Source organism: Anas acuta, chromosome 1, assembly GCF_963932015.1.
Source record: "Anas acuta chromosome 1, bAnaAcu1.1, whole genome shotgun sequence".
Taxonomy (NCBI): Eukaryota; Metazoa; Chordata; class Aves; order Anseriformes; family Anatidae; genus Anas; species Anas acuta.
In genome coordinates this window covers 82054834-82126922 of record NC_088979.1, presented here as the reverse complement: position 1 = coordinate 82126922, position 72089 = coordinate 82054834, and the positions used below count along the sequence as shown (strand labels likewise).

Sequence of the window (72089 nt, the reverse complement as noted above, 5' to 3'; positions counted from 1 at the left end):
ATATAAACAAAAAAAAAAACTAAGATCATTAATCTATGCTTAAATTCCTTCTTTCCTGAATTCCTTAAATTAAATAAATTCTGACATTGTTTCTTAAATTTGAATGAGCTAAAAATCACCTTGCAATTGCTCTGAACTCACAAGGATCATGAAAAGCCAATAGCTATGACGTAGGAAATCTTTATGGATGCTGTAGATAGTTTGGAGCTTCACATCTACTTTTGCTTGGTTTGACACACTACTACTCCTGAAGCACTCCCCTGGTTTCTGAATTGATTAAATCTTTGTGACTGATGGCAAAGGGGTTAGGAAGGCAACACAGACATTAGTTAGACAGTAAAATTCACCAAAGGAAGATTTTGTGACACATCAAATACTGCCAACACTGAATGTGCACTAAATTGTGGTGTCAGGTGAAATTTTTTAAGTGGTATCTCTCAAAATTATACCTAGAATAGCCCAATTTCCAGCTGAACAAAGAAGCTGGGTGTCATAAAAAGCCATTATAGTTACGGTAAGAAATACAAGAAAAATGTATTACTTAGAAGAGCAAACGCCTCTGCCTACATTACCTCTTCAAACCTGCATAAATTACTGTGTAAGAGCATATGAAGGGCAGGTTCTGAGGAAGGACAGCACGGTGGAGTGCTGTAGAGACTTTGCATGGTAGAGACTTTGTAGTATTTGTTTGCAGCATTATTCACTAACAGCTCAGCTGCAAATGCCAGGGCACAGCCAGACTCTCTGTCATGACACTGCTACAGAGGTTTTAAAAGTCACTCTTCCTCAGCCTGAATTTGCCATGCCTCCGGTAAAAGGCAGCAGTTGATTGTGTGACAGTTCCTACTTCACTACGATTGCTAAAATTGGTTCTCTTAATCCAGTGAAAATCGAGATGCTATCCACACTGCAGCTAGCACATCTTGGTGGAGGGAGATGGCCACCAGCAGCTTCAGGGTGGCTGCTTCTCAGTTTCATCAGTCAGATGAACAAATGTTCTTCCGATCATAAAGTAGTTTTGATTCACATTTAGCTGAGTTGCATGAGATACAACGAAAACCCTAGGAGCTTCTGTGTCTCTCCACTCTTCTCAGAGGAGCTTGCAAGTATTGACCTACCACCTTCCACTGGATCAGGAGGATGTATGCTGTTTCAAATGGCATTGCTTTCACTCCTGCTTTAAGCCGCCCTCTGGATTTAACAGCACATACAGCTAGCACTACTTTAGCTTTGTGTTTAACTTAACCCACAGGTTATTTGTTTTGTGGTTGGTCTCACATCCCTCTCCAGGAGGCAGTTTGTTGAAAGAACAGAAACCACCAACTGTGTACTCTGCCCAAGAGCAGGTATAACACGAGAAACCTTTGCATTCGGGGAGGGAGTGCCTGTGGTGAAACTCCTAGGGGAGAAGAAATGAGCAGAGCTGGACACAACGTCCCAGCATGCTCATGAAGAGACAGTCTGAAGGAACAAGTTTCCAAGAAAACCACAGAAATACAGGACTGGCAGGGTCCCCAGGGTCATGCAGTCAAGCTCAGCTGTGGTAACAGGCACCATAGGAAAATATTCTTTTGAGAGGCCACAGATCTTCTTCTCCCTGTGCCACAACATATGTGAAACAAAGTCACAGAAAGGCAGGGCTAGGGGGGACATCCACAGATCATCTAGCATGCCCTGCCACCAAGGAGGGATCCCACGTGCTCAGACAGCATATGGCAGAAGTTTGCCAAGCCCTCGTTCAGGATTCCAGTGAAGGAGATGCCACAGTAGGAGAAGATGAGAGGGATGTAAATCATGTGGGATAGTGGTCTTCCTAGGACAACACCCTCTTTTTGGCTGATAGGACTTTGACATGGGTGTCGTAGCCTCAATCTGCCACAAACACCCAACCAAAAAATCCGGGCTCCAGACAAGAACAATGGGATGAGCTCAGTTTTCAGAAGGCACAATGAGATTATACCTTCAGGGATGTTCCAGTTCTGAACTATGGCATTTTTCTAAATGCAGCAGAATGAGAATTCTCTTATTAGTGCCCAGTGGTTCCAGAACCCAACTCCTGTTTTCCAGCAGGAAACAAAGGTCTTCAGTGACTTGTATTCCACTGTCTCTCCTTCAGATTTTGAGTTGAAATTTCTCAAAATTTAGCATTTATATCATGGGAAATTCTATCATTTTCAATGGAGTTTGATTCTAACAGGGAGAGAAAAAGATAATTTCCAAAATTTACTGTGGAATACACACTTTGACACTTTTTTCTTTAAAAGAAATCTAGGAAGTTTCAAGTGTCATTTAGAAATACTGCATCTCTTAATTCATATGTAATATTCTTATGTTATTTGGTGATATGCCAGGAACGGAATATAACTCACATTAATTCATAAAACATTTCATTTCACATCCAGTTTCAAAAATCATTAATGACAGCAGTAATTCAATACAGACTGAAGATTTTACCCTCCTTTCTACTTAAAATTTCTTTCTTTGTGCTTCATCACACTTTTACTAACAGAATACACATAAGAGATAAAATCAGATTTCAAGCAAAGCATGCAATTTCTTTTTGCACCTTTTTTAACACTTTCCAAAGTGGAAAAATATTTTTAAAATTCTTTGTGAAATTTCTTGCAAAAGATATTACATTGGCAAATTTCCACATTGAAAACTCGTCACACTTTTCTGACAAGTTCTTTTTTGGCTAATTTCATTGGGATTTTCATGAGCAGGGCTCCTGAAAGCCTCAATGACTTGGATATGTAATTTGGTAACCTTTGTATACTTTGTTGTGGGATCTCCTGTGTATGTTTTTCTTCAGTATGGACTCTTCTTTTTTAAATTAATCTGTTTGCCATTTCCCAAATAAATAAACTGTAAGAGACATATTAGGTTTTAGGAAGTGGTTGGTTTAATTGAAAATACACATGCAGAAAAGCAGGTGCTCCAGTAAAGCATTTTTAAGACAGATTAATTTTTTTTTGTCTCTCCTTGACCTGGCATTCTTTATTTATGGGCACTTGTTTCTGATTCTGATCAGTAAGAGTTATTCGTGTTACTTTTTCCTTAATTTTAGCAGGGTCAGCCCTGAGGAACTGTTGCCCATGGGTGACCCATACTGGGAAGGGACACTACAAAGCAGAGCAGGAGGAAAACCTGAAGAAGCAAAGAGTGACAAAAAGAAACCTCTATGCACACATCACAACCTCTCCATCACTGCCCAGCACCCCACTGCAGGGACTGGAGTGTGCTGAGCATAAACCATGGTCAAAATACAGGGAGCTGAGTCTGAAAAGAACAGACAATAGGAGCTTGGCTTCAGCTGAACCTGGGGAAAGGGGAGGAAAGGCGTTTGTTGAAGTGTTTTTTTGATTGTTTAGGTCCCTCTCCTTCTCAGCACCAGAATCCAGGTGATCAGAAGTTTGTGTTAACTGGCAATAAATTAGAGTTAGTAGAAATTCCCCAAGTAAGGACTGTTTTGCCTGCAACAGCTGCCTCAGTCATTTATGCTTCTCTGCCTGCATTTGAATTTCTAACAAAATAAAACCACCCTTGCAAGCACAATCACAAAATAAGTCATGATTTCACCAGGTAAACACCCACCACTCTGCTAACAGCACTAATGTGCATGTGTTAAAATGAAGATCCTAGAGCTTTTTACAGAAATATATTTCACATCTACCTCCTGAAAACACCAGCAGACATTTTATACAATGACAAGTCAAAATTCACAGGATTCTCATTCTTAGAACAAAAAGGTACTGAACATTTCTATCACAGATGATTAAACAAAATAACGGATCTAAGCTTGCTATATATCCCCTCTTTTTTCTATGAATAGATAGAGTTCATTTTCCTATATCACCTCGTCCTGATCTGGCATTAACTCATGATCAAAATACAATAACCAGCACCAGGAGCTCGGCATGTATCTAGTCTCACCGAAGGCACCTGCACCACTCACGTCAGACCTTCCCAAATGCCATCATCTGCCTAAGGGGTCCTGATCCTCTAAAGTGCCTATTTGCCATGTCAGAAAATCAGGCAGCCACAAGCTGTCAGATTGAAGACTTTACAGGTTTTGCACCTCAAATCCTTTCTTACAGAGGTCTGTCATGGGCAGCTATGCACAAACCCGACCAAACCTGCAAGTCTCTAAGGCTGACCACCTACAACACATTTCACGAGGGTCACCCTTACAGCAGCGAGGCAGGCATAAGGGAGAGAAGGGCATCAAGAAGGGCATCAATCCATAGTGCAGCAAGAACTACATATTTTACAACAGCTACAAAGATCAAGGCAGTGTCCAAAGCATGAAATAAGCCTCATCCCCACCTCCCTCCCAGATATTTTCCAAAGGAAGAGCCTGTGCACAGAAATGCTCTAGCTCACATGTAAACACTGCAACTTTGCCAGTCTGCCTCTTGAACGATGTAAGAATTAGGTATTATTTTGATTCTTTGAAGCACTATGACAATAACACATTTCATCTACTTTGTTTCTTGGGTCTAGCTTTAACAGTTATGTTTTTACTTTTTCATCATCTTTACAATAAGAAAGCCAGGGGATGTGCAGAAAAGGCTGCAGATCACCTCTGGGTTGAATGAGTCCCTGGGCCTCCTGCTCCTTCCAAAAAACTGGGCAGTAATGCTCCTGTAAGGTCATAGAGAGGAAAGGGGGGGATAGATGGGAGGAAGAACACCCAAACTCACAAGCAAGAACATGTGCCTTTTTACACAATGTAATTTGTTAAGTCGCACGATTTCTGTGTCTGGATGAAAACAGGATTTCTCCATTGCCTCACATCTTAAAAAGGTTAAAAATAGTTCTGTACAGGAGGCTCCTCAAGCTGGAAAATCAGAGATTTCCTTTCACTACAGGAACATGACTATGAAGGAAAAAGCTCGTCTTCCTTGGCAGATCCAGACAGGAGGAAAAGCCAGCCCAATCAGGAATGTCACCTCCATGCACCGGGCTATAGAGAGCAAGGGGCAGCCGGGCAAGGAGCAGATATGTGCCCAGGTAGATTGGGAAAGGCCTCAGCAGCCATCCTGATGTGGGCCAGAAGCAATCCCATGCACTGTGTTTTGGGTATGTTTCTGAGCCAGGAGTCAGAACAACACGGGGACTGCACTGCCACTAGCATTGGTACAAAAACACACAGCTACCCTGAGCATCAAACTTAAGCTTGAGGTAAAGAAATATTCACTTCCATCATGTATGCCAGTTTGGGACTTTTCCTCTTAACCTGAGATCATCTAAAAGTAAGGATCTTCAAATCTTAGTTGTCTGTATCTAGAGAGAAAAAAGGAGGTATCAAGAAAAAGAAAGTACGTAGTAGTATGTCAAAGAGAAAACTCTTCTACCTTCATACAAACTGCTTTATGCATCTCTCAGAATAACCTTTAGTTAATTAACTGATGGGATTCCTACTTTTTTTTTCTTTTTTTTTTTTTTGACTGTTACTTTATTTCTACAGACCCCTGAGCAATGCCACAATGAAGTAGGGAATGCAGGAGAACAAATAAAATACTTGATAAAAGCTGTGTGCTGCGTTCTCCTGTTTCTTGTGTTTTGGATTGTACAGAATTCAATTCTGCTTCCTCAGCCAATAAGGAATTAACAGACATTGTAAACTGAGCCATGAGATTTGTACTTGCTCATTCTTGATATCAAGTTAATATTCTTCCTTCCTACCCCATTCTCCAGATTTGTGAAGGAGGCCACTATGTGGCAGTCCAGTACCAAAAACAGATGGATAACAGGGTCAGCAGTGTCCCTTCAGAAATATATCATGGCATTAAATATATAAAGTGTCAATATTCAACTCTCTCTTTGCTGTGACCACAGATGCTGGCAGTGACAGAGACACGATTACTCGCACTGCTGCTGAGGGATCATTCTTCATGCAGGTGCACGCAAATGCAATGTTCTGAATCTTCTCACAGTCACCTTTCCAGGGGGAGTACTTTGCAGAACAATAGATGTGACAAAATTGCTTTGTGAAATTCAACTTCAAATTACCTTTCTCAGTATCATTCCTTTGTTCTCATGTGATATATCTATCTTGTGCATTACCCATAACTCAATAAATGATTTTTACACTAGAAAGGTGAATAATATACCATCCCTTACACAGTCATGAAGTAACTTTTAGTACTTTTCACTACTGCCTACAACAAATACTGCAGCCAATATGACGGTAACTTAAAAAATAAACAGGGTCCACAAAAAACAACCAACCAAACAAACAAAAAACTAAGTGTGAAGGAAACTCATGCAGGGAAAACATCAGAATCAGTCAGACAGAATATTAGCATAATAGTTCAAATAAGGGACCCAAAAGTGTACCTGTGTATTCTCATTTCTGAAGTGTGAATTATGATTTCCCTTTGAAAAAATCTAAAAGAAATGTCCAGTGATCTCTGAATCTAAGTGCATCATACCTCCCTTTACATTCTCTGCAAACAAGTGTTATGAACAGAGGGCTTTATTATTATTATTTTACTAATGTGCCCTGGTGTGACTTTAGCCTCTTTAGCTGTGATCTCATCTTACCTAGCAAGCTGAGAAGACCTACATGTCTGGTCACTGTTTTGACAGAGCCAGCCAAGGAAAACACCCGCTCATACCACAGCTGTGTGGCTGATTCAGTAAATGTCACTCTTTCTTCTGAGTCAGCACCGAGTCACTGGTGGAGCTAGGCACTATGGAGCACAGTATTTCTGAAGGAGCCGTCTTTCTCTTAAAATACAGACTAAGATCCAGTTGAGGGCTAAACATGTTTCTTGCCAGCCAGGAGAATGAACACAACAGCTTACAATGTGTAAAAATTCAGAAAGCCAAACAGTCTTTTATTTCCTGCCTAACATAAAAACTAGATGATTTCAATTTCATCCAATTACAAAAAATAAAACTTACACATCAAGCAGTGGTACTGTTTTGTCTTTCCAGGGCATCAGTCTCTTCTGCCTTGGAAAAAGTTGCATATGTCAACTTTTTCTCTCCCTCCCAAAGCCCCACCACATCTGCACACTGAGAATTAGGCCTCTTACTCTTCTCACTCACGTTTGCCCTACCAGGTAGACCCATATGTAGGCTTTATGCTCTACCAATGCTCCCCTTCCCTCCCTGCAACACAGAGCCAGAAGCACTGGATGCATGGCCCTGAGAGATGGCATTCGGTTGTGGAGGAAGGCACCACCACCACGTAAGCCCAGTTTTCCTCTAGAAGAGCCCACAGCCACATTAGTGGGGCAGGATCTGTTGTGAGGGTAGCAGCAGGAAATACTTGTACTGCAGAGTCTCCACAGTACACTCAACAGTTCAATACTTCCCTGTGTTACTGTATATTTTTGTTCACACAGTTTACTGATGAAGTACAGGGTAGAACAGTCTCTACCTACAAACTCCTGCAAGGGTGCAACCCTGATTATCAGAATGTGTGAAAAATGCATTTTTTGTTGGAGTCTGGATTCCCAGCCACCGAAGAGCACACCAGACCTGCAGGCCTCTGTCTGTCACACATCCCAGGATACCACAGGTGAAATGGCTTCAGCTGTTTGCCAGTGCCTGGGACAGACACTGCTTTTCTGCCCTGATTTCACCTAACTTTCCCATATGCTCTCCTCTGGAACATCACGTGGAAGATGTGGTGGGGCTGGGTTGTCCCACTCAGCCCCAGACCCTCCTCTGCTTTCACCTGTCCCTCCTGTGGTGGCCACCAGTCCATCACCAACCTGGGCTGCCCATGCTGGCACCACAGCAGCTTGTCCACTGGCCTGTGAAATATTGCCAGGTCTCTGAGTGGCCCCCAAAAAAGCATAGCCTGCAGGCTACAGAAAGTACAGTCAGTGCTCAGGACTCGGTGACCTGATACCAATAACAGTCTATTAAGACCAGAGCAGATACCTAGTTCCCAATTTCCTTAGGTTTCTCAGCTATATACTATGGAATCAAGTATACAATCAGAAGATGGTTTTTAAAGAACAAGTTTCACATGGAAATGGTGCGGGATTCACATCTATCACAGTGATTTTTTGAAATTCTGAAAAGATGAAGATGGTACAGATGTTCTCACCATAGTTGGCCTCTGCTTTTCTCTGTCTGATGGCCCTTTTCCACAAAGCCTTCCCCAGCAAGGTAAGTAAGGATCCTGATGGTCTGCTCACCCCAATGCTAGCTTTAGGTGGCAAATAACCTTGCAAAAATCTCCAGGAGGACTTCTAGGTCATCCATAGGCCTCATTTTAAAGTTCTGTTGTGGCTGCATAAGTGTATATTAGATCACTGAATATTTACAAAGTATATGTTACATTTTCACCAATGCAGCTAGGAGTGACTAGAAAGCACACTCATTAAGCTCCAATTTTAACTCCAGAGTCAGTAAGAAACCTTTCACTAAAAGATTTTTCCATAGGAAAATGCCAGTTCCTGGAAAATATGCATATATACTCAGCAGGAACAGATTGATTGAATCAAATCTTCTAACAGCGACCAGACACACTTCCTAGGGAAACCTGCCTGGTTTCCTGCTAGCTTGCTGGCCTCCCTGGAAGCCTCCCTGGTGAGCAGCATGTCTGGGCTCAGAGATCCCTGCTGTGATCATCATGGGGAGACCTGTCCTCTCCTATTTAAAATTTTGAAATAAAATGTTTCTTCCGTTAATTAAATGAAATTTCATATTCCTGCTCTGTGGGAAGTGAAAATATATATAGATAGATATTTAAATTCAATGCAGAAAGAACATGAGAGCGCCATAATTTTTAGCCTTTTCTCCCACTACAGGAATTTGAGGTTCTGATGAGGCCTTCTTACAAATCGGTGCTCACTGCATTGCCCTCTTCTGGCCCGGTGAAAAGAACTGGTGGAAATTCAAACATTATAAATTAACATTTGCAAAAAATTAAAATAAAATAACCAACTGTTATGAGTTTAACAACAAACAGGAGCCTAGGTCCCCAGGAGACCAACCATGGAGTACAGCTGGCAATAAAAGTTGATTGCATGTGGAAGTGGTTAGGAAAACAAAACAAAAATACAACTTCTGCATGCAAACTCAAACTTAATTCTCACCCAGACCTTGGGGGAAAAAAAAATTGTAATAATGAAAATGGCAACTTAGTTTTTACATAGCATTTCCCATCTGTGAATCTGAGCATAACCATGCAAATAAAGAAGTTTTAAAAAACAATAATGAAGACTATCAAGACAGGGCAGCGAGAGGTATATAATCCAGGTTTCCTGAGCCACAGCCCAACACCCAACTTTCAAGAGTTTATCAAAGTGAGTTTTAGATTCAGATTCTCAGGGCATACAGTTTTTGCTCTTCTTCACAGTCAGTCTCTGCCTGTACCCCCTGGATTGTCCTACTCATACTGCCAGCAGACAGAACACCCACTGAAGCTAGCTGGATTTTCAAATACAGTGAAGTTGTTTATTCAGACTGATACTAACATGAGCACCTTTTCCCTCCTAGAAGCTGTTTATAGGAAGTTTGCCTCCTTAGGAACATCTTGTATGGCTGATATCTTCATCCCTGTGGGTAAGGATGCAATCAAGATCTGTACTTTTGTTCTCCTATTAGACTGTGCTCCAACCATAGTTTTCCTACATGGAGAAATGGCAGTGGTTTGAACCACTAGAAGCTCAGCAGATTCACTTGATTTCCTGCCTTTTCCATTAAAAGAATGAGTTTTCATGGGTCTTCAGTAAATGGTTCAGAATATGCCATCTGTCTAGACAGCATACACAGGCACACTCTTACACAGAGACATTTGTCCATCTCAAAGCACAGTCAGAAAGCCCAGAGACCTCTGCCCAGCATCCTAAGGGAGCATTTTAGTTTCAAGCATTAAAATGTCTAGGCCAGCATGAGATAATGTTTTGGCTATCTGGTTGTAGTAATTTACACAACAAGCGTATGATTCTTTTGTGGCTGGTGTTAACATTTCAGATTAGGGCTGTAAAGTGTGTCAAGAGAAGTGAACTAGACATCTGGTCATACTGTTGGAATTTATGTGGGAAGTAAGAGAAGCATCTGTGAACCACTGAAAAACAAGATTTAAAAATGGAGAAAGGGAAAGCTATGTAGTTTAGCAAGCATGGACAGCAGGTAAGAGGAGGCTGCTCCTCCTGATTCAATTTCCACTATGGCACCTACACCTCTCGTATGCAATGTAAATGTAAGGAGCATTCCCATGAGAAAAGAATTAGACAAACTGCTTGTGCAGAGAACAGCTTAATCAGAGTTTCTGTGGCAAGAAACAGACCTTCAAAGGAGATTTAAACTGCCCTTAAAGACAAAAGCTCTGTGTTACTGTAGAGCCTTTCTACAAACCTGATGTATACAACCACCTCATGACGATGGCGTTGTCATGAGGGTGGGTATTGAAGGAGAGCTTGGTATCAAAGCTGAGAAAATTATTTTCTATCCAGATTTATTCTTCATTGTGCCGTCACTTTTTTTTTTCCCCCGATGTCATTTTGCTGATACAATTAACTGAGAAAACTGCAGGAAAAGAATCCAAGTTTTATTGGTTCTAAGCCAACACCTGAGCCAGCAGACCATAGTGTTTTTCTGCACAAAGGCTTCAGTTAAAGACACAAGAGAAATATCTTACATAAAAATAAAAAGAAATCTGAAAAGAAACTCAATGTTTATGATTGATTTAACTTTTTTTTTTTCTTTTTGCCAGAATGTTATTTTTCATTCACTGGTAATAGGAAAATTTTTGAAGGGAAGATGATGAGGAGATTACAGAGAGTGCACAGCATTTTTACATTATTATTATTTTTTAATTCTAAGCATATTTGAAAACTAACAGTTCCCACTACTCACAAAAGTAGTAATTCCAGCAGCAGAGACATCTTCCAACTATACACATTTATTATAGACATTATTTATTGTTTCAAAAGAAAAATGTCTTCCTCTAGAGGACACACTGCCAATTCTGTATTTGTAGGTCCCTCGTAAGGGAAAGGAAGTGTCCCCCTGCAGTCCTAACAGGATCTTACTTTTCAAATAAGTTCTACACATACCCAAGGCAGAGCAAATCAACAAACTCACTAAGACCTGTGCCTTATTTTCAACTGCCAGTATTAATTTTCCACCTTCAGGAAACTCAGCGTGGACACCTTTCTTACGAAGTGGACCTGCACATTAAATAGGTAATGCTAATCCTCAGACCAAGAAAGGAACTGAACCTACATTTCCTAACATCTACAGCAGTGATTCCAGTACTGAGAAATCAATTCAAACAAAAGGAGACATTAGCCATGAATTCATAATACCTACTCAAACTCGTAACCAAAATCAATATGGTATATCTTGTTTTTCATTTCCAGTGAAATTGCAATTTCCTCAATGCAAAAGGTGAGGGCTTGCAAAATTTAATGAAGAAAAGAATCTTTTGAACCTTCAAATTTTATTTCCTTATTTCCTTAGTTAGGAGCAGCTGAGTAGGAGATTTGCAGATTTATAACTTTGACTGCTTAAGGTGTAGTTAAATGCTTCTTATTGCTATTATAGCGAACATACTACACCGGTTAATAAGTTAATAAACTCTGAAATTTAGGCATATGGGCAGCGTGGGAATTCAAGTGAACTCATGTGTTTCTGTGGGATGGAACAACTTCAGGTCATCAGAGTTGAAAACCATTAATGACTAGAAATCCAACATCTGTTATACCACCTTTATGCACTTTCATGTGAAAAAGTACTCCATATGAAACCCCAGTAGGAAGCACAGCCTTGTGAGCTTGGCTCACACTGATGGGACGCCCTGGCCCTCTCTGCCTGGCACTATGCCTAGCTTATGGTATCTTCTGTCAAATCAAGTACAGATGCATGGTACCTCTTAAAAGCACCATCCTGACACCATTACAGAGTCTTGTGCTTTTCCTGATTTTAGACTACATCATTTTTTAATATTTTAGGGAGATGATTAAAAATATATATTTTATATATTTTAATTATATAATATATAATACAATGTATATATTAAATATTAAAAATATATATTTCTATTTTACACTTTTTCCTTTATCAGTAGAAAGCTTAGGTAATAAGACTGTTGCTGATACTCATTTTGCTTTACCACCACTTGGGAACTTCTGATTCATAAAAACAGACATTTGTTAAGAAAGAAGTGAGCTGTTTTGCACTTCGTCAGTGTTCACTGTAATAGCAATGGTCAGAAACTCCAACAAGAAGCAGAAACAGAAAACCCACACCATCCTGAAAAGTTTCTATCAGATCTCATAACATGTATGCCCCAGTTTTTCTTCCAAGATTTTTACATAACTTCAACAAACTAAATCATAGTAAAAGGTGACAGGAACTACAACATACCTCTGAAGTTTCAGGCATAAGCATTACAGCTACAAGATGCAAATGATTCAACTTTGAGTTTTTCCTGATACAGATATTAATCCTCAACATATAGGATGATGCCTTACATCCCTTTGATTTTAGGAACAGAAATTGTTGAAACTTGAACACTGATCCACAAAGGAGAGGTAAGACAGGTCTTTCCTTCAGCTCAGAGGGCTGTATTGGTTAGCGTGTGTTGATATCTACGGTAAAAAGGTGTGAAATGCAGAGCCATGCTTCCAGTGGCAGAAATGAAAGGATGCAGCATTAAAAGTGGAAGAGAAAGGCATGGAAAGGAAGGCAAGGGGGGAATTGTACAGGACAGTGGAAGCACTGGGTAAAAGGAATTCGGAGGAATAAAGGAAACACGATACTGCCTACAGAGAGTCAAGGAGAAGGGCTCCTTTTTCTGAATATGTGCAAATGAACGTCCCTTCACAACTGCCATGTAGCTGAAGGTTTCCACCTACTGTTATAAGTATGGAGAGATAAACAAAAAGCTTCACAGATTTTTTGCCTGAAAATCTTTCATGACTTTTTAATGGTTAGAGTTAGAAACACTGGCACATTCCAGGTGAAACAGAGCAGCCGTGCCAGTGCCAGGTAGATGTACAAATGTGCCTACCTCCCTCAAGAAAGAAGAAACAACACATATATAATTCCGCTGTTTAAAAGTGAAAATACACTTAATTAGTTCAAAAAGTGAAAATACATGTACACTTAATTAGTTCAAAAAACATGCAAAGGCCAAGCCTTGGGTGAGAGTTGCAGAAATTGAGTTAAAACTAGAATTTGCATGGATACATTTTACCTTGAGTTAACACTCATCAAATAAATGCTACAGATACTGTTCTCCTGCTTCAGTATAGACCTTTTCATTTATGCTATTTCATTTATGAGCTACTTTCTGATCTACTGAAACAGACACCTCTAGGGTACAACTTCCCTGCTCCTAAGGCAGAGCGCTAAAGCATGTCTGATAAATCATACCCTGCAACTCTTGTTTCTCTCCACTGACTGTAGCTGGAGCCCAGGGAGATTAGCTGAGATAAAGATATCCTTTGCAAATGTCTGAAGACGTGCAAGATGATTCCCCTCACTAGCTAAAGGCTCCAAGAGGCTGCAACAAACTAACTGTTGGCTTAAAACAGAGATGTCAAGCATTATGGCAGGCACTACACCAATAATCAGCTGAGGTGGAGTTACCAGACTATTTAGTATATTCAGAGGACACAGCTCTGCTTGCTTCACCAGAAATCCCAAAGGCTTTTGACCAGACTCCGTGTGTGGCAATAGGTTGGACGGCTCCTGGTGGATATACCACATCCTGTCACTGGTAAGAAAGAAGCCTGAGGACTTCCAAGTCCCTTGAGTACAAATTAGTCAGAGAAAAATCCTGAAGGATTTTGTTATTACTATTATTTAAGGTATAAGTGCCTTAAAACAGCATGACCAGGAAGGGTGGAGTAGGGGAGTTGCCATCTGACAGATGTTGGTTGTTAAGAAAAACTCTTGAATTCAGCCCAAAGACCCACTAACAGAAATAAGTTTGACACCCAGATCTAACCAGAGAAACAAATGCCCAAATCTCTCCATCCTCTGGTGCCTGGGTGCCAGATGTGTCAGCGTCTAGTCAACAGCAAAGAGGCCACAAAGTACTTCTTCCTTGCTGTTACAAACAAAACCCAGTCCTGGCATGTGTCACTTAATAAATGTGCCTTTCAGTGTTTAGCATTGTGGTTCCCAAAACAGCCCAAGCAGCAGGAAAGGAGGATTAGTGTCTTTCCAGAAAGGACACAGCAGTGAGTCACAATCTCAGCACTGCTGTGAGTCACTTTGACATTGCTGCTGACTGGCTCGGCTATGAATATAAATGACAAAACATTCCCTTTGCATTAGAGATCATGGGCAAACCCCCAGATCCAGATTAGAAGATGTCTGCGGTCCAACTCTGTATCCAGATACGAACCTCCCCTCTGCTTCTGCTCATTTTCATGGCAATAGGAAATAGAGAGGAGCTGGCAGCTGAGACAACTGGACCACAACTGTCACTGCAGCTCTTCCCCATTACCCACTGAAGCAATGAGCTACACCAAACTCCTGACATCCCACTTACTGTGGTACATGCTGCTTCCCAAGACACAGCCTGTGGTTAACAGAGTGTGCTTGAGTGAGTATCCTGCTGTGAAATCTGTTGTCCGCATTTTCAACAAACGGAAGTTGTCCCCCTACAAGGCACATGCCCTACGTGCAATTTAGCATGGAAAGGAAGAGATGAAGTTTCCACCACCAGCACATGATGAGGCAGCCAGGGCACTGAAGAGCGCCGTGGTCACCCGTCCATATTTCACAGGTATAATCAATCCCACCAGGCCTGCTGCCTATGCCCTCCACAGCCACTGTCCCTGGCACCAGAACCTCTCCTGTGCACTTGTATGAAGAGTATGTTTATCTGAAGGAGGCTTTCTTTCTCTCACTTGCTCTGTCCTCCTAACACAAGCTTCTGCAAAATCTTCTGCACTTCACAGGGAGGAACACCAGTCTCTGTGCTCTGGGGCAGGACAATCAACCCCAGGCAAAGGGACACAGGGAACAGGCAGGGGATTTTCTTTTCCTTCCATCATGCAGCAAAAGTCATCCTCATTGTGACAAATCTCTAATAAATATCTCTTTACCTAATCTAAATAGAAACATAATATTGTGCCTTGGGTTGTAGTTGCTGTCTTCCAGATCTACAGGTCACCTTTAAACAGATGACTTCCCTGATCAGAGGTTACACCTTCACAGGAAAGCCTTCAGGTAGCAGTATCATATAAATTAATCCTTAGGTTTACCTTGTAAAATAATCCCATCAGTAACTGATCCTAAAGACATCACCTGTTGAGCCCACTGATGCATTCATCTTGACCTTCCTCTCACTTGTATCAAGTAAGGCAGACAAACTCAGAGGCTTCCCAAACCTGCTGCAATGGTAAAATGAATCCTGTAGGCAAACACGAATCCCTATGTAAAAGCACCTCAGGTATTTCTGAGAGGCTTTTGTGTATAGATAAAATAGCAGCTCATAGCTTAGAGAAATCACAGCAATTTATGGCATGATCTAACTCAACAGAATACCTACCATTTACACGGAGACCAAAAAGCCTTTCATTATAAAATATTCTCAAATCACAAACACTACCACATGCTTTCAGATTACATATTTTAGAGAGTGAAACTGAGCAGGGAACAAACTATTATCACTACAAAGAGTAAGACTTACCTGGGTGAGTTATCCAGTTACTTCAGGATGTCTACAATTTGAGAACATATTCATTGTATCTCAAAGTCAAATTCCCTTGGAAGAGGAAGGAAAAGCTTGCATGAAAGAAAAAAAATAATATATATATATATATATATATAAATGTTATATCTAGAAAACAAAGGTTTGAATTCAGACTGTGCACAAGTTGGATTTTCCAGCTGTTCCTTTCAGTATTTTGCCGCCAGACATCCCTAATCCTTTGACTCCACTTCCAAAATTATTTTTAAATATAAAGTTTATGGAAAAGACAAAGGAAAAAGCTGCTAAAACCTTTTCTTTATTGTTTAATTTCCAGCAAGGTACATAATAGTTCAGAGAAAGTGGTATCCAAGCAACAGGTCTGAAAGGGGCAAGGTATTAAAAGATTGTTCAGTCAATTATCTTAGCCTGAACATGCTGCTAACTGGCGTAATTGCCTTTGATGCAAAACATACTTTCCTTCTCATAGTTATAAATAATTACAGTATATCCAAAAGCCATATTAATAATGAAGAATAACATCTCTTGGAGTATTATTTTCACATCCAACACACTCACATACATTTTCTCCCCTAGCCAGAACACCATATCTCAGAGTAACTAAAAGCTGCCACCTTGAAGCAATATATTATTTAATTTTCAGTTAACTATAGCCAGCAAAGTGATATCTTTTCTGCATTCATAACTTACTTCATGTCATATCTATCTGTCTCAAAGGACTAAAAATAATTTTCCACTGTTTTATTCCTTTAGCTCCATAGAGTTAACATAGCTGAAAGGAAATGAATAGATTTTATATAGTCATTATTAAAGAAATAATGAGTAATGTAACACCATACTACAGAATCTTCTTGATCAGAAGGATATATGCTAACCATGGCCTAAGTGTTCCCCTGTGATCGCTGAGTCAAGGTTAGGGATGATGATTCATAAGCAGAAAGAGCACAGTTTGACTTTCACAGTTTCCATGGTTGGCAGATAGGAAAATGAAACCTTTCTATTCCTGCAGTGAATGTATATGATGGAAAGACAGCAAATGGATAATCTTAGAATACTGTATCTGCAGAATTGGGCAACAGTCCTGGAAATATTCATATTTAACAAGCACAGTGCTGTTCACACATGTAAAATGGTGTGTGTGTGCATATATATTTGGAGCATTAGGCTTTGGTTCAAAAACCAGAACTGCACCTTCTGACATGACAACGCTCCTTCAAAACTATGACAGAAGAGGCTGTTCTCCATACAGAATTAAAAATGAAAAGACTTCTGCTAGAGGAAGATATCTGGCAGCATAGAAGAGAGCTGTTAGAAGATGGGTTACCAGGCAGCAAGAAAAAGTATCAGCAAGGAGATCGAGCTACCAGCCTTCTCTCCCTAACCCACAGTTACGCTGGCAGAACCCAAGACTTCACTTTGATAAACCAACTGTTTGGGCACTGTGTATGAAAGCACTGGAATGAAGAAGGACATATGGCATCTGACTGATTCCTAGGAGAACTTCTAGTCTCAAACCTCTTCCCTTCTGCACTGCCCTGTGCCAGAGATTCTGGCTGAAACGTGCCTATAGGGAGACTCTTCCCCTCCATTGCTTCCAGCTTGCAGACAAGCCAGTGCAGCTCAGGGCAGGAGCACAGAGCAGGCTCTTGGCAACCCCCTTCCATCTCAAGTTGGCCACTTGGCACTGAGTGAACCCATACACCGCCCGGGAGATTTCACCAATGCTTTGTGAAGGGGACAGCTAAAAAAGTCATCTTTAGTCTTAAATAGGAGACAACATTTCACAGCTGCCTTACACCAAAAGACAAAGTATGAGGAATGAATTACACCTGGAGATGACTACAGAGAATTGAAATGATAATGGTCAGCCTCATGGCTACCTTTCATCCTGGTTTGGCTCCAAAGTGATTTTTATATTCCATTCAGCTTGCTCACGTCCTAAGCATCTGGACCAATCACACAGCTCCCAGAACTGTGAACCAGTTTGTCGGGCAGATCTTTTCATTTTGTCTTTCCAGAAAAGGTTATTTAATTGGCATAAACAATTTCCTTCAATCCTCCATTCTTCCTTTAAATGCATCTTTTCATTAACTTTCAACTCTGATACTTGATTAAACAGGAAAACACCTTAAAATGTTTCCTAGCATAAAAACTCTCTTTCTCGTGGTTTTAATCATTATTGCATGAAGATGTTTTCAAAACGCTGTTTCACACATGCAAGATTCAGCAAAGCTTGCCACCACCTTAGCTATAAACAAACCCATTCACACAAGGCAAACATCTTTTCTGGCAGGAAAGGTAGGTAAGGAAGAGTTGAATTACCTGTTGTCTTATCCAAGCATATTGAAGTTAACCTCCCAAGACACACTGCTGCTCAAATACCCCTTCTACAACTACATCAATAAAAAGAAAGAAGAGATGTCAGTGTCAGCCCTTACTAGAGATGAGACACAAAGTTCAAAGAAAACTAAAAGGGACTGAGAGCAACCCATGAGTAACCCTACGTTGGTTCTGACTCATTTATCGAGCGTGTACATGTAATATAAAAAGTTGCAGGAACAAGGACAGTGTATTCATTAGATAATGAAGTTTTTTGTTTTTGTTTGTTTTGTTTGTTTTTGTAGTTATCAGCCAAGACACAATCTCACACAAGAGTATGTCAGAGATGTTATCATAACACATTTGTGTGTCCATCCTGCTTGAAGAATATGGGCTTGTATGCTCTGATGAGAACTCAGGAAACAAACAACAGCTCTGAATGAATATCTTGTGGGTACAATCCAGACACTCTTGTTTTAAAAATCAGTCTAAAAATATTAACACGATTCTTTAGATTGCAGTTTTCTTATCCTGTACATTCAACAGCTAGCACATTGTATCTTTTGAATATAGTTTTGCCTTTGAGCTGTGCATTAGTAACTGATTTAAGAAGCAGTTTTGTTCTGTTGATTAAAAAGTCATTTTAAATTAGACCTCATGCTTTGAGACTGTGTACTTTGTTGAACTTTAAATTTCATAATTTTTCATACAATTCTGAAAGTGGATGCAAAATAATACACAAATTGGATGCCTCAGAGCTAAACATGAATGAAGTAAAAGACTAACAGCTCTACCCTAAGCCAATAACCAATAAGTAGTTGGCAGGTGCTGTTGGAGCTTACCACCTACGCACACAAAATTTGACAGCAAATGAAAGCCAAGCTATATACTTGTGTATAACCTCAAACCCTTCAAATTCACTGTTGGGACTGACATTTGGGAACAGATTTTTAAAAAGTCTCTTATTCTGTTGCCTAAATTGGAGCTAAGTTCTTTTGCAAAATGCAGTACCTTGAAGTATCCAAGAAGTTTGGCAAACACTTGCTGTATTTCACTCAGCTCAAGTGGCACACCAAGCTTTCCATACTAAGGAAAGGAGGTTACAGCAAAGGATTTAGTGTACAGCTGGGATGTAGATGATGCCAGTTCAATTCTCTTGTGCATCTTATATGCCTTATATGATTGTGAACAAGCACTTCTGTCCTTGAAATATGGGGATCCCATCATTAAAATAATACCACCACTTCACAGTGGTGGGTAAATAGTTGTAAGGGTAAATATACACAGCTGTAAGGGTAAATATACACAACCTAACATGCAGCTGTCAAAACTATGGCAAAGCAATCAAAAATGTTTTCTGATTTGCTTGTTTGTTTGTTTTATATGGATTCATAAGCTGACCTTCCAAAACCATCCTCCTAAAAGATTCTCCATTTCGATCTATAAATGGATTGCTCTTCTTTCTTGATTTAGATGCCTGCAGTTGATAAAGCTTTGCTGAGATGCAAGATCTTGCATCTTGCTATGGAGTCTTAGTGCAGACTCTGGGGAAAAGGATGCCTGGGCTGTGAGAATGGGCCATCCCATAGGGTTTTCCTGGAAAACCAGCCCAACTTAGTTCAAACCTCTGTCTGAACATGCTAAGTCCATTCTTATGACCCTGTGCAATACCATGCAGTCATATAACTGCAAGGCTGAGTTAGTGAAGCAGCACCATAGGAAATGGGATCCCCCAAGGCTTACCAGCCCCACATAGGGCTGTTTGTGTTTGGTGGTTTCACACTGATGGGCAGCTAATCTCCACCACACTGTTCTCTTACTCTACCTCCTCAAAAGAACAGGACAACATACGATGAAAAAAGGCTCATGGCTTGAGATAATGACAGGGAAATCACTCAACAATTACTGTCATGGGAAAAAAAGACTCAGTATTAGGGGATTCATGTATTTTATTGCCTGTTGCTAGCAACAGACCAGAGCCGGAAGAAACTAAGAGCAAACAAAAAATGCCCTCCCTCCATCCACCCTCATCCACCTCCTCCCCCCAGGTGGTGCAGGTGAACAGGGAATGGGGGCTGCAGTCAGGGGCCCTCTCTGCCCCCGTGGGGTCCCTCCCACGGGATGCTGTCCTTCCCCTGCGGGGGCTGCCCACAGGCAGCAGCTCTTCAAGCACTGCTCCCACACGGCTCCGTCCCACGGGGTCCATCCATCCATCCCCCAGGAGCAAACTGCTCCAGCACGGGTCCCCCACGGGTGGGCGGCAGCTCCCCCCAGACCCCCTGCTCCTGCGGGGGCTCTCCATGGGCCGCAGCCTCCTCCAGGCCACATCCACCTGCTCCAAAGAAGCTCCTCTACCCATGGGGGGCTGCAGCGTGGAGATCTGCTCCATGGGGGACCCATGGGCTGCAGGGGGACAGCCTGCTCCACCAGAGGCCTCTCCACAGGCTGCAGGGGAACTGCTGCTGCCCTCCTGGACTGCCTGGAGCACCTCCTGCCCTCCTGCTGCACTCACCTGGGGGCTGCAGGGCTGGGTCTGTCAACATGTTATCACTCCTCTCTCCTAGCTGCTACTGCATGACATTTTTTCCCCATTCTTAAATCTGCTCTCCCAGAGGCCCAACCAGCGTCACTTCCTGGATCAGCTCTGGCCAGTGGCAGATCCCTTTTGGAGCTGCTCTGGTCTGACATGGGGTAACTCCTGGGCTGTGCTCACAGAGGCCACCCCTGCAGCCTCCCTGCAACCAAAACTTTGCCATGTAAACCCAATACATTGGGCATAGAGTCAGAGCAGCAGGAGTACTGGGACATGGGGCTCCAATGTACTGACAGCTAGGAGACCCTGCTGGTTTAGACACCGGTAACCATCCTTTTCTCCATCACTTTCTTTGGCAGAGAATTAACAATTTGCATACAGTATTGGTTATTTCAGAAATCTCTTTATTTCCTAGCTTCCCATAAGCCTACACTCTAATTGTGCATCATTTCCTTAATGCAGTGTTAAGACTTCAGGCACATTTAAAGGCTGGAAAGAACATTAACTACTTTGTATATATTTTTAGGAGACACTTTGATGCCTTTGTATTTCAGAGTTCAGTTAGACTTTTTATTTTTTCTTTTCTAGGAACAGCTTAGTTGTCAACAAGACTCAAATATGAGTATTAAATCATTTAAAGCATTTAGAGAAGTTTGTGGATGGGAATTAGAGAACTGTTGGTTGTTTTTTTTTTTGTTGTTGTTTTTTGTGTTGGTTTTTTTTTTTTTTTTTTTTTTTGGGGGGGGGGGGGAAGGGTGGAGAAGGGGGGATACACAAGATATTCAAAAAAAGAAAGTTTGAAAACCAGAGATAATCTTTACTGAGAAAAGGCCACTAGACCATCACAACTCATGCACAGGCTCAAAGTTAGAACATACTAATAAAATTGTAACATCCTATTTGACATACTCAACACAGTTCATATCTAAAAATATCTCCTATATATAGATTTAACATTAATTATCACTGGTTTCCCTCTAATGTAGCTATCCATTCATTTGTTAAAGAGAATGAAATCATCATTGAGCAAGGAGAAGACTAATAAAATATTACACACAAGCTGTCACAGCAAATCTGGCAAATTCAACACAAAATCTACTTGACAGATTTTGTTCAGACTTGGTAGAGAACAGCCTTTTCCACTGTAGAGCACAAAAACAATCCCAGCCCCAGAGGCATGGGTGAACTTTCAAAGAAATAAAGGGGCCAAAACTGTAAATAATTACTCGAGCATCACCACCCATAATGCAAATATTCCTATTTCTTGTAATTGCTTTCACAGTGTGAATAAGGATTACTTTCAGAAAATAAACTCTGTCAGGATGAATGGATGCGAAATGGAAGTTTAGCTAACGAGATGCTATTACAGCTCCATAATACAGCCAAGGTGCAATGAATACCAACAAATCTCTACACTTCTGCAGACTATACAGGTTTTGCATGATTAACACAAATGGAGAGTAGCAGGCTGTAGGACTCATGAAGTACCAGCAGATGGTGCTATGAAGACAGGCAGGTTTAAAAGTACAAATGAACTTTCATGAAACTAAATTTGACAAGCAGCAACTGGAAAATATCTTCAGTAAAGATATCACAATGCTATAGTAATATATTCTTTTCTTCAGAGGAGAATGCAGCACAACAAAGGGGCAATTTCTTCCCTAACTAATCTGTTTTCAGGTGATGCTGCTTTCGTTATAACTGTATTGCTTTATTCCAAGAGCAGAAGTGCCAGTAATCATACACTGATTTTCTCGTTAACCATCAATATGTCTTTTAAGTGTCATTTCTTCTTGATATTTCACAGATTTGCCTTGAAGGAAAGAACAGTTCAAGGTATTCATCTATTAAAACAATGATAATCTCACTATGGTCAAAATTTGTGAAAAGTTTGGAAATAGTTCTAGTGGCACCTCTCTCCCTTTTGCCTGTTGACATAGAACAGTACTAATGTTTTTTCTCATTAAAAAAAAATATATTGTATGCCTTTTTTTCCTTTTATTTTATGTATTCTCTGTTTCTTTCTGAAGCAAGGTGATTCCTCACAGAAGGGTTTCAGTATGTACAGTTGTGGTCACAGCTGCAAAAGGACAGAGCACAAGGATATTGCAATGCTGAAAGCAGGAGCAGGATCGGTAGCAGAAGAACTTGTTTATAAAACAAATCATGCTATTTAATTTCATGTATACCAAGTAAGAGAACTAAAGGTATGTCAGTCTAATAGGTATGGCATAAGTTTTACATGATTAGCAGTGCTATGAAAAACAACTCTGAATTAAAATGTGAGCCACATTATACTCTGCTTTCACAGCACGAAAGCACTTTTACCTGATGATAATAACCAAAGAAGCATTTCTTCTAAATTCTGTCTTCACCGACTTCTTCTTACAAAGCCTCATAAGCTTCCACATGAGCTTCTACTTTCTACTCTTATCTTGCACGGCAGGAATAACTAAGTTTTAGCTGCTGGAACACAAGGACCCTTTCAGTACTCTGAAAATCTCTGGATTCTTATTTTTTTTAATCTCAATTAAAGTTTTTTTTCTGGTTTTCTGGCTACCGGGTAGGAAGCAAACAGGATCTAGTTAATTAGTACCCTGAATCTGACCTACATGCTCCAGCTCCTGAGACCCAAAGTAGGCAGCACGGTCCATCTCCCTGCTCAGAGTCGGGGGGCGATCAGCCTTGTTGTGTGAGATGCACTAGGCTGCACAACAGGGATGTGCCAGGGCCAGCTGACACACTTTGGTCAGCCTGGGTGAAACCTCTGCAGAAAATGCAGATCCAGTGCAGAAAAAAATAACCCCATAGTTAAATTGTAGCTAAAATATTTGATACACACTTCTACATTTATTTATTTCCAGAAAGTTATTTCGTAGCAGATTTGCTATACCAGGAGCCAAATCTCCCTACAACATAATATACAGTATGGCAATATGTGCTTCTCAGATTGGCTTAGGAACCACGCCAGCCTTAGTATTTAATCATAGGTGTCTCTCTGGGGACTTGAGTTTCCTGAGACAGCTCAAGTTTTTGGTCCATGATGACAGATCCCAGCTGGCAAGGAAGGGCAGCAGAGCCCCTCTGACCAGTGCCAGCACTGCCAAGCCACAGTCACAGGGATGGGGCTGTGGATCCCCATCAGCCCACCACACCAGGTCATGGAGCAGGCAAGACACACGGGTAGGACACGTGCAGGAGAGGACGGGGTGTAAATTTGTGGCTGGGTGGGTGAGACAGCTGTGCAAATGAAAGACCTGCTCAATGAGAATTAGAAAGCAAGCTCATTCAAGTTAGCCTGCAAATGAATTCTCCTCTTGCCATTTTTTTGGACCTCGCTACTGCAGCGCAAATATGCTCTGTTCATCATTCATACCGTGGTGAGCCACATGCTGCCTGGACAATGCTTCTAGCTGTAGAAGGGATCTCCACTTTAGCTTCCAAATTTTGGGGGAAGTTCAAACATGGGCCTGAATTTTGTTGCTTATCCTTTACTCCATACTAGATCAAATCAGAGCACAAGCCCCTGACGCTAGATGTATTTCAATTCAGAATTAAGTTCTTTCTTTTTCTTATTCTATTTTATTTTTAATATAGGAACATGGTTTTGACAGAAGAATTTACTAGCACTGTTTCAGATTCCTCTTACAATTCAGTTTCTGCTCACATTAAATACTTGTAACTTTTCTCTTTACTGATTTATGGTTAATACTAGAGAAGCCTAAAACACACACTGCTCACTCATTCCAGCAGAACATAAATTTACTTACTATACCAATAAAGCAATTAATTTGTTGTTTTAGCACTCATTAGCTCCTACAAGCTCTCCCTCATCATTAAACTTTTCCGTGATCCCCTGCTTGATTTCAGTGGGAACTTAAATCAATAAAGAACTGTGAGTTTTAAGCCAGGTCTGTTTACATTACATTTTTTTTGACCCTTGTCCATACAATGGGCTTTAAAAGTGAAAGGTCCAAAATGATAATGATGTTGCTTCCTCTTACTGAAGTACTATTTTTTCACTGATTTCAATAAGATTTGCATGAGATATAGAACTTTGAACATGAGATATATGAACTTTGCAAGTTCAGCTTGCTATATATCTTTGTCATTCCTGAACATTGTACTTCCTTACCTTGATAAAGAAAACAGATGGTATATCATTTGACTCTTTTAATTATCTCCAATACAGTTAACTGTCTTTTTTTTTTTTTTTTCCCTGTTACTATGTAGTATCTACAGATAATAGATCATCTGGTGGTATATGTTAGACATTATATTAACTGGAACAGGTGCAATAATTTGACATTTACTTTCTGCCTCAGCTTTTTGGCTGTGGGCATTTGTTTGGATTGTAGATCAGCTTTAGTGTCCCAATTTGCACATTTTCCCTTCTTCTAATTTTCAGTGCCTTCATCTATAGCATAAAAGTACTTTCTCATTTCATTAGAATATTCTATCTTTAGTCTTATTTTATTTTAGTCCTCTGTGGTATCATTGTTAATTGCTTCTACTAGTATGATAGAATTCCTCAGGGAAAAAAAAAAAAAAAAAAAAAACATGTTTCCTAGGTCATTATACAGAATATGATGGGTTTCATTCCTCATTTTACCACACCAAAAAGAATAACCCTGACAGGGGAGCAGCAGGCAGCAGATTTAGAAAGTTTACTCAATAAACAAGAGTAGCATTTTGCAGCTGCAGAGCACATTTCAGCTAAGGGTCTCAAAATATAAAAGAAGCTTCACGAGAGCCTTGCTGAGGTAGGGTTATGTGAAGTTTATTCAATTAAGTTTTAGTTCATATATGAGAATAACACTTAGTGTTTGATGAGGAGATCATGGCAGTGATAAATAACTAAATTTCGCATTCATTATATGAATTTTATGATGTTTCTGAAACAGAATTTTATAATAAGCTGTGAAGACAACCATGGATAAGCTTATTGAAACCAAACAATGTAAAAAAAAAAAAAAAAAAACATCAAATTATATCCGATTTCACACCAACAAGCAGCAGCACAAACTCATACCAAGGGATCATGGAGTAAGATACACTCCAAAGGCAAAAGAACAATTGTGTGGAAAATAAGTGACAGGATTGTTGACATTCAGACAGAAAATATATGACCAAAAAAAAAAAAAAAAAATTAAACAAGGAAAACAGTTAATTAATACACTTACATTCATAGATGTTCTATTCAAGTGCATCCTAGATGATCAAAACCATAACTGTTTGCTAAACTGTAGTAAAAGACATGAAAATAAATCTTCACTAAATCCTGATGTAAATATGAAGCTTCTACTAATGCAAAACATAAAATAATGTAAAATAAAATCTGTAAGCATTTCTCAATATTAGCTTAAAGAAATATATAGATTTCCACAGATCACCAACTATCTAGCTCTTTTAGGAGATAAAAAACACTTTATATGTGCCACTAGGAACTTATATAGTGTATGCACCAGGTGATAAACAAACTCCAGTAGCTCTATTGCTAAAGAATATTGGGAGATGATTAATAAAATGTATGTTGCTCTTAGTGTTTATAAATGTACAAATAGATAAACTGACGTCAGATTTTTTTTAAAATGTTTAGTGACATTGGAAAATGTTTTTGACCATTTTCTCTGATGATAAGGTGTGTAATCTTCATATATCATGGTACACCTGTCTGTATACCCCCAGTGTAAACTGGGAACACCTCCAAGAGGGAAAACTTTCCTTAATTAGGTAAATATTACCTTATTAAATAATAAATGATAAACATCTCTCCACTCTCTCTTCAACATCTCTGCTGGAACTAGCTGGTGAAATTCTGTACCCACTAAGAACAGGTGTATAAAACCTCTTGGGAGCTCCCCTTTTCCTTCAAGCACAGTTTGCCATGGGGAGTCCACACCTTTGCAAGGAGGAGCTGGAGGAGAGGGAGTATCTCATCTCCTCTCCAACTTAAGGTGGCAAAAGAAACAAGGGCTGAGGCTCTCCAGAAGAGGCATAAGGAAACAGCCACAGCTGCAATGGCTGCTGAGGGAGAAACCCTGCTCCAGTCCTGAGAAAGCCACATTAGGAGATTGGACAAGAGACAGCGGGCACAAACTGGAACACAGGAGGCTCCCTCTGAACACCAGGCAGCACTTCTGTACTGTGTGGGTGAAGAGAATAGGTTGCCCCAAGAGGTTGTGGAGTCTCCTACTTAGAGATCTTCAAAAGCTGCCTGAGCATGGCCCTGGGCAGCCTGCTCTGGGTGGCCCCGGTTGAGCCAGGGTTTAGACCAGGTGACCTCCAGAGCTTCCTTCCAACTTCAACCCTTCTGTGATTCTGTGAAAATGGATGGAAAACCAGGTCCTAATGTGTGGTGCAGGAAGGGCAGACGGCGGATCCTGCTACTGTTGTTCTATATTCCAGTTCTATCACTTGAAAAAGGAACTAAAAAAAAATAATTGGGGATTATTAAAGAGAAGAGAAAGTGTGATGAGAAAAAGCAGCTGTCAAAGCAGTTATGTTCACCGATACTTTCACACTTAATTCATCAGTTTTAAACATGATCTATGTTGCCAGTTCCTCGAAGCAGATACAAGATGGAATTTTCTTCTTGGCCTGATGAAAATAATTGCATGCTGTTGTCATCACTTAATGAAGAAATGTAGAACTTTTTTCAGCAATGTAGGTTTTAGTTGGCATCTTCAGAACAGACATTCTGGTGGATGGAGATGGAAGCGATCTGTCACTGCCGCCTGTAGCTCCTTCTAGGAGCACTCACATGCATTTTATGGCCAGCCCTCAAAATGTGCATTGCTGTGATACAGAAAGGATCTAAAGCCAAGGGGAAATTAGTCTGGCTAAAAACATTTAATGTGTAGTGTGTTGTTTTTGTTTTCAAATAAAACCTGCATGTTGAAGATCCTGCTCTTAAAAAAAAAAAATAAAAATAAAAAAAAAATGTAGATTTGAATGTCAGATAGGGTGCTAGGTGACATTTGAAAATTTGGGAACAGTTCTAAAGCTGACTTTTCTTAACCCACCATTTACAATGGTTTGTATTAGACAGTCATCGATCTGCGCTGCTTGTTATTACAAGCACTCTTCTCCAGATATCTCTGTCTAACACAGAGTATTTCTTACATTAGAGCCTGTTGGAGAACAGTCATACTCATTAGTGTCACTGATAGGCACCAGCCTGGGGCACAGAGGAGCTGCGTATCTTGTTCTTGCTTATCTCTTATACAAACTTTATGAGTAAAGGCCCTGAAGCTTGATATGAGAGGCTGCCAAAGGAGGAAGTCTTGTGTTGGTGGGACAGCCCTGTTTTGCCATCAGAACAAAGTCTTGAGGGCCACAGTGCCCAAGTGAAAACTCAACTCATGCCAAATGTCACTTCAGGAAGGTAACCAATAAAGTTAAGATATAAAAGAGTGTTAGGAGATAGGGAGATAATAGGAAAACAAAATGTGAGTAAGGGAAAAATAAGAGCTGGGAGTAGAGGGGAAGAAGAATCTGGAAACCTCAAAGAGGCGGTAGATGGGCTGTGTTCCTTCTCCACCAAGACAAGGACACCTTCCTGGTAAGCTCTGCACATTCACCCTTTGGTGAGGAATATCCAGGATAGCATTTTGCTAGCACTGTTATCGTATATTAGTGCTACTGCAGTAAGCGTATCTATCAACAGCAATTCCAAATCTGTTATGTCTGTCGCCTTATTAAATACATTCACCTTTGTGAAACTGTCTCAGTGAAAGTCCTTGGCAAGACTCTGAAACAGCTAAATGTTGGACTGCACATATGTTCACCTTTGTGAAACTGCCTTGGTGAAAGCCCTTAGCAGGGCTCTGAAACAGGCAAGTGTTTGATTCTGATCAGTCCCCCTTTAATGCAACAAGCCTTTCCAGTGTCCCAGCAAAGAAATATATCTATGTCCCAGTTTTAGAAATATATCTTCTAACACATATCTTCTATCACACTGAAGTACATCCCTACCTGGGACTGTTTCTAGCAAACATGATGAGCATGCATGAATAAGAGCTACTAATTGGGGTACTATGAGGTTCTCAGGTTTTTGGTCTACATCTACAAATCTTGAGTACCTAACTCAAAACTTGAGTTCCTAACTCAATAGGAAGGAACCACATCAAGAAATGTGTGAGGTAGAAATAAATTTTTAAATTTGGACTAGATACAGAGGTAAGGAACAATCTTTTTACATTTTCATTTAAATTTGCATCTGGCTTGGCAATTTCCCTGTTCACGTACACGTCTTATTTAATAGAGACTTCGTTTTCTTTTGCCGAGTGTTATGAGTGGTTGACATGGCTTGGGAAAGCAGCCAAACTACTTTGTTCTTGCACTCAGTAGACCACTGGGGAAACTAAAAAGTACAAGCTATTTAAAAAAAATTATATATATATATATATATACACACATAAAATGCCTTCGGAAAAAAAGCCACAAGGGAACTTAAACAGTACATAGAAGAGAGAAATTTCTGACCCTTCATGTCTCTTATCTGTTCTAAGAAAACCACAATCAAATGAAAAGCTCAGAAGAGAAAGTTGCGCAAATCCAGAGGAGATACAAATATTTTGTGTCCAAGCATGCTGAAATGACCTAACAACTACATGTCCAATTTTCTGCTTTCTGTTTTATTAAACTTCTAGTTCAGGCTTGTGCACCTACACACACACATTGTTAAGTGGCCAGAATTCACTGAACTTATCACCATAAATTATCTGTGGGATAGCAGTTGGGGAAGAACTAGGGAAAAAGACATGAATTTAAAACCCCAATTCTGATTCTCAATGAAAAACAGAATTCCACAAGAACAATCCAGGTGACAATTTACATCACTGATGCTGTAAACACTGTCTCATTCAGTCTTCTATCAGGGACACTGATTTCCAGTTAGGTATTAAAATAATGAAAATTTTTCAAAGATGGTTAGAAGACGAGAAGAAAGAAGACTTCTGGGCCCCAGCAAATCCACCAGTTGAGTGGATTTGAGGGGATCTGGAGCAACACTTGAATATGCTGAAATCAGTGGCAAAACTTTGATTCCCTACTACTTTTGGGGCTGGCACCTGCATACCACTCTGCCTTTTGCCAAGTACAGCAACACCCTGTGTTGGGTCTGTCTGAGCTGGAGTCACCTTTTCCCTGCAGCAGCCTGCACAGTGCTGTGCTCTGCACTCGTAGCTGGAACAGCACTGATATCACTCCAGTGTTGTGTCTATTGCTGCGTAGTGCTGGCACAGCATCAGGACTCCTAAGCCCCCAAGAGCCAGCAGGCTGGGGGTGGGCAAGTGATGGGGAGGGGATATTGCCGGGGCAGCTGACCTAAACCAACCAAAGGGATATTCCATAACACCTGATGTCACACTCAGCAATAAAAGGGGGGGCTCTCGTGGGGGAGGGGGCTGTTCCTCCTGAACAACCACTACGCGTTTGAGGCCCTGCTTCCCAGGACGTGGCCGAACACCGCTCGCTGATGGGAAGTAGAGAATAATTTTTCTCTCTCTCTGTGCTTCCGCGCGGACTGATTGTTTCTTTTGCATCTGTTTCTCCTGCCCATTCCCTTTCCCTTTAATTAAACCTTTCTCATCTCAAACCTCGAGTTCTCTGTGTTGTATTTTCTCCCCCTCCTTCTGAGGAGAGGGGGAGTGAGAGAGCGGTTGTGGTGGAGCTTGGCTGCCCACCTGAGTAAAACCACCACACACCCCAAGTTAAAAGCCTTTTTTTAGCACAGGATGTCTTACCGCAAGAGGGATGATCCAACCCAGGAATGGTCATGAGGATGAACATGAAGAACAACCCAATGTCACATGCTCTGGTGAATGTATTTCCTTCTCCCCAGCAGCAAAACCGCCCAATTTTGAGTGTCTTTAATTTTCCCAGGTGCCTTATCTGGGTTGCAAGCTTTACTGCCTCAATGAAATGACTGGACTTAAAAAAATAAATAAATAAATAAATAAATAAATAATTTCTGCTTCCTAAACCCCAGAGAAATGGTGTTTTTTCTAAATACACTGGGCCCTAGTCCAATGCTGATTTGAGTCAGTGAGAGCTCTATCTTTTCCTAGAATCTGTTCAGCTGCCTTTGGAAATAAAATGGAATGTCTGAGTAGATTTATGGATGTATGGAGCATTGCTGCCATTAGTGAAAGTGCAAACTTTAAACTTCTCTGTGCCTCCAGACGTACATCCACCAAGTTTTGCATAAACAAATAGTAGTTTCTTTCTGAATCTTCCTCAGCTTGCATTCATTTAAGGTTATACACTTTAACAAATATACCAGCAATTCCAGTTTAAAAAAAAAAAAAGTAAAAAAAAAAAAAAAAAGTGAGGGAAAATGATAGTTCTACTGGGTTTGATTCTAATAAGAAAAAATTAAGTTGAACCACTCATAGAAATGGAACTGTACAACACTAAAGCTCAGAAAATCAGAAAGAAAGCTGGGATGTCTTTTGATAGCTTAGCTGAAAGGGACTATGCTAATACTGAACCAGATCTATGCCCACACTGTCTTTGTCCTTATATAATAATATCATGCTTTTGTTTACAAAATCAATCTTGCATTTTTTCTTCTAAGAAGAGATCAAGATCGATTAGTGTTGATCTTTCAATCAACTCTTTTGCAATCCTTCTTAAGAGATTTTCCTGGGGCCCCCAACACAAGAAAGACATGGATCTGTTAGAGCAGGTCCAGACGAGGGCTATGAGGATGCTCAGAGGGTTGGAGCACCTCTCCTATGAAGACAGGCTAGGAGAGTTGGGGATGTTCAGCCTGAAGAAAAAAGATGGAGAGCAACTTTTTGCTTGGGTAGATGATGATGGGACAAGGGGGAATGGTTTTAAACTAAAAGAAGGGAGATTTAGATTCAAGGTTAGGAGGAAATTCTTTTCTCAAAGGGAGGTGAGGCTGTGGGACAGTCTGCCCAGAGAAGCTGTAGATGCCCCATCCCTGGAGATGTTCAAGGCCAGGCTGGATGGGGCTTTGGGCAACCTGGTCTGGTGGGAGGTGTCCCTGCCCATGGCAGGGGTTGGAACCAGATGGTCCTTAAGGTCCCTTCCAGCTGAATCCATTGTATGATTCTATGAAACAATAACAAAATACTTCCTTGTGACCCAGAGTGTAATTTTTTTTTTGAAGCGTACACGGTGCTCCTATTCACAGTGTCCCCAATGATCAATTCAAAACGTGAACTATGACTTTCACCTGTTTTGTTTTTCTTCTTCTGTTAAACATATATATGACACACACACAGACGTAAAGATGTTAGCATAGAAGATTCCATCGTACTAGAGAACAGCTTTTCCAAATCTTCAAAGAACAGTTTCAAAGTGCTGGAGAGCACGTGGAGGTGGCAAAGCCTCTGCCTGCTCCTGCCCATTCTCTCCGTCCCCAGCAGGGGGAAGCCGAGCTCCGCCACTTGTAGGAAGCAGTTGCAATGAATTGAACTGTGGGTGACATAGGATTTTTTTTCCTTATCATCCATTACTCTGGTGCTGTCTCCCACACACAAATTTAAAATGCTCTTCATGACTCCCCCCAGGGACCTCTCAGTGGTCAAGCATCCTTCCAAACTCATTGATAATGCTCTAAGATAAGGATCAGAGGGATTTATTTCCGCAGCGGTCTTACTCTTGAGCAACAGGAGGATCAAGCTGACATAAACCATGCTGTCTTGCTGGCTCTCTTCACACCCATACAGACGTGTTTGCTCTAGGCTTTCATGAGGAGGCCCTGCTGTGAAGACCGAGTGTCAGTTCAAATTAACATAACGTGCCACTGTCCCTGTTGTGCAGGGCCAGTTTGGTCTGGATTGGTTCTTCTCCATAGTGAGTATCAGGTTAGTTTTGGATAAGGCCATTTTAACTGCTGGTCCTGATTCAGTTGCCTAAACACAGCTCCTGCCACCAGAGACACCCCAGCCTCCAGGCTGGTGCAGTCTTCCTGCAGGTCTATATCGTACCCCCAGACATGACTCTGGTACCAAGGGTCACCCATCCCGGCCTCACTGCCCACATTTTGGCTGCCAAATCATCCCCAGAGGCCTGGAGGCTGGGGCTGGATCTGTGGCCTTTCCACCCCGCCTCAGTAGTGTTACATCCACAGGCAGGTGGAAGCCATGCAGCACACAGGGTGCAGGCCAAAGCATGGGATTCAGTTTAGAAAACGAAACCTGCTTGTGAGACAAGGTAACCACAAAGCTCCGTGAAGTGGTGGCTGCAGGCTTATCTCCCACACGTAAAACCATGAAAGTGTGACTCCTGAAGTCATTACCTAGCTTCTCAGCCACTCCGAGCACACGCAGCGCTCGCAGCTGTTTTATGAGCTGCTTGGGCCTGGAGGAGCCCTGAGTGGCACAGGAGAACACGTGTTGGGTGGATGGATGAACTAAGGAAGGCTGCAGACACAGAGCCATTTCCTCACACAGAGGAGCTGCCAGCAGAATGCAGTCCATGGCCAGTACCACTTCAGTTCTGTCCTCCTGGGGACTTTAAATCATCAGCTAATGGCAAATAAATCTAACCAAATATATATCCTTATCCTCAGTGGACTACTTCAAGTACTCAGACTATTACGTAAAGCCATTTTTCTATTCACAACAGGGTCATGTCAGGATTTATCTGCCTTAGCTACACGAGGGCAAAAATCAGTGTCCTTTCCCTTTCTGATAATACTGCAAAAGGTGAGTATATATAACAAGCCTTAGGGCCGATAAACAAACATGGTATGAAATCATGGACTGCCTGAGCAAATGCTTCCCCATTGGTCTTAATGAGGAAATAGCACATGCAGTAGAAATAGATCTTACTCCTGATAAGTTATGATATGCGCACAAACCTAATGCGTCACAGCTAACTCAATATCAAAAGCAGTTTTTAATACAGAACTACATGGTAAAACATGTAAAGGTTTTCCCACAATATAGTATTTCTTATATAACCCTGTATGCTACTACTGAACATTTTTATTGATGATACTTTCAAAAATTCCTCAAAATAATTAAAAAAAAGCAAAGTAAAACACATTAAAGATTTTGTTTTATACAAGAGATTTGGAGAATGGTTTTTGCACCTAACTTCTCTGCAATGCCTTTCTATGTTTTTGTATAGAATCATAGAATCATCAAAGCTGGAAAAGGCCTCCAAGATCATCTGGTCCAACCGCCCCCCTACCACCAATATCACCCACTAAGCACCATATCCCTAAGCACCACGTCCAACCTTTCCTTAAACATCCCCAGGGACAGTGACTCTACCACCTCCCTGGGAAACCTGTCCCAATGCCTAACTAAGCATACAGCCTTTTGTTTCTCATGGGAAAAGCCAGATGCAAGCAGTATACAAAAAAAAAAAAAGTCTCCTTGCTGAGCATACATCATCAAGAAGTAGAAAACTGATTCTGTGAATGATAACTTTTCTTAAAAATTAAGTAAAATTTGGCGTTGTGATTTACATTTTCAACATTGAAGCAGTTGCTTGAGTAACAGCATTTCTAAGTATATATGTGATTTAATAATATGCAATATTCCTCCATTCCAGGAGTTAGTATTTCTCACTGGGAACTGCTGAGCATTTTCTTCCACACTCGCACAATTTCAGAGTTAAATCCAATAACAAACAAAAAAATTGTTAGACTATTCTTTTATTTTTTTTCTGTAGGAAAAAGCCTTACATATATAGAAACTATGTTAACATTGTGCAGTTTAGTGGCTGACTGCATGAATGGTCTTTCCACTCCCCAAAATGCCAATGGTGTAAACCCTGTGCATTCTGTTCTGCAGCACTGTGATTCAAAACCTTTTGCTTCAGGTAATGCAAGTTTTTCATTACAAAATGAAAAATAATAATAATAATAATAATAATAATAATAATAAAAATCCTTCTAATGGTTCATGACTTTCATGGACATGACAGCAAAAAGATGGAAGGATTGTTTTTGTGATGCCAAACACTTTAACCCTTCGGTCACCCTTCATCAGTGGTGTTTTAAGTGCTACAGTCTTGTCTACTGGTAACCTCTTTTGCAGTTGGCAAGTGTCGGAACTGTACCAGAGAGTCACAGCATGCAATCCTCTCCCTTATTTTTCTTTATTTTGCTGGGTCTCTCTAGAGTGGTTTACATACAAATTTGATTAGCCCTGTGCACTTCTTAGCTTTCACATTCTTTTGTACTTGTGTTTTTATTAATTTATTTTTGTAGACACCACCAGATATCAAGAAATGGTGTACCATACACTCTACTCTCTCATAGCAAGGATTCTGTGTCACTTGCAAATATTAAGCACATCACAAAATTCATCTCAAACCATCCTCCGATCCTTTAATCTTATACAGACCTGGGACCTGAAAGAGACCTGGTAGAAGTGGCTGCTTCCTGAAATCTGTGACATTGTGCTGGGCTTGAATGTCACCCCTGAAGTTCTCTCCCTGAATATATATTATTAAGCCAGTTACAAAAATCTTTATAAATATTAGAAGTGGCGTATTCACTCTTAGACTAATTCCAGTGCCATATATTTCTATCATCAAAAGAAAGGAGAGACTTTTCACAAGCTTGAGTCTGTGAGCTCTTGTATGTTCTGCATCATTCCCGTCTTCCCTGCCTCCTCTTCTTGCAGCCTGGTATTTTTCCTGACAGTATTATCAGATGAGATATGCTGTTCTGGCTGTTTGTAATAATCCTGTAGATAGATAATGACAGAAGAGCAGCTTCTTGCAGGTTTAAAGTGCTCAGAGAATTTAGTGTTTCTCCACACTACCAATGCTCAAAGTTGTGGGTAGGTCCTTCCCTGCTGGAGCCCATTTTGTCATTCAGGGATGACAATGTTTTCTTTTAAAAGACAAATGCAATTTAATTCCTGGTTCTTTAAACCTCTCAGCTCCTGGCCTAGGAGTGGGTAGCAGCAGCCCTTCCTGTGATGCCTCTCTCTGGTCAAAACTGTGACCACTCATGATTAAAAAGGAAGGGTGAGTTTGAACCTACCAAAAGTTTGAAGCAGAGGATCTACAAGGATGAGAAAGAAAGAGTAAATGGCTAATGTTGGAAGTCTGGTATCCATCTTGCACAAATTAAACCCAGATTGTTACCCTAGGATCCAGATCTGAACTTTCTCATCGCTGTGGGAAGTCCTTGACAAAGTTCTTGGCCTAAATCAAGGATAATGCAAAGTGACTTTAAAAAGGCACACAGGCAACCTCAGAGCCTGTGTGTGCCACTGACATCTAGCTGCTATGTTTCTAATTTTATTGCATCAGTCATTACATATGAAGTAATAAAGTGAAAGCATTCAGATGTTAGTATGCCTTATGCTTATCAGTTTACAGTACTTATTTCTCCAAGAATTTCAATGCTTTTACAAGACATAGATGATCCTAATAACAGTTCTTTGAATCTAGAAGAAGCTCTGTATCAGATATAAAAAGGATTACAAACCACCCATGTAAGCGAAAGCATGGTAAATTTTTGGTTATTATTACAATGTTATTTGTTGGAGAAGCTTGTTCCTCACAGAGCTGTGATGCTGGATGATGCTGGGATGTTGAAAGGATGAGTGCCTCCATTCATGCTGACTTCTGCAAAAGTTGCAGACACTTGGTCCTCCAATCAGTAATCAGATAAACATTATCCCAGCAGTCCTCTGGGACAGCATGGTCTCAAAATGACAGCAAGAGGGGTATTTAGTTGGAAAAGTTACATATCTGAAAATTAATTTTGAAAACAAAGTGTGGTGTTTTCTTTCAATTATTATGATAATATTTTGGAGGAGTTATATATTTAAGCATGTATTCATGAAGAACTACTGTCACATTCCTTTTCTCTTCCTATCTCTAGGGTGGAAAAGGCCCTGTTAATGTGAGTAGGGTTTTGTTGTTGTTGTTTGTTTGCTTGTTTTTTTAAGAAGTAGTTGGAAAGATTTTCATGTGAGAAACCAGTGCTTCTTTTGGTGCCAGGATGTGCTCAGAGAACCTAATTACAAAATCTTTATCTCTATACAAAGTATTAAGGGGCGAAGAGGGCTATAAGAGAAGGAAAATGACTCATGAGGGAGCAGATACAAGAATTCGCCAAAAAGCGGGGGCTTGGGGTAATGACGGCTAAAAAGATATAAAGAAGATATAATATATATATATTTATATATATATATAAAGACGATATGGTATATATATTTTTTTCTTTAAAAATCTTGTTCAATTCAGTAATGTCAGAAACAACATCTTCTGCATCAGTTGGGATATTATTTTATAAAAATATAAAATTTTCACACAATTTTGAAATTATTTTTTTCAAATTATGAATGTTGCAGAAAAGCCAAACTGCGAAAAAATGTTGACCCATCCCCATTTCCCAAATTGAGAGAAAGAGAGATGCCCTATCTATCCCACAGTAAAAAGACTACATTTAGTGACATACTGCCCCATATGGTATTAAAACATGGTTGGCATTTTAGCTTAATAACTGTAGCTAATTGCACAGTTAGCTTTCTTTTTTAAAAGGTAGAGTCCTTGACCATACAAAGAGGCCATGTGAAAAGCACCCAGAATGCAATAATCATGGAAAGCAATGTATCTCCCATTCAGAGGTGACCAACAGGGAGTTTATGTACACTTTTTTAAGAGTCCTACAGCTACACACACCCTGGTTGATGTGTTTCTATAGGTGTTACGTGTTTGAGAGCAAACTTGGATTTAAAGTTCAGAAGGTCCTAGGAGCTGTTTAGAGACAGATAAAATGGTTTGCTGTGACTTCCATGGCTTAGTTCAAAGCTGCTCTTGTAAGACAGAACTTCAGCTGCTGCTCAGCCATTTGGGATAAGGGTCTAGAGACAACACAGTGGAATACATCTCACCTCTGGCACCAGTTTTTCTGGTTAAACACTCAGCTATTCCTACCATCTTAGTTTTACTATTCAAGAACAACCCCTACTCTATCATGTGCATGTATGTGCTTTAGCAGTATATTAGGATCTGATCCTCTGGGAGACCACATCCTCAAGCTTCCATGGTTTGGGTTTTAATATTTTTATCACCTCATTGTCCCCAGGGTGAGAGTGCAAAAGACATCTCTGCCATCTCCATTCAAAAGTAAGATACCAGCTATTTTAGACATATATACTTTCCAAATGCACATAATACTCCAGGACAAACACAGTGACTAGACAGGATTACTTCGCATTTCCTGCCTTCCCAAAATTATTTTTATTATTTTTGAGAACTAATCTCTTCCCAGAACCTTTTCTTAAGAGAACGTCTCTTAGTGAATTAAACTAAATTAACAGATAAAATGTAAAAGGGCTTCATAATCACTGCCCTCAGCTTGGCATACAATGAAAATCCTGTTAAAATATTTTGAACTTTTCCCTCAAGATTTCACAGTCCACAAGAGGAAAGCATTATTTTATCCTTGATGAATTAAGGGAAAAATAATGCTGCAAACATATTTAAAAATATTTCTTTCTTCTAAAGATGTACTTGAAAGGTTATTCACATCTGAAAAGAAACAGGATAATAATCAGAAAAACATAGTCTCATGAGAGCTAACAGGAAAACAGAAAATAAAGGAAATGTAACCAGTACAATCCCATTACGGTTTTCTTCTGGATACTCTCAGTTCACATCCAGTCTGACAACAGTTGAGAGGCAGACCACACTAATTTGCAGCCACACTGTTACTTTACTGGGTAATTTTCAGAGATAACTATATTCAACACTTGAGGACAAGGTCATGCAGAGCAATGTCAAAGCAAATACTATTGTCAGCTATGTGGAGTGAGCTGGTAGGAGACCGAGCTCTGTATGCACCTTCTAGATGTCAGCCTCAGACTAATTTGCCTTATAGCCTTGGCCCTGGCTCAAAGTCCCTCACTTTGTTGATGATGCCAGTTGCTGAGGGATGAGCGGAGACCATGACCATGCTCACCAGACCTCACTCTTCTTAGCATGGTGCACTCTGTCAGCAGAGTAATGTCCCTGCCTGGCTGAACGCAGCTTTAAATCCTGACCAGCCATATAGCCCACCATGTATTCAATAGCTGGACTCCATCATACTGCACAAACTCAGGCCACATCATGCTGAACTCAGTGCAGCACTACTAATTTCAATAGTGGCTTCAAAACGAGCTTCTTGTATATTTTCTCTACCTACCCCTGTCAGCAGACAGTTAATCTTATCTATGAAATATCACTGCTAGACAGAAATTGCTCTTTGTCACAATACTAGAGTGGCAGATATCCTCCCTTGCCAGAGTATTTTTTCTTTTAATGACTTTCCATAGATTTTTTTTCTCTCCCACAGAAGCAAGAATGCTATATGGATATCTTCCTCCTGGACTCACTCCACACCAAACAGCAGCTGGAAACATGAACCAGAGATAAGGTTCTCAGTGAAAAGTAAATCATGCTGTTATATGGGATATTATATCTGCACTGGTGCGGCCTCACCTTGAGTACTGTGTGCAGTTCTGGGCACCACAGTGCAAAAAGGACATAAAACTGTTGGAGAGTGTCCAGAGAAGGGCTACAAAGATGGTGAAAGGCCTGGAGGGGAAGACGTATGAGGAGCAGCTGAGGGCACTGGGCCTGTTCAGCCCGGAGAAAGAGGAGGCTGAGGGGAGACCTCATCGCAGCCTACAGCTTCCTCATGAGGGGGAGTGGAGGGGAAGGCGCCAATCTGTTCTCTTCAGTCACCAGTGATAGGACCCACGGGAATGGTGTCAGCCTGAGGCAGGGGAGGTTTAGGCTAGACATCAGGAAGAGGTTCTTCACTGAGAGGGTGGTCGCACACTGGAACAGACTCCCCAGGGAAGCAGTCGCTGCACCAAGCCTGTTGGAGTTTAAGAAGCGTTTGGACTGCGCACTTGGTCACGTGGTCTGAATTTTTGGGTAGACCTGTGTGGTGCCAGGAGTTGGACTCAATGATCCTTATGAGGCCCTTCCAACTGGGGATATTCTATGATTCTGCAAGAACAAACACAGCCAGCAGCCACAGGACCTCTGCATGGGGATATAAACAGTCCAGATATATTTGCTGAAGTTTGTAGTTGGCTGGAAAAATGACCTACTGGTATAGATTCCTGTTTAGAAATGAAGAGAGTAATGCTTTCAATAATCCCAAGCATGTAGCAAAGTTGCTAATGCTTGGAATACATAACAGATGCATATCTTATACTTTGGTCTAAATAGCAGAACTTTCAGGGACATAAATATCCCAAACAGTGTTCAATGATTTCCTCTGTTGACAAACCTAAAAACATTCCCATTAAAAATGGATGCTGTCCACGAGAGTCAATGACTGACCTTTGGCACTAATGTTGGATACTTGCGCCTAGTGGCTGTACTTATTCAGAAGTGCGCAATATTCCACACCGTATTTTCCATTCTGTCACAGAGAAGCTACCACACCATTTTTTGTCTGTGTTTGTCACAGCCTCTCTTCTGCTTTTGTGGTTGTGTGGGTGGAAAGGCATGGGCAGTATACGCGAGTCACAGTGAGGAACCTGTACGCATGTGAGCGCAGGCAGAGGAAGTCGCTGTGCATGCATGCTCCACTGAGACCCTTCCAACTGTGATTCCAGGAAAATCTTGCGTGACCCTGGGTGGAAGAACAGGTGTTCAGATGGTAAAGTTAGTGTGGAGAAGGAAGCCGGGCACTCTTACACATATTCTCTTACATTTTATTCCAGAAAATTAAAGTCTGACTTTAATCTGACTAAAGTCTGTACGGAATACAGAAAACAATGTAAGAAATAAATTTCTGCTGAATTTTATGTTGCCTCAGTGATGCATGTTGTGTGACCATTGTGTTCCTGTGGTTTTCATTCCCGCTGTTTTCCTTTCTAACCTCCTATACTCATGTATGGAAGTTCCCGTAAAGGGAATGGACATGAGAAAGCTAGAGCATTATAACAAAGTGACAGCTTTCCTTTTTTGTGGAACCATGCTGGCCTTGTACATGTATGTATATGTGTGTTTCCCTTGCCATAGTCCTGCTATTTCGAAAGCAGAGAACAATTAGATTTGCATCTGCTGTGTAGAGATATGAATGACGTGAGGGAGAACTAGAATCCCTTCCTTCCCCTAAAATATAATCAACACGCAACCTGCTACATGTTAAAATGAAAAAATTAATAAAACTTTTAAAAAAGAAAAGCCTCAAACCTTTCTCTAGACAGTCTTATGTGCTGTCAGAATAATGCTTCTTCATGCCAAGGATGACATATTAAACACCAAGTGGGGGGTGAAAACCACTAGGGAAAGAAAAAGAACCGCAACCTTTCTATTACTTTACAGAATAGTTGCCTTGTAATTCTCCCTGGACCTCCATGAACATCTGCTGTCTTCCCCACAGCCAAAACATGCTAAATCCTAGCAACAAACCTGAAACATATGCAAGGCTGCAGGAAGACATGCAACAGCACAAAACTAAGCTGTCTTACTTTCTAAAACGAAGTAAAACTATATCAGATAAGGGAAATGACCACTGCTGACAGGAGATATGTCAGTCCCTTAAACAGTCAGTTGGAGAAGATCCAAATATTGCTTTGCTGCTCTTGCCTCCTACAGTTCTGAGAGAAAGGACGGAAGAGGGATGTGGCTGCAAACATATCAGCAGAGCCTTCCTTGTAGTCTTACTGTATGCCAAACACACATGCACACACAGATGCACACAGGCATTCATTCACGTTAGGGAGAAACGACTCGGTTAACAAGTGCTGTAGAAAACTAAATCTGAAATCTCTTATGTATTTGGACAATGATCTTAAGTTCTTTGATACAAGTCACGTCATTTAGACATGTCTCTATGATATAGAAAGTCTCTGTAGTCTGTATGGCCTTTTCCTTCAGTGTTTAATGCAACAATTTCTAAAAATTATCTAGTAAAATAACAGCCTGACTGTAATTTAATGTGAACATTATGGTCCTGTGCATGTGTACACAAACATGCACATGCTTGTGTCTTCACAAATCAAAAGCTGAATGACTGCACAGTGCTCTCAACATTAAAATAAATATTTGCCTTTCAAAGGCAGTGTTTCCTTGCTTTTATTGTGCTAACATTAACTGTGTTACAAACTAGCACACAACAACAAATTCCTGTATAGCCAAGAATGTTTACAATGTACAAACTTAAGACACATTTAAAAAATGACCTACTCCCAACGAGAGCAAATTATCTGTATTTTTAAATAATAAAACCAGGAATATCATAAACACAGCTGTAGTAGGATTTTTTTCTGGGACATGGTACAAATATAAAGATGATGGAAGAGGAAAGGCATGAACTCCAGCCCCTCTTTATTTTCTTCTCAAAAGACAAATTCCTATAAACGTTTAACTTGGAGCTTATTTTTTTGCGAGTCTTAAAATTGGGCTTAGCAGGGTTTTGTATGCCTGCCTGCCTTTCTGTTCTTTTTACATCTTCAACCTAACATTTTTGGGAAGATCCAGTGTTAACATCAGTGCAATGAAAATAGCATTTTGCATGTCCTGCTAAGAGACAAGAGCCTTAAAAGAAGGCTGATGAAAAATGAAAGTTAGGTTCCTCTGATGAAAGAGCAGTAAAGAACCTGATTCTGCACCTTTAAAGCGTTTCAGTCTTTTTATTCAATGTAGTAATGTTAAATTGGGCTTCTATTCCACCATTGGGTGCAATGGTGTATAGCTGAGGTACAGTGTGTCATGTTAGTAGTTCATCAAACTGCAGAAGAGTAAGAAATGAAAGGTCAGTGTGTGAAATACACTTCAAAGCAATGCTATGGCAAAAAGCCTAGAACATGGCTGACTAAGGAGGAGGAGTAGAGAGGATATAGCCAGTCTGACAAGGCTCTTTAGCACAGAAATGAGAAGGGAAGACAAAGGCTAGAAGCAAATCCAGGCCATGGCCACGGGAGAGTGAGGAAGAAGTTCTTTAAGAATGATGAGCTCAGAGAACAAATCACTCACTACCATAAAATACCATAAAATGGACCTGCTTCTCTTGAGGGTTGTATGTTATACCAGGACATCTTTCTGCAGGCAATGCACTGGCCAAGCAGGGCCCTCTGACTCTGGTGACTTACAAGAGTCAATATAACAGCTTTAATGGTCCTTTTGGCCTCTGCAAAGTCGTCATATCAAATACAGATCCCTAAAAAGACAGGTGATGAGTGGAATACCCATGAAAGCAAATACAACAGATTCTCCCTAGTGGCTGTTGCCTCTGCTACTGCCTTTAGGAATACAGTGACCATATCTAAAGGAGTCTGGGTGGAGGCAGCCGGGAACTCTGTGAGCCCTGGAGACCAGCCAGTTTTCTTGTCTTTATGGTGCAGAGCATTCAGAAAGGAAATTCAGGGTGTTTTTTCTTTCTTTTTTTTTTTTTTTTTTTTTGTTCTTTGCAGCAAAGGGAGTTTTGTGGCTGGAAGAAACAGCCCTAGGAGCAGTGGTTGGGTCGGGTTCCAGAGGCACTGATGTCTGAGGAAACTGAAGGGCTGGAGCCAAGCCACATGGCAGGTGCAAATGTAGCCAGCCCTTTCCTGAGCAGAGTCACCTTGATCATCACAAAGTCAGGGATCAACGTTTGCTTTGCAGTCTGGCTGTGCAGCAAAACCAACCAAGTGTTGATGTGTCGGCTCTTTGGCTCAAGACAGTACCCCACATTCCTGCATTGCCCCAAATGGTGGGGTCCCGGTCTCCTCTGGAAACAGGCTCTAGTACAGATTAACACCAGGTCTGGATAGAGTCCCCATTCTCAGAACTGCTCTGACTAGAAGACCACAGACCCATAAGACTGGGGACCCATTGGCCTCAGGAGCTCTTGGAGTGTGCAGCCCCTGCAAAAGTCCATGCACTCGGTCCCTTCACTGTCCCTGCTCAGCATGTGGTCCCGGGGCAACTGCCCCCCTCTGCTCCCACAAGGTCTGGGCAAATGAGAAAGTTACACTGGGCTAAGCTGGCATAGGAACTTGTTGTGCACCAGCTGCGTAAGAAGAACTACCCAACAGCGTGTTGTCCCACGACAAATCTCTTCTCTCTTTCACTGCTTTCCATGAGACTTCAGGGAAATACCATGAGAATGGGCCGTGTCCACAGAGTAGCTGACACCCTGCCAGCTCACATCCTGCTTTAGACCAGAGACAACAAATCATCTTCAATATCATCAAGGTATGACAGATCATGATTTCCTTTAGCAGAAAAGAGCAGGGTCTTCTAAATTTCTCCTTTAGAAATGAGTCAGGATGAATTCTCTCTGAGATATGGCTAGACAAAAATCACATTATTGTATCGACCCATCAGGGAAGCTCTTTTACTAGCTCTCTGCAATATAGTTCTTCTCTAAGTCTCTCTCTTTTTATTTCTTTCTCTCTCAATTTTTCCTACTAAACCTCCACTATTAAGCAACACATCATATGAAGCTATACTTGTGGGTCTGTACTCTTGACCTCAAAGGGAAAAATAAAGTTACTATCAATATGCTGCAAGACAAAACTGAGAAGTAAAAAGTCACTTGTCTTGATCCACACTGCAACAGATATAGTAGCCTACATTGCTCCACCAAAACTTGCCTGCATTACATCATACCAATACCAGTGCTGGGAAAAGAACAAGGAGACTGTATTGCAATATTAGAGACATATGTAACGGAAAAAAAAAATAATAATAAAAAAAAGTGGTCAGAAGTGCTGGATTTAAAATCTTACAAAAGATTGCGTAAGTAGCAATGCAAGAAAATTCAGTATTCATTGCTGAAAGTTGACACTGGAAAAGCTGATCGTCAGTTGATGAGCCATGCATTATTGCTTCTTTTTTATTTTCTGGGGTGAGCATTGCCCTGCTGCAAATGGAAGAATGAGGACTGCACTATCATGACTGTGTTTCTTGACAGCACATACAAAACCAGATAGTGTTCCCAGGTAGATCCACCGCCTGGGAAGACAGATGGCTAATGACGTGCATTTAATTGCAACACTATTCACTGTATTATACCAATTATGGAATCAGTCTTAATATTTTGACTGCTACATCTCCTAAAAGACTGGGCTTTTAGGGGAATTCAGCCAAACTGCTCATCCGTCCTACAAACATATTTTTAAAAGTCTGTATGCCACACTATACTTTCTCTGTGCTTTGAATTGCAGGTGACATCCAAGGGAATTTTTTGAGTCACTTAAGCAGAACAACTTTTTACAACAAAATGGAACTACAGTTCTTATCAAACCAGCTTCGAGTAGTGGTAACATTTTTGATCAAATAATTAAATAAACAACATAAGACATATAGATTTCAGTTCCTGTTCTCAGTACTTGGCACTCATATCACATCCTGTTGTGTTACATGGTTTCCTATTTTACTGGGCTATGAGGAGAAATACGCCTTTTTCTAAATTTTCTAATATTTAATTCTAAAGACAACATTAAAATGTTATTTTAGGAATGTGACGGACATTGTTTTGGTCTGGACAAATTCCTGGATAATACTACTGTACCCAGAATACAGAAATGTTTTTCTTGACGGAGGAATATTTTCATATCAGTGAATATTTTGCAAAAATTGCTAGATTTTCGCACATAAAGGATACGTGATATCCTTTAGATATGTGATGGGCATTCTTTTGGTCCGAACAAGTTTCATAATAATTTCTGGATACCACTCTAGATGGAACCCAGGAGGTCAGGTTGATTGGACTCAGTGATCTTGAAGGTCTTTTCCAACCAATAAGATACTGTGATTATATTAGCATCTATTAGCACAGTTGGAAGACATCTAGCAGAAATAAAACTAACCAAAGGAGCCAGGTCAACTCAGTCAACAAGACTACTCTTTTGCTTTGGATCACTCACAACACAGGAGGTCTACACAGGACAATGAACACTAAGTAGAAGAGGCTCAAGAGACATTTTAAGCAATTACATACTGTTCTCAATACTGTTTTTTTCAAAGCACTCATACACAGTGAGTAGGTAAAACTATTCCCAAGTTATTTCCTTGCTTTTATTTAAACAGGAAATCAGCTATCCCATTACACATGACTAATAAAGACGTTAATACTATCACTCCTTTCTAACAACATAATTAGATATATTATGGTCCTTTTCCATAAATAAATCAACTGTCATTGCTGCCATGCTGACAGAGTGCATCTTTCTCTGACACCGGTATTTTACAATGCAACCATTTTTGCCCAAGGCAGTGTTGAAATTTAGGGTGTTCAAAGTGATATTTTTGGCCAATGTTTTGAGTGACTAATGTGACAACAAACTGTCAGACAGAGAACATAAAGAGAGGACAGATAGACTATTGTTTTCTCTTAGTCCATTCACTTTAGCCAAATGTATTTCTTGGCAGTTCTTTTCCATAGCATCAGGCCAAGCTTGTCATCTCAATGTGTGTTCTTAGAATCATGCAACATTTTATATGGAATCAAATTTTTCTCTCATTTCATCACCAGTCCGTTCTCAGCAGGCAGATTTGCTGTTTTATTCCAGATGTCTCCAGTAGCCAAGGAAACTATTTGCTTTTTTGCAAACTATGTTCACCTTGTCCTTTATCTTTTAAGATACAGTGTCTCTCTTCCCCTGGCTACCTCTATTCAATTTTCTTTAGACATGGAAAAGCATTTGTCCTGTTTTGGTCTGTGATAGAGATATTTTTCTTCTTAGTGGCTTGTATGGTGTTATGTTTTGGATTTGTGATGAAAACAGTATTGATCACACACTGATGTTTTACCTGTAGCAGAGCAGTGCTTCACAGAGCCTAGGACTTTTCAGTTTCTCATAACGCCCTGCCAGCGAAGACACTGGGGGTGCACCAGGAGCTGTGGGGAGACACAGCCAGGACAGGTAACCCAGGCTAGACAGAGGTCCCATACCACATGGCATCCTGCTGAACAATAAAAGCTGGAGGAAAGAAGGCTGGGGGGACATTCAGAGCTAGGTATCTGTCTTCCCAAGAAACCGTTATGTGTGATGAGCCCTGCTTTCCTGGAAGTGGCTGAGCACCTGCCTGCCAATGGCAAGCAGTGAATGAACTCCTTGCTGTTTTGCTTGCTTGTATGGCTTTTGCTTTACCCAGTGAACTGCCTTTATCTCAATTCACAAGTTCTCACACTTTTACCTTTCCAGTTCTCTCCCACATCCGACTGTTGGAGGGAGCGAGTGAACAGCTGTGTGGGACTGAGATACCTGCCAGGGTCAAACCACAACAATGTTGTAATATGCTTTGTACTTTCTTTTGCTCTTTACTTGTACATAAAATTGAACAAGTAGCCAGTGCTACTGTAATTTTAATCCTGACTTTTTTCTCAGTTGCGAGTCATATTTTACTAGCTTTAATTTCAAGTACTGAAATCTCCACAGTACAAAAGCCAGAAATCTGTCCATTCCACAAGGAATTGGTATATTTCAAATGTCACAGCACAGTAAAATATTTAGGGACGAAAGAACAACAAGGACACAGGACCCCTATGCCATTTGAATATGTCTTTGATTATCTGGCAGTGATCTTCTGCTTCAAGTGCTAATTTGTAATGTTTCCAAGAAGAAAGGAGAACTATGATCCTTAGTGTTCAATCCATTTTCTAATGCTACTCCTGATTGATTGTTCTACCCCTTTACGTTATTTAGATTTTGCCTTTCACCCCTCTTTTCTGCTATCAAGTTAGCTCACTTGCTCTGCAATTTATTTTCTTCTGATTAAGCTCTAGATTACATTCTCTGCAACTTAGCATTTGGACTGTTAGATTTTGGGTGTTTTCCTAGAGTGCTGACGTGCTTAATCACCGATAGAGATAATTCTGTTAAATTCTGCTCCTTCTTCTGCCATCTATTCTTTGCAAATGGCATACCAAAAGGCAAACAAAGTCATGTGTAGCTGTTTTTGACCACCAAGGTGTGTTTACTGCACCAACCAAATGTGACAGAGAATATACAAGCACCCTAACCCATGCTGGGTATACTGTAGTACTTTCAGTTGATTGTTTTATTTTGAAAATCAATGATCAACTTTTTTCCTCCAATCTCACTTCCAGGTTTTTTCCGCCCTTTTAATGATACTCTGATACTTGATGCACTGGCGTGCTTCTCTCCTTGTGAACCTCCTCCCAGCAGCTGTCTCATGTATGAGTAGCAATGCAGTCATGGAGAGTTTGGTTATATTTTTGGTAGAAAACCTCTCTACTAAAAATATTATTAGAAAACAGATGCTAGACAATTTTTACATAATCCTCCACCAGTCAAATTTTTATCATGCCTTTAAAGCTTTCTATCCCAGAATTCATCTGCTGAAACAAATATTCCATGCCACTAAAGATTTGGATGCCTTTCCTGTACCTGAATTTAGCACTGACTTTTCCCCCTACAGTGGATGTCCAGCTAAGGTCAGTGAGTCAGTCGCTGTTAATATCAGGGTACTACCCGCTCTTTCTGACATAAGATCACTTTGGCTTGAGATCAGCTGTCAGTTTTCCAGATACTTGTTTTTGTGAAAATAGTTGCAGATTTTTGTTTTTCTGTATTCTCTGATAAGCATCCCAAACTTAATGTAAGCAATACCACTTCAATGTTTCTCTAGTTAGTATTATTCTCCAGTTGCATGCAGTGTATAAGCTGGATTGTTTTGCTCCTCTAGATGACATACCTGTTTAAAACAGTCTGCTACATAACAGTTCGAGTAGCTACTACTCTAGGTACTCTTTTTTTTTTATGATATTTTTGCAAAAATATTGCATAAATTTTGCAAAAAAAAAAATATATATTTTGACACAAAGCCAAATATCCTAATTGCAAGTAAGTGACACATTAATAAAACCATATCTTAGAAAATAAAAATGTATTTCTGTGTAAATATAACAAAGGAACCACAGGAACTACAATGATTCCCCACTGCAATTCCTTCTTTTTTTTGCTGTGTAATGAAAGACAGGAGAATTCTCTAAAGAGCACCTTGCATCCCATGGCAGTGATTTGGGAGCGAGCCTGCTTGTATTAATAACCACTGGGCGTTTCAGTGCATGCTGTAGGAATGGAGTCACTGGCAGAAGAATATCCTCATGTTTCAGGACTGCTGGGGACTTCCGTGGGTAGACACAACTCAGTACCTGCCTAAAGCTGAGTGTTCATGAAACTCCATTTAGAAGGGAAATAGAAGAGAATATGAAGTTGCTCTATAGATGAAAAACTCCTCAGGGATTCAGGCAAAACAATTCAAAAGCCTGATGGAGGCAAAGAAGATGTTGGCACCTGACCTATCTAGATCCCAGAGAGTCTCCCACCTATTGAGCCACATTTGCCTTTCATGCATATTCCTTCTCTCTTTCTGAAATTTCTTTCTGCCCAAACTGGCATGCATGTGTAGCAATGGACTGTTTTTACCCATTATGTGTGAAAAAAAGCATGGAAGATAGAAGTGACTGCATCAAAAGAGTGCGCTTAAACTATTCCTTTTGGTGAGCGCAATTTTATATCTAGAAGTCTAAAACTCTGCCTATAAGGTTGAGCCAAAAGCATTTCAATTCAGGAAACATTTAGCCACAAAGAACCGACTCCATGTGCATCCCTGTTCACCGAGTGACTGTTCTTAATACCACCCATAAAATACCCAAGGAGTAGCTCTCAAACTAGGATACCCCATCAGGATACACTCCAGTGAAAGACGTTAGGTTGGCTGCTGCCACCATGTTCTATATCAACTGTAATTCTTATCTTCCTTTAAGTTTGAGCCTACCCACCCAGGACCGGGTTACTAATTTGCAGCCTATCAGCGATACACAGATAGGCTGAAGCAATGCTGGCTTAGGCACCCGAAGCCAAGAGTCCTCCTTCTTGACCCTGGCTGGCAACAGAAATAGCATTTAGACCTACGGGCCTTGCACAATCCTGGAATTTCCGCAGCAAAATTCTCGGTATACCCAGGACTGACTGAGAAACCAAGACCAAGTTAAGATGGGAATCCGTTTTTAGCGTCTATTTGTGCAGCTTTGCGTGTCATCACCTTGGTGGAGGAGTCCCAGCCGGCGGGGGTGCCCAATGCCAAACGCGGCCACCCATCGGGAGCCAGAAGCGAAACTGCTGGCAAGTGGGAACCACGGCTTTGAAACGCCCGGCTCCTGCTACAAGTCCCCTTATCGACACACATGCTTTTATGGCAGCTTTTTATCTTCTACGCCGCCGCGCACCGCATCAAGCCGTGCTCGGGGCTATTGCCTAACCACGCAGCAGCAAACCTGATCTCTTCCGAAACGCCTTTCGAAACCCGATTTCAGTGGCAGAGCCCAGCCGGGTGGGAGCAACCCAAGTCGCCCCTCGCCTCGTAGCCTCGACCGGCCGACGGCTGCCCGGCTGCGGTGCCAGCCCCGAGGCGACGGTGAGGGGCGCCCACCGGCAGCCTCCCCCACGGCGGGGCGCGGCCCCGGCCGAGCATTACAGGCGGAAATCCCCAGCGGGAGGAGACGTGGGAGGGAAAGGGGAATGGCCTAAAGCCAGCCAGCAGCAGGCTCAGCTCAATTCAGCTCAGCTCAGCTCGGCACAGCACGGCTTGGCTCGGCTGCGATGGAACCGCGGGGGTGAGCGGAGGGGCCCCGGGGTGGGAGGCATTGCGGGGCGCTGGGGAGGGGGGCAGCGGCTGTGGGGCTTTGCTACCCTTCCCCGGGCAGCATGCTGTGCTGGAGGTGGGCTCGGAAAACGGGGGCAGGCTGGGCACCCCGGGGACCCGCAGCACGGGGGGCGCCGGGCTCCGCTGCTAGGACATGACCCGGGGCGGTGGTGGCAAAGCCCTTCCTGCGCGGGGCCGGCTGGCCCTTTTAGGAACATTTTTGCTCCTTGAAGGGGTTGTGGGGAGCAGTCGAGCTCGTGTTGCTTAAGTTGGTGCTGTCTTGAAGCGGGTGTTGGAAAAGCCGGGTGGCCAAGCCGCCGCTTGGGGCACCTGCTGATGGGTCCGAGAGGAGCTGTGCTGCTGCGAGGCTGGGCACGAAGCGGGTCTGTGGGGCAAAAGCCCCGAAGTTATTACTACAAGCGTCAGGGCATCTTTTGTCCGGTTAGTTTGTGCCAGAACGGCAGCATCCCTTGGGGCTGAAATAAGCAGCGTGTGAAAACGTTGAGGTGGTAGTAAGAATCAGCTCACTGAGCAAGAATGTATGAAAGAGGAAGTGCAACTTTCTCCCGTTTCACATGACATCAAAAAAGAAAAATAGAAGGGGAAGGTGTGGGAAAGAATTAAAATTAAAAAAAAAAAAAAAAAAAAAAAAAAAAAAAAGCTTTAAAAACTTCAAAAAGTTTTTAAAAAAGTTTTTAAAGCTTTTTTTTTTTTTTTTCAATGGAAATTAATGCAATTACACCTGGGGTTAGCGGAGTTCACTGACACTGTGATGAACGCATGATTAGAGCATACATACGGGACAAAAGACAGGTTTTTCTGCAGGCGAGAGTTTCTCCCCTTTTCTATTAGGAGCTCGGCATTAAAGCTACTCCATGGGAAGGTTTGGACTGAGACAGCACCGAGAATATCACAGCTGCAAACTGCTAGTTGGAGGATGAGCGTCTATAGATCTGTTCAGTCTTGACTGTGACATTATCTATTAAAATAGCAAATCAAAACCTGCTTTGTTTACATACATCAAATAATCAGCGCTGGCTGACTAGATGAAAGTTCGTTGGCATCAGCAAATGCCTAGCCTGGGAAATTCCCTGCAGAGTCCCCTAGAGAGTATCAATTGTTGCTCTGTATTTCATTCAAATGACTTACTATATCAATAGTTTCTAATTTAGGCAGGAAAGAGCAAAACAAACACAACCAAGGGATTAAGATTCCATTCAGGTGAACTTCTCAAGGCAGACATCCACGAGCCTGGCACAAAAAGTGTATTAAGCTTCCTGCACAGAATACAAACACGGCAAAACTACAATATAAAACCCCACGCACCAAAAGTTGCAGCCACAAAAATTTAATCTGTGAAACCAGTTTGGAGAACATAAAAAGGAAAATAAATATTTTTTTCCTCATATTAAAGTACACTGACTCTTTCTTAAACTCTGCCCATCTCATTTTCTGGATGTGGGGCTTCAAGTGTAGGTTGATTTTTTTATTTTTTTTTTTTGTTAGGACGCCCTCTGCTTTCTCCGTGGGTAGCCAAATATGTTTGGGCAAGTCATAATTTTCCTAGGGGTAAGGGTAAGTGTGAGACCCTTCTCCCCAGCAGAGGAGACTCAATTTTGGCCCTGCCAGCTGGTGGGAGCGGAGTTGGGAAGGAGCAATGCTCTTGTGTGGGAGACCCTGGGGCTCACTCCTGGTGGGCATGGGGTGCCGGGAGCTCTCCCCCTCACTCCCAACCCATGGCTCAGTGTTGGACCTGGCTGAGGGCTGAGAGGAGGCCATCAGTGTGAGCTCACACACCAGCATAAGCCCCAGCTTGCAAAAACAAGTTGGGGAAACTGGAGATGAGCAGGTGTCCTGCTGCCCATTGGCTCGGGTTTGCAACCTGGGGCAACATCAAGGTGGGAAAACAGGCACACAGCTTCATCCCCAGACCTTTCCAGCATCTTCCTTGCCACAGAAGTCTGGAGAGCATGACTTATAGCTAAGCATGGTCACTGAAGGGCTATTTTAAATTAACTTTTGGGAAAGTTCTGCACATTTATCTTTCTCAAAGCCCTGTAGGATGAGAGTTAAATCACTTGTGCTTTACAGATAAACTAGGTTTTCCTATAGCAACCATCATCTGTAACTCCCTTGGGGAACCCCCTTGTTGATTTATCCCTCTGGAGTAATAAAATGTGCCAAATTCTTTCCAACAAAACCTTCGGACAACTCTGTGCTATCACACGTTTCCTGTTTATGTGATTTACTGGGCTCACAAATCGTGAGCAGCACAGTCAGCTGCTTGTTGTCCTTCAACAAAACAAAATTGTGATTCGTGTATTACCAGCACAACAGCGGGATGCGGGGCTTGACCTGGACCTAAGCCCATGCAGTTGCTCTCCCTCCCAGTGATCACAGTACCAGGCAGAGACTGCTGGACCTCCAGTCCATAGCTTGTTTGTAGCAAGAAAGGTGGGCACAACACTGGTGTCAGGTCTGGTGCTCTGATTCCAATATTAGTGCGTTTTGCTTCTATTTGTGGCCTTGACCACCCACCCACAATTAGGTTATTTGAACGAGAAGTTTTGCAGCTGTCAAAAAATGCAAATGCTTAATGGGAATTTGCATAATTGCCACTAGTACTTAATTTATCTACTTCTGCTACTATACTGAAACAATCAATATTATGTTTATCACTTATGTAAACAATAGGGAAGCTAACATCTGTTGTATAACATCTTTGTTTTTTATTTTTTTTTAGCTGTGGATTTCTGTTACTGTCCCTTCATATTCTGAGAGCTGGTAAGTTAAGAACATTTCATTTAAAATTAAGCTGTCCTCCTTACAAGACTTTGGCAAATGAGCAGATTAGTGATAATATGTGTAATATCTGCATGTTTTCAGCAAGACTTGAGAATTCCTCAATGTGAAATGTTCCTGTGACATGCATCAAGAAAAGAAAGAAAAAATCTATTTCTATGAGTTTCCATACAGAGACTAGCAAAGCATCATATGGATGCTCTTGTCCAGATTGCTGTGCTTGCTTCACAAACATCCCCCCGTACTTATTTCTGAGTGCCAGCCAGAGGCCATAGAAGTGGCTGTTGATAGACAGCTCTAACATGCTTGCATAAAGTCAGTACTCACAATATGGCTAGGATTATACATTGTTGTATCTCAGTGCCCAATATTAGTAAGTCTCTTACTACAGTTCCAAAAATCCCTCTCAGAACAAAGATAAGGTTAAAGGACATCACCTGGTGATACTTAAATATTTTTAGAGTCTGCTCTCCTCCATTCTTGCTTAATGACTGAGAGGAACCTCAACAAAGTCATCAAGGAAGCCTGCTGGTGCCAAAATCAGGACAAACTGTACAAAATTCAGTCCCAGTTGATGCTGGCTTTCCTGTCCTAAAGAAGACCAGTGAACGAGGTGCCCCCAGGCAAAGTTTTCTACAGCATCACTTTTCCTGCTGCTTCATGGGGTTTCCCCGAGCCTGAGCTGCATCATTCCAGCTGCAGTTCAACCTTGTTGCACCCAGCAGAGGACAAGGGCCTGGAGAACAGATACAACCTTCCTCCCTGCAAGCAGTGAGCTCACTTCAGTGGTGTTTTTAAACCAGAGTGCCCAACTCAGACTTGTGGGTGAGCTCCTTCAGAGTTCAGTGCATCAACACAAAGACATATTGCCCTTTACATAACACGCTGTCACCTCCCACCACACCATGCTCTGATCTACACTGCTAAACCTTCACTGCCATCATCCTTCTTTCCCTAGTTCGCTCCCCAGCATGATTTTTTCTCTCACCCAGCACCATGCCTCACCCTCCTTTACCCAGTCCAGCGTTTACACATACTGCTCTGGTCTCAGCAACCAGTATCAATGGAGGTTTTCCAGCTGCTATGGTGGAGGAGAGGTGAAAGGTTGCCTCTGTCCTCCTTGGAGATCAGGAAAAGTGCTCTTTAGTGTGCTGGCCTATATCAGCTGGTTCTCAGAGGCTGTACATGTCTAATAGATGTGTCACTATCTGTATCTGGGCATGCTAGTTTCCCAGATGAGTATATTTATTGAGAGGGTTACACCCTTGGTAATAATAAAAGGTTATTGCTATGACCTGCCCACTTTGAGACACACTGTTGTGTTTTTTTTTTTACCTGCATTTTTAATTACTTTCGTCTCAAAATAATGGAAGCACTCTTTCTTATCAGGGTTTCCAGTCTTCGTGATTTCTCTTTGGCATTTTTCTCATTAAAAAAAAAAAAAGTGATTATTAATGCGTTAGGACATGCATATGTGTCTGCAGTCAGTCCTAGTCAGTTTAGTCTGTCTGCCTTCCACCCATAGGGCAGGGAACACTTAGTTCCCTGTGCTGGTCCTCAGAAAGAAATAATCAGGAGGCTTGGTATTGTAAAAGGTCCCTTGGAAAGTACAGAGTAGAGAATTAGGTGCTGACGAAAAGGAGCAAGTGCTCTCCTGCCTGTTATAAATACTAATACTAACTCCCTTTGTTCTCCCTCTCTTTTTATCTTTATAGTTGCTGTACTGGAGGGGAAGATTGTTATCAGTAAACTTGGAGATAATGCTACACTGAGTTGCATTTATCCAGGAAAAGAACTCAGCTTAAATAATCTACGGGTATACTGGCAAATAGATGATGTTCAAGAGCAGTGTTCAGTAGTACATGCGCTGATCTCCGGTCAAGACAACGAAAGTGAACAATGTATTCACTTTAAAAACAGGACTCAGTTATTGTGGGACAGACTGGGAGAAGGCGATTTTTCTCTGCTACTACTAAATGTCAGCCAGAGCGATGAGCGCAAGTACAAATGTGTAGTGCTGCAGACAGATGAATACACCAGAGTAGTTCACCAGGAAAAAGTGGTTCTCAGGTTAGCAGGTAAGAACTTTTACCACTTGCATGTATTTACCCAAAGTCTAACTCTGTTTTTTCCAGTTAGTGCCATTTCAATACTGTATGTAAATATACCCTTGAGTTAGAAACCTTCTTCAATACTTTGTTGAAACGAAATCTGCTTATTTTAAATGCTACAGATGGGGAATCTAAAACTGGGAGAGCAGCTGTAACAACTGTTTATCCAGTGTTGGGCTTTTTTTCAACTTGACTTTCATTAATATGGAATGCTTTTCATTAATGTGAAATGAAATTAATATTTCATTGATATGTTCTTGCACATGACTGGGTGACAGCGGCTTAAGTTGCTCTGTTCCTTGGGGTTTGGCTTCAGCTTTCTGCCCTTCCAGCAGTTCTTTCAGATCTTTGACTTATGAACCAAGCCGGCATATGTTTTCTTTTCAAGTTGTGAGGGTCTTGTGAAACCCAGAACTTCTGCTTCAGAAGCCATGTCAAAGTTCTGTCTTTTCAATACGTTTCAAAATCTTGACAAACATTTCTTTTTCTCTTTCTCTCCAGCTAGTTACAGCCAACCAATACTCAGTGGACCAGTAACAAACAGTGACAGTACTGGAGAAGTGACTTTCAGCTGTAGTTCTGACAATGGGTACCCAGAACCAAATGTTTACTGGATAAATAGGACGGACAACAGTCGCATGCTGCCATCAGAGTTAAGCATCACCCTCCATGACGATGGCACTTACAGCGTTCTTAGCACACTGAAGGTTAAAGCAACTTCTGATATGCAAATAGAGTGCTTCATAGAAAATAAAAGACTGCAGGAAAATATATCAGCCAACTGTAAGTTCCTTCACGATACATCTTCATGTTTTCTAGATAGCGGATAGAGCCACACTGGTTGATATATCTGTAGTAGTTCTATCATGCTCTAATGAGGGGCATATAAAAATTCAGTGGTACTAAAAAAAAAAAAAATGCTGAGAAAGCTCAGTGGTTTTTTTTCTCAAGCTAGGTCTGCTTTGCCATGGAATTAATGTTTACTTCTGACTTGATCCACATTGCCAAACACCCCATCAAGCACGTTGTGATAATGGCACTGAGCAGCTATTGCTCCCAAGGCAGTCACTAGGCTCTACCCTTGGGTTCCTTGCAAACATGACTGCTTGAGGTGAAGTCATTTTTCAAGTGGTGCCATGCAGTGGACATGCGGTTCCTGACCCCCTGCCCCATGGCTTTGCATCACTCATATTTGTTTTCTGCTCTGCTTGGTTTTGAAGTTCTGTTTTAACTTAATTAAAGTTAATTTAACTTTAGTTCTAACTCAGCACACTGCTTAAAGTAGGCCTGTAACAAACAGGTAGTATTAGCCCAATAGAACAACTCTCCTAATGTCACAAGTGTAATAAAATGTATACTGATGATATAAGTGACCAACAGCAAGAACAAGTATTTAGCCTCACAGCTCTTCACTAAACTAAAAAGCTATTAACAAAGAAAAGCACTATCACACTTGAAAAAGAGTAAGAGATATGATTTGAAACTCAGTTTTCAGCAGTCAGTGAGAATTCATGATTAACTTAAGAGAGAGAGATTTTCACCCGGTTTGATGATACTATCAGACTTGTATTATAGATTCTGTATAGATTTATCTCCCACTGAGTCAAGATACAAGCTCAAATATACAGTCTCCCAGGTGTCAGGAAAGAAGAAAATGAAGGATCCACCTGTGTAGTGTGATGATAGAGAGGAATAAACTGGCACTGTATGATTATATTAACAAGCCATGTAAGATAGAAACATGCCTTGCTCAGAAAAAATACCACCATAATCACAGTGATATGAATAGCATAAAAATTCTGAGGGACTAAATATTTATTTACATAATGTGTGGTCAAATAATTGCCTGGTATGAAGTGTGCAAATTTATGCCTTATTACATCTTTTTTTCTATTTTTTCTAGACACACACGAAAAGCAAAATAATGATTCCAATACAGAAAGTCACAAAGACCTGGAAAAAGGTGGACGAGGTGCTCAAGCAGCTGGCATCATTTCTATTGTCATCCTGCTAGCTCTTCTAGCTGTGTTAATCTGCTGGCTGTGGAAACATCGGTCCTCTAAACTAGTGTCATACACAGGTAATGAGGACCTTCGTTTGTGTGACCAAATCTGAAGGGTTATTTTTCATTTGCCAAAATACGCAATGTTATTCAATGCATGGAAGGAAATAAATTCCCTGCATACAACAGCAGGAAATCACACTGTTACAAAATACCTGAGGTGCCCTGGGGAGGACATATAATGCCCCACGGCATGTTACTGTGCATGATTTTCTGCTAATGCACCTGAACCTTACAGAAATTAACTGCTGGATATAGGAGTAGCTCAGACTTTGTGCCAGCTCAGGCCATAGCTTCTCAGCTGCAATTCCTGTAGGCTGCTTCTGGACAGGTGGAGGGGATGTGCCTTCATGGAATAGGACTGGGGTTAGTAACTGGTTCTGCTTAGCCCAATCCCAAGCAAAAAATCAGGATAAGTCTATCCAGAGAGCTTTAGAGTCACTGACTGGTCAACTGATGATTCAAGATCCCACTGGGAATTTCCTAAGCTGTTTCCTACAAGTTGGCTGTAAAGCACTGCTATAGCTGATAGATCTAAGTTCTCACTGTCACTTCATGTTATACATGTGTCCACTTGTATATCTATGTTTGCCCATATGTAGGACTCTTAATGTTCAGCAAGACAGAAAAGGTGGCTCTAAAAGATGTCTTGTGAACCAGACTGAGTCTGATGTACCTGAGTACTTAGCGTAAGCCACTTTACAGAGGTATGAGAGCTAACATCTAAGAAAAAGGAGTGGGGCAGCCACACTTTTTACAAGCAGGAACAATGTACGCTTTCAAACCATGCCCTCTTCTTCCTGGCTAGCAAGTACAGTTGCTCCAGAGAAGACCTAGAGAAAGTGGGGTAATAATCTTGCCCAGCCTCCGTAGCAGTTGGCAGGGGCCATGTTCTCTCTTTAGAAACAACCCAAGAGTGGTGCAGGGGCACTCTGTCCCAAAATATGGAGCAGTGCTGTTGCTTTAAGCACAAAATGTATTCTTGCTGAAACAGTGACCTAGATTGTAAGCAAATAGAGGATGGACCCCATTTTACTGTCCAAAAAGAATTTAGAAGATTGAACCCTACAGCATTGTTGGATGTTGCTTAATATTAATGCCATTAGTGTTAAGACTTCGGTTATCTATGCTCCACACTTAACACGCTATATTTATTTATTTCAACAGATGTCCAAACAAATGGAGACAACAGAAAACTTAACTGTAAGTATTAAAAATATGTTACTGTATTTGTCTCAAAAATTGCTTAACTTTTCAGTACAATAACTTCAGTACTCATATTCACCACAAAGTCTTTGGGTTAGATTTACTGGATGTTATAAACACTTTATGTTGATGAACCTCAGCCTGTGCATACCCAATTAAAAAAAGAAAAAAAAAAAAAGAAAAAGAAGTACTCTCATTTCCAAGAAAAAAACAAACAAACAAACAAACAAAAAAAAAAAAAAAAAAACAAGAATAAAAGTTCAGACCTTCAATATTATTATAAGCAAGACTGCAATATTGCAGGCCAGCTGGTTTAGCAATTCATCTATCATTCATAGTGGAGTGAAAAAAAAAGGACAAAAAAACAGGACCTTTGGAAAAACAAGCTCAGCACAGGGCACTTGTGAAAGTACATAGAAGATGAAATATCTGCCTATTTTATGTTTCGTTTGGTAGTTCTACTGAGGCAAATAACTGTTATCTGGCTAGCTGTCTTTGCAGAACAGACAGAAAATACTGTGATTCTACCACAGCTTGTAGTAGTTAAAGCAACAGAAAACATAGTCTGCATTAAGAGATGCTGTGAATGAACCCAAGTGATAATATCAAGCAGAAGCAAAACAACCCTTAAAAATGCCTAAAATGTTTGTGTCATAAAAACTGGATTAATGGTCAGTTGTTTCCCAGACCCGTCATGCAATTGCAATCTGACCCACAACAGTTTTGTTTGCTAAACAACAACAGACATTACACTGTTTCTGTAGAGGTTAACGTAGAAAGAAGAATAGATTTTGTCCTTCAGATAAGGAAGTATTTTCTTCTTTTTTTCCTATGAGTTGCATTAACATAATCCTAGCTATTTACTAAATGTCAACTTCTTCCTCGCCTGACTTATACCAGGCCCTCTGTGATCAGATCTCTGGACTTATTCCTTAAGTAGTCTCTGGACTTATTCTTTAAGTAGAAAAACCTCTGTGACATAAATAGGAGTAAATATTTATTTTATATTGAAGGCCACCATGGCACAATTTGTTCATTAAAAACAAAACAAAGACACTTCCCTTCCAGACACAATGTTTCCCTTTGCACATCTGCACCATTTGCGGAAGAGGAGGTGGGACAGCAGCATTGGTGCTTCACTGCTTCAGAAACTGACCTACTTCTGAGGGTTGTTGTCTGCCAACAGAGCCATGGGAGACATGAAGGCAGTACAGTCCTAATTTACCCTTAAACTGGGTCACCCAAATAAGAGTCTAAAACCTGATGCAAGATTGTCTGTGTTTGTTTAGACTGGAAAAGGCAAGGCCATGCAGGGACAGAATAACAACCCTCTTTGGAGAGTCCTTATGAAAATGGAACAAGTTATTTATTGTACTAACCCCACAGAAACAACACTTAAGGCACAAGAGTCTTAAAAAAGGGAGATTTAAACCGCATGTTAGGAAAGCATCTCTTCTATGGGTCATAGTAGTTCAGCACCAAGGTTCAGGGAGTCTGTGCAGGCTGTCAAGTCTCCATCAGTCCAGACTCATTGCTGGCCTGTTTTCTTTCACCAAAAGAAGAAAAGGGTATCTGTCAGAAATGGTCTCAAAATATCTGGTGCTACCATGGGACAAGAAGATGGGATCTTGGGGAAATTCTAGCTTGACTGAGTGATTACTGGAGATTTTCAAGTGAATTGTGTGTTGGTCAGGGAGTAAAGTACTGCAGAGGTTGCACCCACAGGGAAGCTCTGCTGTGGCTTTCTGCTTTTCAATGTTGATGTAAATAAGTTTGTACTTCTACTGGTTTGACTTTATGAAGATAAGATTGTTTTGGGGGTTGGAATCCCAAATACTGAAAAAAACAGGAAGAACCTATTGACACAAGCTTAGCTGTTACAAAGGGAAAGAAAGAAAAAAAAAGGAAACTGGGAGAAGAAAGGATGCAAAGAATAGCTTCATCTCAGTAGTGTTAGTCTCTCCAGATGCCCATTGCAGTTGGCGGGGCAGGATGCTTCCACTGAGAAAAAATGCGGAACTGGAGCTGATGATGCTTTTATAATTGTTCTCTGGAGGGATCCCTCCGCTGCCTATACAGGAGCCTAAGGGAGGTGGTTTCACTTGACCACAAGTAGGCTTTGTGCATCTCTTTCTCTGAAGTAGCTTAAAAGAAACCAAAGGTGCCACTGACATCCATTAAAGCTTTGCAGCTCAATCCATTGGTTACATAGGATAAAACAACTCTACGATGTGATTATTTCAGTGTGCTTTTTTTTTTCCTTATTCTTTTTCTTAAAATGTCACTTTATTTTCACAGCACCTGTCTAAAGAAGTCTGCCAACAATTTGGGCAGCTGGAGGTGTGTCAAGAGGAGCATCACCCTCTATCTCAGCAGCAGCATTGCTTGTAATACAAGTGGCATATTTCTGCAGTGTGGGAAGATTGATGGCAAAAAGCTTCTCCAAGAAAGAGAAAGCCAAATCTGTTGGATTTCTGTTCCAACGAGCTGAGCTAACCACTTTGGACAGTCTTCTGTGATAGTCTGTCAGCATTCTGAGCTCCTGAACTGGGGAAAAGCAATAAGCCTAGGACTTAGGTACTCTTTGCCTGAGCACTGAGAGCTGATGAGCACCCAGCCTGTTGTCATCACCACTGAGGAATTTGTTACAAGGAGAAGCAACCGTGTTTCAGGAGCATGGGAAGTTCTCTCTTCCCACAGAGCTTCCTTCTCCTTAACCTAACAGTGACTACTGAATGTGAAGAGAGGCAGCTAAAAACGAAAAAAAAATAAAACTGAAGGACTTTCTGCAAATGGAAATTGTGACTTTTTCCACCTTTCACTCTCTACAGTACATCCTTTCATTGTTTGCTTTCACCAGATGCATGTTATTGTGTACAGACATAGCTATAGCATTTTGACTAAGTCCTACCAAAACGTGCCTTACTATGACAGGGTAAATGTATATGAATGTATTAACAGAAGGAAAGCTCCTTTAAATGCACTTGATATTAAAATTTTATTCTTTACCAAATATTCCACCAAAAAGGGGACTTCTACTTTTGACAGAAGCTGTTGCTTGCTGTGTGAAACAACGGTCTGTGGAAATCAGAATGGTTAAAAAATCAGAATGGTTAAAAATAGTGCTCTCCACTATGCTACTGTCAGGCTACCTGAACATAACCCTTTCTGGATGGAACAAAATCTATGGTCAACCTCTGTTCAGTTCAGCTGGTCTTTGTTTAAGACCAGCAGCTTCCAGAGAGTTCTTTTAAACTGAATTTTTCTGTACCTCTCCTTGTTTCTCATCCCTCCACTGAAGAAACAGGAGCGTAGACTGTACCGCTGTGTTGTCTGTGAATGTTCTTGGTTTATCAATGGCTAAAGCAAGAGAAAGGGAAAGAAAGCCAAGAACTGCACTTCCTTTTGCCAGCAACTGTGCCTCACTGGTTCAGCATTGATTCATCCAGGAGCAAAATGGATGAAAATAGCAATGCAACTTTGAAGATTTTGAAGGAGGATGAATTTATATTAGTTCTTGTTTGGGTGGGGCACTTCTTGCCAGCTTGTTGGGGCAGGTGCTGGTGATGATTTTAAAACTGAGTCCTGGCTTCTCCTGTGCTGGTTGCTAGACTAAAATTCTACCATTTCTATGAGTAAGTCACAGCCATGTTTGACCTAGCTCTGCATAGAGAAGTCCCTCCAGTGTCAACCATGAGTTAGGATGTTATTTTTGTATTAAGATCAGCTTTCAAATATGAGTGAAGTAAAGATAAATTTTGTTGTCTTGTTATCCCATCACACAAAATCCCAAGACATTTGGCAATAATTCCATTATCTTTTCTTGAAACAATACCCCCACATAGGCTCAGGGTTTGGTAACTGCACACCACCGTGTCGGTATTTGATGGGAGTCTCACAGGCTCAGCCTCTATGGCATTTAAGGGAAGGGTCAGTTTAGCTCTCATTTGATGCAATCCAGGCTTACTCGCCAATTTAAACAGGATAAAGAAGTTAAAGAAAAGCCAAGCTACAACTGAATAATAAGATCCTGTTTAGATTGCAAGTAGCCGTGTACAGAAGTGTTTTTAAAGATGTTTTCTCTGTTAATGTTAAAAAAAATGTATTGTGTATTTGCTAAGTTTGATTGTCTGTGAAACTACTTTGTTTTATTTATTAATTCCATTTTTGTCCTGTGTTATCTTCCAATCTACAAGTGTAACATATGCCATCAGTTACAACATTTAGCTCACAGTATTTGTCAGATAAAGTAACTTACAACATCTCAGTAATCTTAAGTCTCAGCTTTTTCTCATCTCCTCCCTTTTCTATTAATCTGTTAGATATCTATTGAGTCCATATCTAGTCTTCAGTGAACTCTAAATGGAATTTGCCTGAAGAAAGAATGCAGGCTTGCAGACACCATAAAAATGTGACCGTCACCTATGCCGATGTTAAGGGTAGCCATTTCCTAGTGGTTCAGTGAGATATTTCCTCTCTCTTTATCATATGAAGTTGTTTTGTGCAGCCTCTTTGATGCTGTTAGAACTGACAGAAGCCTTTTCTAAAAATAGGTTTCCTTTTTATATTTTGCCTGGGCAAGAAGCTGAAGCTGTTCAGAGATGTTAGTGACCCCCGTATGTTATTGAGCTAATTAAACCAGAAGGGGTTCTTATTTCTGGATTACTTCATGGTGCATAGTGAACACATATAAATGAAACAACTTGCTCTTGCAAAATCCATGCTTTAAATTGGTTTAGGTTTCCAGCTATTTTTGGAGGCAAGTAAATCCTAGATGACATTTGTTTGTTAGCATTCAAAGGACTTGGAAATTCTGTAGTAACAGCTCTTTTCATCACATACCACGTTTATGTTTTAAATAAAATCTGTTAATTCTCCTTTATGTCTGACTAAGTCTATCGGCGTGTAAAGACAAGTCACTCCAAACTGTTGCCCCAGCTAAAGTGAGTTTTACTGTCAGTCGCATTGCTCATGGTGTATGAGTGCTCCTTTCCAAAGCCCTCAGATGAGGAGGGACTGATGCAACACAGAGGCTTGACAAGCTTTGCTCTGTACCTTGAACAAATGAAATGAAAGATATGCGGTAGCCCAAAGGTAGTATAAAGCCTGGGTGGACACATCCTTTTCTTGCCCACCTCAACAACACCCTAGCAGAGCAAACATACAACAAACCCTCCCTCTCCCAGAACTGAAACCATTTCACTGCACTGACATGGGTCAGTGTTGCCCTTGGTCACCAGTGTCACTCTGTTTCCTGTTGTTAAAAGGTATCAGCATAGATGAACTGCATGTGTCAAGCAACATAAACACCTTGCACAGGAAAGCACCGCTTGGTGTAGCGTTGTGGGAACGCTCTGAGAAACGGACTTTCACAGAAAAGTGAAAGGCTCTCACTGTGGGATGGCTGGTAAACCACAGGTGGAAAGCCCCCAAGAGAAAACATGTGTTGCTACTTAGTGGTCTGAATCCATCCTTCCTATAGTCAAGTTTATTATTTAAATCCTTTCACCTGTGTGAGCTAAAAACTTAAAAACACTTTCCGTTTTTCCACTTCAACAACTCTGACTCCAACCACTTTTCTCAGTAGCTGCTTGCACTACATCCAAGAAACTTTAGTACAAACTGCTTTTTGAAATTGCAAAGTCGATCCTTTTCATATAGGTGGCAAATACATATAAAAGTTCACATTACTCCCATAAGGGTAATCTCTAGCATCCCCCTCTTTTCCAGGGAAAAGAACAAGTTCTCTAAAGTATCACTGACTTCAGCTCAACTTCAGAGGGAGGGGAACTCCCCCCCTGACTCAATACATACAGATTAGATTTGTTAGGTCTTTGGCAACGTTCCTCTCAACGTGATCTGGCATTAGGACCTTCACCACATCCATTGGGACATTCAGGATAAAATCTTTGCAAACTGGTGCCCATCACAGAATTATAAAAGGCACTTCACATGCTCCATCTTCTCTACATCTAGCAGCCTGGGGAAGTGCAGGCTACAAACCAACAACCTCTTTCTCATTCACCTTTCAAGAGATAATTATATGACAAAGCATTGATTTGTACAAATGCCATCTAACACAAGTAAAATGCTTCCAACACTTCATGTGTTAATGGCACCACTAATAAGTGTAAGCGGTGTACCAGAACCAGTGCCCCATGCTGCAAAACACAATTCCCCAGGAGCTACTCATGACCTCACCATTAACCACAGAATTAAGTACTTTTTTAGGAAAGAGCCTTAGCTTCTCCTTTTAGCCTGGCCTAGAAAATTCCTGCTTAAAGATACATGCTCTTTTATCAACAGAGACTTATGCTGACCTTACAACTTGCTCAGAATAGTTCCTAATAGTTTATTAATAAAACACTGGTTTGCTTTCCAGTCATTTCAAGTGTTGTTTGAGGCCTTTTCGTAATTGGAAAACTAGGACATGGAAGTCATGTCCCCAGTGTCATATATATATGGCTGAGACATCCAGCACGCAGAGACATTTTTCTGTCCTCCTCTCACTTACTGGACTAGAAAGTCTACTTCCTTGCAGCATTCATCCCTGTAGACATCATAAATCAACAAAACCCATTTGCTACTTTGAATAGGACTGCTCATAAATTGCCAGTCTACACTTTCATGTGTGTTGCGCAAAACAATAAAAATTATTTAAAAAAAAAAAACACCCTTAACGAAGTTGTAAAGAGAAAGAAGATGAAAGGAAGTCTTTCATTAGAGACCGGAAAACCTTTAAGGACATGTCAGTAAGAAGTGCAGCCACAAGATGAACTGAGGGTGAGTGCTGAAAGTTCCTTCTGCCAGGAGATCTATCACAGACAGCTTGTATGTGAACCCTTTCACAAGGCTGAGTTTGTAGTTTTGAAACAAAATCATGTTTGCTTGCACAAACTTCTTTTCCACTGCATCATGCTGGCAATTGTATTCCTCTTGATTCACCTTTTTATTGGTCAAACTTAGCATTATAGCTTTACCCAACTTATTTCAGTCACAGTAACTACAAGGAGGTGAAGGAGCAGAGGCAAAAAGCGTCTGAATTATCTCCAAGGCATTGTTGCTCCCTTTATAACACAAGGCAAATAAAAAGCACCTTTATCACTGTATTGGAAACCTCATTAAACGGTCAGCTCAGATCAGTATGATGAAATGCCTATGACGTTAGGGCTCTGTGTCAGTGAAGTACTAGAAGTTCCATCATAAACATAGACTTTTAAAAGTATTTCTTTGGTTATCCACATGTATGCTGATAGTGCCAGATACAGAAATAGCTGCAGCACAGGGGGTTGCTCTCTAAGTTGACATATATTATTGAATACTGTCATCAGAATAATGAGGAAAACCCAGCCCTGTGGTGGCTCCTGATCTACCAAACCACGCAACACAGGTGGCCAGAAAATGACAGTCCTTTCCAGAGACATTTATCGACCCTTTCTGCATTGTGTAAGGCCCAAAGTCAGTGCCCCAGGAAGGCCTCCAGGCATCAGGAACTGAGGACTGGAAGAGGGGGACAGCTGTCTGTGGAGACACGCAAGTTCCCAGGGGTCTCCCTGACCAGAGTGACCCATGGTGTCAGGCCCCAGGTATGTGCTCAGGAGACAGGAGCCCCATCAAGAGTTATATCAAGTCAGGGCACAGCTCAGCTCTGAGGAACAAGTGGCCTCAAGCAGGAAAAAGCAGAATGATAAATGAAAAAAATAATAAATAAAAATGCAAATCTGTTTAACTTCAGGGCTTTGTTTGTTTGTTTTAAGCTTTTGGTTTGGGAGATTGCTTTTTTCAAGCCTACCATGAGGGAGACAGCTGCCTGTGAAGGTGATGCTCACAGAAAAGATTTATCCAGCTGAGAGTAGGAAGAAGAAGAAAGAGAAGTGAAAAAAATAAAATAAAATTTAATCTGCTCCAGCCCAGTGAAACTTCACCAGTTCCCTGGAGGTGAAATTCTGTGTGGGAATTTTTATTATTGTATTTTATTTTAAATACAAACAGAGCTTAAAGTGAGCTCTTATTAACAAGCATATCCTCTTGACTGGCTGGAATCATTAACCACAAAAACCACAAGGCATGTACATAGCGAGCCAGTGCTTTTTCCAATCATTTTTGGCAAAGCAGAGACTGCTGACAGGCTTCATACAATGTGTTTTAACTTCACTTTTGAGCAATTCTTATCACGTCACAACATATCTGGATGGAAAAATATTTCTAAACAAACAAAGTCAAACAAACAGTTCCTCAGAAACAAAAATTTTGGCAAAAGAAAAGGTTGTCAACCAACAAGCCCTGTGGTCATATTTACTGTGTCAGCAGGCCTTCAGACCCTTGGGAAAGGAGAGTGGGCAGTCCATGTGTCACATACTTCTGGTAAGACCCAGTTTTTGTATTAAAAACTGCCTGTCCCAAGGGTGATAGCTACACTTAAGCCTGAGCAGACGTGTGGGATCCCAGGCACAGATCCCATGCCCCACCTGCATGGTTTTCAGATGCCTTTTGGGTGGACTTGGAGGGAAGGATTTGTTTTGTTTTTTTGGTCTGCAGGCAATGCTGCTCCACACAGCCTGGATGAGACCATCGAGATCATGCACCCAGACAGACACAAGACAATAATTTTGCTGTGTAGCCAGAAACAGACCCTAAGCTCCTCTAGTGAAGGTCTAACTTTAAAGCCCAGCTCTCTTACACGATGCCAACTGTGTTTTATAAATACATTTTTAGTCATTGTGCACCCAGATGCTGGGATAGGATAGAGCACTCAGCCTGTAGATAAATAACTATATGATGTGTCTCTTGGCTGGAAATTCCATGAAAGCAGTCAGTGCAATTGCACAAAGGTAGATGCAATGGAGCAACGTACCAAACGAAGGTCAGAATTTGCAAGATGGATGAGAAAGGATATGGCTCCTGCAACAAACATCTAGCCTTGTCTGAGTGGCAGAACTGACACAGACAGAACGCGAACGTTATCCCAATGTCACTGCTTTGTTCAGACTTCTTACTTTTCAGGGAGGAAATATTTGTATTTTACTCCCACCCCACACCTCTTCCCTAGAACAAGTCAAAGGTGGTGTTGCTGTTCATTGCCAAGATCACACATTTTTTTCTGTCCCTTTTTGGATGCTGCTCCCTGTGTGTCGGCAGAATGCCAACAGATTAATTAAAGAGGTAGTTGTCTGAGCGTGCCTGAACTTTCACACTAAGAAAAAAAATGTGCTTCCTCTCTTGAAAAGTAGCTAAAATTGACAGCTCTCCTAGGCAAAGGCCAGGGCAAGCTCTGGACAAATATTACTTTAGGCTTCCCCAGTCACAAAGTCTCTGCTCACCCTTCTCTCTGTCTGGGTCACACTCACAGAGAGGATGCTGGGCTATAAGGACCTTTGGACACTTGCAGCATAGCAGCTGCTGCTGAAGCGAGCAATTTCCCCACTGCTAGACCAATTTCTGATAGGTCAAGAGTAGAGGACTGCACATAACATCTGCAAAATTGGCCCCTCAATTATTGTTAACATTTACAGAGTATAGCCTTCTAGTAACAAAAAGCCCTGCAAAGATTAAGAACTGATGGAGCTGCAGCACTATATTCTGCAATGCTCAAGTTTCTCTGAGATCAGAAACCAGAGCTCCTTTGCTCCAGGGGCTGGCGCACCCTATGGAGAAGAGAAGCACTCCCATCACAGACACCTCAGTAGTTGCACTGAGCAAGGAGCAAAGTTAGACCACTTTGTCTCACCACAAACTAACGGTTCAGTCAATCCAGGGAGGTTATCTCCACTCTAGAGAAGGTGTGAACCAAGCTGTCAGAGAGATCAAAGGAGAAAGACATGAGTGCTCCTTAAGAAAAGTACTGTGATTCATTTCACCCTGCCTAGCACAAATAGAAGCAAGGCTGGGGAGCACTCAAGCCACTCTGGATGTCAGTAGTTGCATAGTTCAAGGGTGCCATGCAAGTCCTAGGGTCCATGTGCAGTCACAGACCATCAGGTATGGCAGAAAAAAGATGGAAGAGGAAAGCACAGCTGACGTGTTCCTGGAAAGCAGCCTAAGACCTGAACAATAGGAAGACCCCAGGGAGTTCCTCTTCCATGGTAAAAGTGTCAAACTGAATACATGCACACTACAGACCCAATAGGAAGAGTGTCATGTGCAGAGGGTTGTGTTACTGTGTGCAACCAGTTGCTTCTGTTTAGAAATGTATGCTTTGGGTTGGGAAAACTCACACAAGACACCACGTGGAATACCTAGTGTTGCATAAACCAAGTAGCATGGGGGTTTGCTGTTGGATCTCATGGTTTCTCTGTCATATCTAAGTGAAAGACACTCCTCCAGTTAACAATAAACTAACTGCCCATAAGGATTGCAAATGGCACTAACGTGACTACGCTGAATCTCCAAAGTCCATTTCTCTCTCTTCTGATGGAGAGCACAGCATAGGCATTCAATGCTTGGCTTATACAGTTAGAAAGGCCAGAGAGAAATCCGGTTACATCCACAGTAGTGTTATTACACTTGTAAATTAGCTGGCTGGAATGTGATGCACACATCAGTGGGTGAGGCGTCACCGCCAGCCCACGCAGCCCCTGCCCTGCCCAGCCAGGCAGGCGAGGCCATGCCTCACTTGAGTGGGTAGGAGAGAGTAGATGCCTGGAGCAACATACGCCTTCAACACCTCCCCGTGCTTCCTGCTTTTCCCCAGGAAAGCCCACAGAAGCCTCGTGGCAAATACAGCCATGAAAACTCATGCAGAAAAAGCATGAACTGATGAGTGTCTGAGATCCTGGGCACATGGGCAGACACCCACATCAAGGTTTTGTGATAAAAGAGAAGTGATCTCAGAGAGGAACAAGCGGCTTAGCAGTCAGCCTGGAAGCTTTGTCCCTTAGGGGATCAAACTGACAGAAGTAGCAAAGTATCAACTTTGCTCTCATTCTTTTCTCACAGTCGAGCTGATTTTTTTTTTGTTCCCATTTCTGCTTGCACATTCAGGTCATTAGGTCTCAGCCATGTATGTGTGCTTCTTGCCAAATGTCTGCAATTGCCAGGACTTAATGTTTCTCAACTTGGACAGCAGCGCTGCTGCCCGTCACCTCTTCTTTTGCAAGCAAACATGTTTCTTCAATTTGTGCTGCTCTAGTTGCACTATGAAAGTGGTTCAGCAGTTGATCAAATGATTCAAAAGCCAACACAAGTGCTCATTTCTTCATACCCAAGTATTCCCTTACTCTAGATTAAGAGTCCTAGCCACATGGCATGAATGGACCGTGTTACCTCAAAACAAGTAGAAACAAGTGAAACTCATTGCAACTAGGAATGCTTCTCACAGGATGGAAAGATTCAGTCTATAGCCAAACCCAAAATACCAGTTAAAGTACATAGATCTGTGCTCACCAGACTGATACAAATAGTCTTTGATAAAAATAGTCCACCTGGACTGAAGACAGAATAAATCTATACAGCCTCACCCAAAAAAATAACTTTGCTGTCTTCACTTGTATTGACAAAGTTTGTACTTTCCTTCTGGTTTGAGCCTGATTAAGACTGTTTGTATTATTTAGTTCATCTGATAAAAAAGGGGGGTGGGAGGAGGAAAAATCCATTTTATTGATAACACCAGGTAAGGTTATCAGTTTTAATGATTAGTTATGCATAACAGACAAAAATTTGTGACTCATTTTTTGGGGGAGTTCTATGCCAGCAAGGTCACAAGCCATTCTGACTATAAAAAGAAGAGGAGGGGAAAAATAAAGTTAGAAGAGGAACATCAAAAGGTTACAACACTCTTACACAGAACTGAAAGAAACTTCCTTATCCAGACTAAAGCAATACATAGTTAAATCCAAGTTTATATTCCAAATACTGCAGATTAAGTGATATAAATTCTTGCTTTTTCCACCCATTCACCTATAAGTGGTGAAAATAGTCTAGCTTTGACTTTGAAAAGCATTTGATTTACAGTGTTCAAAGTAACAGATGTGTTCATAAGTTTGTTTTGTTAAAAAAAAAAAGTGGATTTCTGTATTCTATGGAATAGGAGACCATATTTCACTTCCACTGAAAGCCTTTTAGCAAACATAAAGAATACAGCAACTGGAGAAGAGAAGGAAAAAAAAAATGTTTATACAATCTAAAAGCAGCACAAAAAAGCTACTAACCAGATGAACATTTCTAGGCACTGAACTGAGCATCTCCAGAAACTGAAAACCAACAAAGCATTAGGCAGTGATCTTTAGTGCATGAATCAGCTTAAAGATTTGATGCCAGCTTTGAAAGTTGTCTCATCATTACTGGGGCCTGGATTAGGGATGTGAAGAGAGAGCTTCCTGCCCTGGTTCAGCCCTCAGAATATTACCCATTATTGATTTTTCAGGTAGGTGGTGATGAAGCTTCAAGACAAAGTCCAAGGGACTTTGAGACAAAAAGAGACTTCAGGGCCTTGGGACAGCTAGTTAAGAGGTCAGGAATGCAGGTGGAATTTTCCTCTGTGCCTCCAGTTGCAGGGACTGGGGAGGTGAGGAACAGGAAGAGCCAACAAATCAGTATTTGGCTCCCAGCCTAGTGTCACAGGTAAAACTTTTTTTTTTTTTTTTAATCATGGGTTGTTTTACAAGACACCAGGCCTGCTGGCAATGGATGTGGTTCACCTGTCTCTAAGGAGGAAAGGGCATCTTTGCTCAGCAGTTAGAAGGGCTCGTTGATAGGGCTTTAAACTAGATTTGAAGGGGGAAAGGAATAAAAACAGACTTGACAGAGACAAGCCTGGGGGTGGTATAACAATAGTTACAGGATGGTGTGCTAGCAAAGTCCTTCAATCTACTAATCTACTGCCCCTGTAGATGTAGGAAACGGAGAGTCATGTGGCAGCAAGGGCACAAGGGACACTGTCTGGTTAGAAGTCACAAAACTGCCTGGTAATATTCATGCATGAATTAGGACTTCTCCCTGAAAAAAAAAAAAAAAAAAAAGTGGCAGGATCACTAGACCAACTGAAGCACATCTACACCAATGCACGCAGTATGGGCAACATCTTAAATACTGTGTTCAGTTCTGTGCCCCTCACTACAAAAACATCAAGGTAATGGAAGATGTCCAAAGAAGAGTGAAGAAGATGGTGAAGGGTCTAGAAAACAAGTCTTACGAAGAGTGACTGAGGGTTCTTTGATTTGGAGAAAAAAAAAGGCTTAATGGAGATCTTACTGTTTTTTACAACTACCTTAAAGGAAGTTGTAGGGTGGTGGGGATTGGGCTCTTCTCCCAAGCACCTAGAGATAAGACAAGGGAAAATGGCCTCAAGTTGTGCCGGGGACATTTAGTTTGGATATTAGGATAAATTTCTTTACTGACAGGGTTGTGCAGCATTGGAATAGACTGCCCAGGGAAGTGGTTGAATCACCATCACTGAAGGTCTTCACGAACCATGTAGATTTAGAACTTGGTAGCATGGTTTAGTAGTAGACTTTACTACTAGCTTAAAGGTTGGATTAGGTGATCCTAGGGGTCTCTTCCAACCTGAATAATTCTATGACCATACTTGTGTTCTGTACTTAGTCCATTCCAACAAAGTCAGGCAGAAAAGCCAGGAGGCCTGCATGGATGAACAAGGAGCTTCCTACAAGGAAGACAAGAAATTGTTCAAGTGTGCAGGGATTAGTTAGAAAAAGTTAGAAAGGCCAAAAACCATCTGAAATTGAATCTAGAAACGGATACCAAAGACAACGGGATGAGTTTCTGTAGGCACATCACTAACAACAGCAAGGGTAGGGAGAACACGGGCCCCACTGCTGAAGGAGATAGGAGACCTGGTTACACGGGACATGTAAAAGGCTGAAGTATTGAACATGCCTTTTTTGCCTC

At 41.2% G+C, this 72089-nt stretch overlaps 1 protein-coding gene across 1 annotated transcript; it reads left to right on the top strand.

The window, feature by feature from the left end:
* Positions 1–49910: 49910 nt before the first annotated feature.
* On the top strand, positions 49911–63126 carry ICOSLG (inducible T cell costimulator ligand). The gene is made up of 7 exons (XM_068685507.1): positions 49911–50034; positions 52807–52847; positions 54581–54943; positions 55478–55759; positions 56880–57056; positions 58206–58241; positions 60543–63126. The coding sequence occupies exons 1-7, from the start codon at positions 50021–50023 to the stop codon at positions 60551–60553; spliced, it is 924 nt and encodes a 307-aa protein (XP_068541608.1). The 5' UTR covers positions 49911–50020; the 3' UTR covers positions 60554–63126.
* Positions 63127–72089: the final 8963 nt, after the last annotated feature.

Excerpts from the sequence above, each read along its gene's own strand:
- ICOSLG (XM_068685507.1), top strand. Across the intron at positions 52,848-54,580 it reads CCTTCATATTCTGAGAGCTG|TTGCTGTACTGGAGGGGAAG; the intron begins GTAAGTTAAGAA and ends TTATCTTTATAG. Across the intron at positions 57,057-58,205 it reads TAAACTAGTGTCATACACAG|ATGTCCAAACAAATGGAGAC; the intron begins GTAATGAGGACC and ends TTATTTCAACAG.